The 72089-nt window shown below is 34.2% G+C and overlaps 1 protein-coding gene across 3 annotated transcripts; it reads right to left on the bottom strand.

The window, feature by feature from the left end:
• Positions 1-15791: 15791 nt before the first annotated feature.
• MTF2 (metal response element binding transcription factor 2) lies at positions 15792-64993 on the bottom strand. 3 transcript variants are annotated; one of them, XM_031967088.1, is made up of 15 exons: positions 64647-64993; positions 44369-44567; positions 44163-44244; positions 40596-40691; positions 40076-40176; positions 39362-39510; positions 35445-35540; positions 34809-34877; positions 30875-30998; positions 24647-24714; positions 24081-24251; positions 18074-18182; positions 17885-17937; positions 17685-17789; positions 15792-16734 (listed from the first exon to the last, which is right to left on the bottom strand). In XM_031967088.1, the coding sequence occupies exons 1-15, from the start codon at positions 64649-64651 to the stop codon at positions 16377-16379; spliced, it is 1785 nt and encodes a 594-aa protein (XP_031822948.1). In that variant the 5' UTR covers positions 64652-64993; the 3' UTR covers positions 15792-16376. The 3 variants fall into 3 exon arrangements, with proteins under 3 accessions (XP_031822948.1, XP_031822950.1, XP_031822949.1); XM_031967090.1 differs by lacking the exons at positions 44163-44244; positions 44369-44567; positions 64647-64993 and adding exons at positions 42530-42631; positions 43316-43665; XM_031967089.1 differs by lacking the exons at positions 44163-44244; positions 44369-44567; positions 64647-64993 and adding an exon at positions 42530-43665.
• Positions 64994-72089: the final 7096 nt, after the last annotated feature.

Here is a 72089-nt window from a genome sequence, read left to right as displayed (position 1 = left end):
CACTTTTCACACAAATTAAGTCTGATCTAACCAATTGGAAAAATATTAAATGCTCTTGGATAGGGCGAGCAAATATAATAAAGATGACAATATTACCTAAACTAATCTATTTATTTAGCGCTATACCAATCAGACTCCCAAAAAACTATTTTAATGACCTAGAAAAAATAACAACAAAGTTCATATGGAAAAACAAAAGGTCAAGAATTTCAAGGGAATTAATGAAAAAAAAATCAAATGATGGTGGCTTAGCTGTACCAGATCTAAAATTATATTATAGAGCAGCAGTTACCAAAACTATTTGGTATTGGCTAAGGAATAGATTAGTTGATCAGTGGAATAGATTAGGTTCAAGGGATAAAACAGTCAACAAATATAGCAACCTAGTCTTTGACAAACCCAAAGATCCCAGCTTTTGGGATAAGAACTTACTGTTTGATAAAAATTGCTGGGAAAATTGGAAACTAATATGGCAGAAACTAGGCATTGATCCATACTTAACGCCGTACACCAAGATAAGGTCAAAATGGGTTCATGACCTAGGCATAAAGAATGAAATTATTAATAAATTAGAGGAACATAGGATAGTTTACCTCTCAGACCTGTGGAAGGGGAAGGTCTTTATGACCAAAGCAGAACTAGAGATCATTACTGATCACAAAATAGAAAATTTCGATTATACCAAACTGAAAAGTTTTTGTACAAACAAAACTAATGCAGACAAGATTAGAAGGGAAGCAATAAACTGGGAAAATATTTTTACAGTCAAAGGTTCTGATAAAGGCCTCATTTCCAAAATATATAGAGAATTAACTCTAATTTATAAAAAATCAAGCCATTCTCCAATTGAAAAATGGTCAAAGGATATGAACAGACAATTCTCAGATGAAGAAATTGAAACTATTTCTAGTCATATGAAAAGATGCTCCAAGTCATTATTAATCAGAGAAATGCAAATTAAGACAACTCTAAGATACCACTACACACCTGTCAGATTGGCTAAGATGACAGGAAAAAATAATGATGATTGTTGGAGGGGATGTGGGAAAACTGGGACATTGATTCATTGTTGGTGGAGTTGTGAACGAATCCAACCATTTTGGAGAGTAGTTTGGAACTATGCTCAAAAAGTTATCAAACTGTGCATACCCTTTGATCCAGCAGTGTTACTACTGGGATTATATCCCAAAGAGATTATAAAGAAGGGAAAGGGACCTGTATGTGCACGAATGTTTGTGGCAGCCCCCTTTGTAGTGGCTAGAAACTGGAAACTGAATGGATGTCCATCAGTTGGAGAATGGCTGAATAAATTGTGGTATATGAATATTATGGAATATTACTGTTCTGTAAGAAATGACCAACAGGATGATTTCAGAAAGGCCTGGAGAGACTTACACGAACTGATGCTGAGTGAAATGAGTAGGACCAGGAGATCATTATATACTTCAACAACAATACTATATGATGACCAGTTCTGATGGACCTGGCCATCCTCAGCAACGAGATCAATCAAATCATTTCCAGTGGAGCAGTAATGAACTGAACCAGCTACGCCCAGAGAAAGAACTCTGGGAGATGACTAAAAACCATTACATTGAATTCCCAATCCCTATATTTATGCCTACCTGCATTTTTGATTTCCTTCACAAGCTAATTGTACAATATTTCAGAGTCTGATTCTTTTTATACAGCAAAATAATGTTTTGGTCATGTATACTTATTGTGTATCTAATTTATATTTTAATGTATTTAACATCTACTGGTCATCCTGCCATCTAGGGGAGGGGGTAAGAGGTGAAAAATTGGAACAAGAGGTTTGGCAATTGTTAACGCTGTAAAGTTACCCATGTATGTATCCTGTAAATAAAAGGCTATTAAATAAATAAAAAAATAAAACACACACACACACACACACACACAAAAAAAAAAAAAGAGAGAGACTGTATCCTGCAATTTAATAGCAATGTAACTGTGGACATGTCATGTTGGTCTCAGTTTACTCATCTGCCAAATGCAAAAAAAGAATTTTAGTTTCCCACCACCTTGTTTATTATGAAAATCAAATGAACCAATAAAATGGTTTCATAATTAAAAAAAAAACTAAATATATGCAGGAAAAGCTTTTGACAAAATCCAGCATTGATTTTTATTAAAAAAACAAAAAAACAAAAAAAACACTAGCGACCACAGGAAAAAATGGAGTTTTCCTTAAAATGATAAGCAACATCTATCTAAAACCATCAGCAAGCATTATATATAAAATGGGTATAAGCTGGAAGCACTTCCAATAAGATCAGAGGTGAAACAAAGATGCTCATTATCACCATTATTCAATATTGTACCAGACATGTTTAGCAATAAGAGAATAAAAACTGAAGAAATTGAATAATCGATGAGGAAAGAAAACTATCACCTTTTGCAGATGATATGATGGTATCCTTAGAGAATCCTCAAAAATCAACTAAAAACTACTTGAAACAATTAACAACTTTAGCAAAGGATATTTAAAAACTGCCACATAAATCATTAGCATTTCTATATATTACCAATAAAGCCCAGCAGCAAGAGATAAAAACAGAAATCTCATATAACATAACTTCAGTCAATATAAAATACTTCTGAGTCTACCTGCTAAGACAAAACCAGGAACTTTATGAACACAATTTTAAAACACTTGTCACACAAAATAAAGTCAGGTCTGAACAACTGGAAAAATATCTAATGCTCATTGGTAGGCCAAGCTAATATAATAAAAATGAAAATTATGCCTAAATTAATCTACAAAGTCAGTACCACACCAAACTAAAAAAATAGATATTTTATAGAACTAGAATAAAAAATCAAAATTCATCTGGAAAAACAAATGATCAAAAATATTAAAGGAATTAATGAAAAAAAAAATGCAAAGGGCAGTGGCCTAGCCATACCAGACCTAAAACTGTATTATAAAGTGGCAGTCATCAAAACCATTTGGTATTGGCTAAGAAACAGAGTGGTAGATTAATGTAATAGATTAGGTATAGAAGACACAATAGTCAATGACTGTAGCATTCTCCTGCTTGGTAAACCCCAAGACTCCAGCTTCTGGGATAAGAACTCCCTCTTTGACCAAAATTTCTGAGAAAACTGGAAAACACTATGACAGAAACTAAACATAGACCAACATCTCACGACTAATATAAGGTTGAAATGGGTTCATGATTTAAACATAAAGGGTGATACAATAAACTAATTAGAACAAGAGATAGTCTACCTTTCAGATCTGTGAAGGAAGGAGGGAATTTATGACCAAATAAGAAAAAGAACATTATGAAATCCAAAATGGACAATTTTGATAAAGCCAATGAAGTCAAGATTAGAAGGAAAGCAGAAAGCTGGGAAACGATTTTTTATAACCAGTCTTTCTGACAAAGGCCTCATTTCTAAAACATAGAGAAATGAGTCAAATTGATAGACAGGTCATTCCCCACTAATAGTCAAAAGAATTTTCAGATGAAGAAATTAAAGCCATTTCTAGTCATATGAAAAAAAATGCTCTAAATCACTATTGGTTAGAGAAATGAAAAGAGAATTCTGAGGCACTACTTCATACCTCTCAGATTAGTTGACAAGATGATAAATATTGGAGGGTATGTTGGAAAACTGGAACACTAATGCTTGTTGGTGGAGTTGTGAAATGATCCAACCATTCTGGAGAGCAATTTGGAACTCTGCCCCAGTGGTTATAAAACTGTGCATATTCTTAGATCCAAAAATGTCACTATTGGGTTTGTATCCCAAAGATCATAAAAGAGGGAAAAGTAGCAACATGCAAAAATGTTTGTGGCAGCCCTTTTTGTAATGGCAAAGAACTGGAAATTGAGTGAATGTCCATGAGTTGGGGAATGGCTGAATAAGTTAAGAAGGTATATGAATGTAATGGATTACTGTTCTATAAGAAAACAGATGAACAGGCTGATTTCAGAAAAGTCTGAAAAGATATTCATTAACTGTTGCTGAGTGAAGTGAGCAGAACTAAGAAAACATTGTACACAGTAACAAGATTACATGATGATCAACTGTGATAGATGTGGCTCTTCTCAACCGTGGCAATTCCAGTAATGTTGGGATGAAAGTGCCATCCGCATCTAGAGATAGAACTATGGAGACTAAATGTGGATTGAAATATAGCATTTTCAACCTCACTTTTTTTTTTCTTTCTCATGGTTTTTGGTCTCATTTTTCTAGTATCACATGATAAATATGGAAATGTTAAAAAGAATTGCACATATTTAACCTCTATCACATTACTTAGGAAGGGGAGAAGATGGGGGAAAATGTTGATTTGCATGTATTTGGGAAAATAAAATATTAAAAAAAATTTTGAAAGGGGGAGAGGGAAAACAGGTAAAGTGACAAGTGAGAAACAAAAAGTGTCAAAGGCATGAAAGAGGATAAATCCAGACGATGTTTATGATTATAATGTAATAAAGCATCATATTCTAGAAGACAAGGGAAGGAGAATATAGTCCTAAATCCTTTTCTCTTCACCCATCATACTTTTTTTTTTAGTGATCTCATCTTCCTACCATTGCTTTATTACCTCTATGCAGATGGCTCTAAAATTTATTACCCAATCAAGATTCTGGTAGCTGTTATCCAACAACCTCCAGGACATTCCTACCTCAATGAGTTTAGCAACTGGCTAATATTTGCTACAACTGGAAAGATTTTCTTGGCTTTATATTCCCAGCATAGTGCCTGACTTACCATAGTAAGCAATACATGTCCACTGATTTGACTTCCAATTTTCATCTGACACTTTTAGCAATCTCTCCTGAGGTTCACCCTATCCAGTTAGAACATCCTATCCATGCATAGTAGCTATTATTTACTGGTACCCAGGTCTGCCTCCTTTCTGAAGTAAACATTGTTTAATACCTGGCTAAGTGTTTCTCTCAATCCTAAAATGTCCTTCTACTCAGAGACTTCAACATACACGCTGAAGTATCCTCAAATATTTTTGCTACCTAATTCATCCTGCTCCTTAATTTCCATGATCTGCATCATCACTCTCCCTCAATTACATATTGGGATATAGTACTCAAATTAATAATGAAATTACTTAATCCATTATTTACTCAAATTAATGAAATTTCTTAGTTGATCAAAATCTTCTAGCTCTCCCTGAACCTTAATACATTCTAAACTATTTGCTAATCTCACCAAAATTTTCAGTCATACTATTCTTTCAAGTATAACACCTGATTTGGTCTCGCCTTCCTCCCAAACCTTAGAATTTTAAAAATCTTGCACTTTTAACCAATGCAACTCTACACTGTCTTTGATCTTTGAATCTTATCTCCCAGTATCCTAAATCTACTCTTCCCAAACCCCAATCCTATATGACAGCCATTACATCCTTGTACCACTCCATTTGTATGTTTATCTCAACTAGATTTTCACTCCTATACCTCCACCTTTTCATTCTTCTGATTAAATAAATGTGTTACAATTTCCCCATTTGGCTACTGCACAAAATCTCAATTTACCTACACCCTCACCTTTCTGCTCCCTCTAAACATATGGTCCTTCCTCAGACAAAAAAAGTTAAGGCCATCTATCTCAAACTCTCCTTGCAATTTCCCCTTCTAAAACCCATTCTCTCTATTCTGAGATCCTCTCTACGTAGGATGAAGTGGTCCTTCCAAAGTCAGCTCCACTTCACTTGGACCCTTCAGCCTCTCCTATATATCTATCTCCAACTCCAATCTTTATTTCTATTCTCATTCTGCATTTCCATCTATCTGCTAGACATCTTCATAGGTATCTATCTTCTCTTAACTATTTCAATTTTAATATTCCAGTTATGCTGGTTCACAACCTGTTATTTTCTATTTGTCTTACTCCCCCTCCCCTATCCATATCCAGTCATTTACCATCCTAAAGATACACCTTATATGACTGCTTCTCTTTACACCTATCCCAATTAGTCTTTCACTCCTCAGCCCACTCTGACCCCTAAAATATTGATCTAAATGGTCCTCTTGTATTCACTCTCTACACAGTAATAGCCCATTCCCAGTGTAAAGTATAAACATACTCAACAATCCTAAAGTAAAATGAACTATTTTGGGAAGACTAACAAAGGCTTAGATATTCATGTTAGGGATCAGAGAGTATGGTCAAGTAGCTAGTATTGGAACTAGCATTTTGGAACTAAGTTCAAACCAGACACTTGACACTTAAAGGCAACTGGTGGTGCAGCTGAGAGTACTGGACCTGGTCAGGTTATACAGCTAAGTATAACCTCAGAAGTAATTTAACCTTTGTTGGCTATTCATCAAATTGTAAAATGGGAACCACCACCTCCCAGGGGTGCTGTAGAGATCAAATGAGACATCTGTAAAACCTGATTAAATGCTCCCTGGCACTAAATAAGACACTATATATTTATGCCCTTTACTTTTCCCCTTCCCTCTTACTGGCCAGTGGACAAGCTGCAATCTTTTTGTGCCTTTCATATGAAATGGGAAAAACTATAATAATCTACTTCTAGGACTATTTGGAAGGTCAAACGAGGCATTGTGAAGAGCAATTCTAAAACTCTTATGTGAATATCAAGATATTTCTGTTAAGTGCTAGACTAGATACTCTTTGTGGTTCCTTCTAATTCATATTATGAGAGAGCCTTGGCAAAGAGACAGCAATGTCCATCTTTGAAGGCAGAACAGGAAAGCAGATGACAAATATGATATCTGGAAAATTCCAATAGTTACATCAAATTCAGAAAGCATTTAAAATATAACAGAAAAAGAATTTGCTTTATTCACATGAAGTCTCACTCATTTTAGTCCATTAGTTTATAAATGGATACAAGCTCCTGGCCTGCTTGAATAGTTTCAAATTTATTCAAAAAAGCTATTAAGTTTTTAAAAAATAATTTATCTAAGATGAATGTGGACATCTATAAGTGAATTATTTTGCAGTATTTATTTGAAAGGATTTTTCAAGAAAAAGCAAGCTTTCTGATGCCCATTTTTTTTTCTCTGATGCCCATTTTAAAAGAATAGATACGTTGTTACACCTTTCCATTTTATTTTACATATAGTTGTAAAATAGACAAGATTTTGATAACTGCCAGGCTTGACTTCATAGTCTAGGCTATTCTTTAGTTTAGGCAGCAGTTATACTAGACATAGCTGGAAACTTAATTTTCAGGGTGAGCATTTCTACCTTGGAAATTAACAATAGGGCTTGATTTATTTCATTATCTGATAGGCTTAAGAATGTAAGGAAGAACTACATAGAATTCCCAATCCCTCTATTTTTGTCCGCCTTCATTTTTGATTTCCTTCACAGGCTAATAGCACATTATTTCAAAGCCCGATTCTTTTAGTACAGCAAAATAACTGTTTGGGCATGTATACTTGTATTTAATTTTTACTTTAACATATTTAATATGTATTGGTCAACCTGCCATCTGGGGGAGCAAGTGGAGGGAAGGAGGGGAAAAATTGCAACAAAAGATTTGGCAATTGTCAATGCTGTAAAATTACCCATGCATATAACTTGTAAATAAAAATAATAATAATAGTAATTTTTAAAAAAAGAATGTAAGGAAGAAAATGTTAATGAAAATTAAAAAGGATGTCATGAGTGCATTTCTTTTTTCAAAAAGCCCATTGTTAAGCATTTACCCGGATATTGAAGATTTAGGTACTCAGTTAAATCTCTGTTTTAGTATCACCAACATAATTATTATGTTTTCCTATAACATTACTTAAATCAACAACTCAATACAGAGTAAGATTTGTTCTGTTAAGATTTTGGCACTTATGTAATCCCAAGGTTACATTGTCTATAAATGATAAATTGCATTTCAATGATGTTTTCATTATAACATAAATTGTATACTATTATCTTCTTACAATTCCTTAAGTGCTGCTTTGTAACTATAACATTTCTTGGGTCCTTTAGAGAACATCTACACAAATAAATTTTAACCCCAAATCAGCTTTCTTCTACATATTTTCACACATGTTCATGGGTTGTCATTTTTGCTACACAAATTATTTGGTTATAGCATGCTGAGGAAATGAAAACATAATGAAAAAAAAAATATATTCTATTCTACAGCTAGATTCAAATGTATAAGTGATTTTGTTTTTCAATGTGCTGTTTTGGATGATCTCTAATAGTAGTTACCTAAAGTGAATGAAAATGGTCCAATAAAACACTTCCTTTCAAAATAAATGGTCCAACATAATTTAAATTATATTTCAAACATCTGGGCATTATTTAGCACTTATTCAAACATTTTAATATTCCCATAAGACAAAAATTAATGCACTTAACCATTTAACATTATTAGTCATGGTTAATCTGTAACAAAAGAAATAACAAGCATATAGCATCTAAACTTTATTATCTATGAGAATGATCATCCATCTACCAAGTTTCTGCTTATTAAGTCTGGGTCAAATTTGGAAAGAAAGTATTATGTGTGTGTATGTGTGTATATACACACATACATGTGTATTTTTTCCTTTTAGAATCCTATTTCCAAAAATTACATGAGCCTACTATAAAAATAACCATCCCAGACACTAATTTCTGAAAGAGCAATAATTTCTAACAAAATAACAATTTCAAAGAAAAACGTTAAGTTTAAAGGATTAATTTCATCGTTTAAGCTACTAAAAGATCATTAAAGGATATTTCAGGCTTTCCAGTTGCCCAAAGGATTCATTTGAAATCACTGCTAAAGATTAATGGTCTTATTCTCATCTCTTCTTTGATTATAGTAGGCATAAAATAATTATACTTAAATAAACAATTTTTTTCTTCTTGCCCATATTATGACAACTACTATAACATTTTAGTTATGTAAGCACATAACCAATAGCTAAAGTGAGCCAATTCTGTCAGTATAACCTTTCTTTCCCACATTTCCATTAATTCCAGAAAACCCTAATATACATGGCTCTGAATGTTCTGGAAGCTAACAACCTGTATATTTATATTCCTTAAATCAAGGATTCTAAATAGAACCCCTCTCATTCAAATAAGTCAACTTATTCTAATCTTTCTTAGTTAACACCTGCTGATCTGGCAGTCTAAAGCACTGTATTGTAGCATTAGTCCTATCCATTACTATTAGCTTCTAGTTATCTTTGACCTTCAGCAAATCATTTGCCCTAATTAAGCCTAAGTGTCCCCAAATTAAGGGAATTGGATTAGACTATTTCTAAGTCCCTGCCAGTTGTAATTCTGAATTTTTAGTAAATAATTATCTAGATTGGTGTTATCAATCTCAAATATTTGACATGAAACCTCCAATCCATACAAAAGGACCCATATGAGTTGCATGTTAGATTTTAAAATGTAAAATCCTATGTTTCATTATATTTTTATTTATTTTAAAATACATTTCTAAATTATATTTTAATCTGGTTCTGGTAGCACTTGGGAGTACTGATGCATGTTTGACGCCCCATTTACACCACCACTTCAAATTTAAAATACAAAGAACCCCAAACATTGAGGAAAGCAGTTGTGGTAAAAGTCCATCCATATACTTTACTTCAAATAAAGAATATAGTCACTTCCAGATTCTGACTAAAATTATTAATTTAGCTAAGGCAATTAGGGTTAAGTGACTTGCCCAGGGTCACACAGCTAGGAAGTGCTAAGTGTCTGAGGTCAAATTTGAACTCAGGCCATCTTGACTTCAGAGTTAGTACTCTATCCACTACAACACCTAGTTGCCCCAACTAAAATTATTTATAAAATAACATTTAATGACTTTAATTTTCTGGGGCAAGTTTAAATACAGATAAATTAATAGCTGTGAGAACTATGAAAACAAAACTAACCAAAAAAGAATTATTTTATTAAAAGGGAAAAATATAACAGCATATGATAAAAGTTATACTAGGTAGAGACAAGCAGCTTATGCATCCCAAGAACCCCTGAGAACAGGAACATTTTATTTATTTAATAACTGTTCACAATTACACTCTGAGGCATCAAGAAAACCAATATATTCTAAAAAATCAAGGAATTATGGAATGTATTATTTGAAAATATTTTATATACTTTTTAAGCTTAAAGAACAAGTTTTAGGGTGGTAATATCTTATCAACCAAAGGAATACACATATAATTTGCTGTTCAGAAACTGAAGTAAATCTAGTAACAGGGAAGAATGGAGTAAAAGGGAGAGTAGTATGCACCTACAGTGATTATGTCATAAAAGCTGGTAATAACACATGTGACAAAATCCTCCAAAGTTCACAGTTGAAAGTTTATCCCCATTTATTTGCTACAGATTAATGACTTCATTAGTATAGGGAACTCAAAGTCAAGTAGGGAAAATTATTTCCTTCAATGTAGATGAAAAACTGCTATATATAATTGGTGCTCTTCATAGCCACTATGATCACTGAAAGGTTAAATTATCTTCCTATGAACACACAGCTAGTCTATATATGGACTGGAAATTACAAGATGAATTCGGATCTTGGTACTGCCAATTATTTTTGACTTTACACAAATCACTTAATTACTTTAACCTATTTTCTTCCCAGAAAAAAGGACCTCTAAGCTACTTTCTATCCCTAAATATACGATCTTACCAAAAGCAGAGCTAAACCCAGATCAGTCTTCTTGATTTTAGTGCCTGAGGTAATGCAATAAGCAGCAAAGCATTTAAGTATTTTTCATGCAGCAACAATCTAAGACTTCAATCCTAGGATTTGTGGTAATGGGTAGAGTGTTGATAACTTTTCAAAATATTGACTCTCCTTTTACATCATATTTATTTTCCAAATACGTCCATTCTCTATCCTCTCTCTCCTCAGCAAACAATCACTTTTAAAAAAGAGAAAAAAAGACAATTCAGTAAAACTAACTTATCCATTAAATAAGGGCATCAAGCAAAAGAGCACATTAAAAACTCACTTATATGGAATCTTCATGTAGTGGCCTAAATGAGATGTTCTAAATGTTTTTTTCCAATCATTCTACACAGTTGCCAAGGAGATATTTCTAAAACAGATCTGACCCAGAGCATCTCATTACTTCTATGATTTAAAAAAACAAAAACTCCTGTTGGGCATTTAAAGACTTGTACCACCTGCTCTAATCTGCCTATTCAGGCTAACCCTAACCCTTTCACACAGTCCATATTTCTAGTAATAGGACTTATTTTCTCTCCCCTCCTTCTTTTGCATAAGATTCCCATACTTGGAACATGTACTTTCTCATCATCTCTTAGAATGTCCAACTTCCACATGGTGGGCCTTTCCTGATCTCACTCCACCAGCTGCTTGTGCTTCCCTCCTAAATTATCTATTTATACTGTATATTTTCATTATTTACATGTTAATTTCCCCAAATAGCAAATCTTCTTTGGTTTTAAAATGATAGCTTGATTTATGTCTTTGCATCTCCAGTACCTAACCCAGGTCTGGCAATATTGCAGATACATTATAAATACTTGCTTGATGGTTGGGAGTATAAGTGTTGCTAATTTGAAAACTTTAAAATTAAAACAATAACAAGTAATTGCTCCTACATACTTATTTTGATGCTTTGATAACATAAGTTTCAACATTTTTAAAGTACAGCTGTTAATGCAACTAAAATTAGAAGGCAAACAGGTTAACAGGAGGGAGGATGCCCTTGCAGCAAGTTTCTCTAACAAGGATTTCATTTCCAAGATATACAAGAAATGGATTCAAATTTATAGCAATTAAGTCATTCCCCTAATTGTAAAAAGTCAAAGGCATCTTTATAAAGAAGAAATTCAAGGTATCTATAGCCATATTGGCAGAAGGGTAAGCTGGTATATAGCAGGGGATCTGGAGTCCAAAAGAGTCTAGTTTAAATTTAGCCTGACATTTAGTAGCTGTGTGACCCTGGGTAATCTGCTTCAATTTACTCAACTATAAAATAGAAATAATAGCATTATTTCAAGAATTATTGCGAGAATCAAATAATATGTTCTTAAAATGTACTTAGCATAGTGCCTGGAATAAAGTAGGCACCATGTAAATATATACTCTCTTCCCTTATAAGAATGGTTCAAATCACTAATAGTGAGAAATGAAAAATTAGAGCAATTCTCAGGGTTCCATCTCACCTAGAACCATCTGACTGGCAAAGCTGAGAAAAAAGGAAAATGACAAAAGATGGAGAGATTGTGGAAAGGGGGGAGGTCTGTAGCTATGTTCTAAAAGTTACTAAGCCATGCAAGCCTTTGGCTTGGCAATATAGATCAAAAAGAAAAAAGACATTTCTACAAAAATATTTATAGCATTATTTTGAGGGGGTCCCAAGAAGTAGAAACTGAGGAGTGTCCACCATTTAGCAGAACAAATCACAGAATACAAACATAATGGAATACTTTTGTTGCTCTAAGAAATGATGAAGGGGACAGTTTCAGAGAAGACTGGGAAGACTTGTATGAACTAAATGCATAGTGAAGTGAATAAAACAAGAACAATTTATACAATCACAACTACACTGTAAAAACAACTTTAAAAAACTTAAGAATTCTGATCAATGAAATTTCTAGTCAATCTCAGAGGATACGTGATAAAATAATACTACCTACTTCTCTGATGAAGGTGTTGGGACTCAGAAATCATATCAACATATTTTTTTGGACACAGCCAATGTAGGAATTTGTTTTTCTTGAAAAGAACTTTGATTTTCACTTTTTTCTTGATGGGGTGAGAAAATATAAGGGAAGGAAAATCAATTTTTGTTAACAGAATAAAAACCTAAATAAAAATTTTTAGATTAAGGTAGAATTCACTACTTTAACAGAAACAATTTGTGTTCTGAGAACCATAGCTCATATTAAATAGTTTTTTCCATACCATATGTTTACGCCAGATAAACAGTAACTTAGATTTAATTGTCCCCATTGAAAAACACTCACTTAAATCACATTAAAATCTCTACTTTAGATATGTTTAATTTTTTGGTTTTTGTTTTTCTCTTCCAAAAAGCATGCCTGATCAATTACCACAAAAGAAGCAGAAGAAAAATTTCAGGCGTGTATACTTAGGAAAGCATTCATATAAAATTTGGAAAAAAAATTCCCACATTTAAGGCTGAACTCATATAAATATATTCCAACCAATACAGTATTGTAATAAAGTCATTATGCCTTATAACTAAATTCCACTTAACACTGTTGAATTTCTAACATTTTAAAGATAGTTCCTATGGAACTAACTGCTACCTGTATACTGTTTCATCTAATATTGTTTCCCTGGTACAAATAAGTACCATTAAGGATGAGTATACCTAGAACAATCATTTAAAAAATTACTTTCCAAAATTACAGAGAAACATTTCTTTTCTAATCAATCACAAGACCACTCCCAATCTATATAACCACCTAATTATATGACAGTCTATTATTATTTATATAAACCAGATCATGTCTTCTCCCTCCAAATCTAACAGTATACAGTAAAAGCCTCAGCAAGAAAGAATTGTTGTACATTCTACATTATCAAACATATACTGTACATAAATAAACACACACAAAATACAAAAAATGGTTTCTCACACTTCTAGTTTGCTCTCATTTCTTGGCAAAGTTTGATACAAGAATATTGAAGACCTTGACAACTGCATTACATCTTACAAAAAACAAGAATATTTACTAGCATTATTTTGATATTTGTATTCTGGTCACATTTATCTGAGATTCTAAAGATATATCATTCTTAGTAGCAGAGTAAAGAAAACCATGGTTAAAAATAATTCCTTACATGACAATTTAACTTTGGATAAAATGAATTTTAAAAATTAGTATCTTCCTTTATAGTGTGTGGCAGATTTTAAAACTGAATTCTGGAGAATCCTAACACAAAGATCCTGTTGAAAAGCAGGATTAAAATTTAATTGGGTTACTTTTTTTTTGAGAAGAAATCAAATATCTAATATGCATGACGGATAAATGTTAAATTTATTATTTGTCAAGCAGGCAATTTAAGATGGTCCTGAAATAATTACTTATTTACTTTGGAGGGCGGGGAAGGGGGGAAAGGGGGGGGGGGGAGAATGAGGGCAGTAAAAGTTCTCAACCATCAATTAGAACTAGATGTATTAGCAGTGGAGTTGGAAAATCCTTACCTCCATGGCTAAGACCAGTTAATTACTGCACCAGTGTGTATTTTAAAACAAATACAAAAGCAAAACTCATTATCTCTTTTAAAAATACACACATTTAATATTGGTCTGTTTTAATTCTAAGTAAAGCAATTCCAAAAATACAAACTGAACATCAGAGCCACGTGAACCACCAAGATAAAATTGAACAAACATTCACAATAATTAAATCTAAAGACAGTTTAGCTGGATAAATTGTCTTCCAAGCATGTTATAGAAAGCTTTACTACAAATACTGCTGGTGTTCAGTTAGAATTAAAGGACTTTGGGAGAATGAAATAACGTGAATACAAATGGAGTGAATCATATTACACGGGATTTACACTTTTTTTTTTCATTACCCCTAGATTTAAACAAACATTCAAAAATCAACACAAACTTTGTGTTATCAAAATATTGCAGCTGCAGGAAAGGCAACTTTAAATGAATAGCTAGGGGGAAAATCAGGTTCTGGCAGTGGCAAACAGAAGTGAGTTTTTAATTTGCACTTTTATAAATCTCCTTTACACCTGGTTGACCAAGAACCAAGTAAAAGGACAACCAAGTTCTCTGCTTCTTTTGGCTATGATGTGACAGGAAAAAGTCATCTTTTGAAGATGTTTAAGGAAATAAAACAACTTTTTTTTTTTTTATAAACAGTCAAATAATCAATTCATGGAATAAATAAGCACTAATCCACAATTTTAACCAATCTTCTATGACAAACTTACATATTTTTCAGTTTGGTGGCAAATTCCCAGTTTTTAAGCTAAATAACATCAGTCATTTTTAAGAGTAAAATGAATTGCCACCAAAATATGAATATTCTTCTGTTTACTCTTTGGCTAAAAAAACCCCAAAAAACAAACCAATAAAAAAAATCCCAAAAGGAAAAAGATAAAGAAAATACATCTAACACTGGTGATAAAAGAAATTGTCTTTTTACATGTAAAATAAAGTTATCAATTTAAAACTTGGTACATTTTATAAAAACAAGAGGTAATGTTGTAATAAAAACAGTGGTAGCCTAAACAGGCAACATACTGTTTGTGAACCCTGTGCAATAAAATACTTTGTTCATACTACTACATTTATCAAACATGACTAACATTACTATAGATGCTGTAGGAATCTTTTGTGGAATCCCTACAGACTTGTTAAAATTGGGAGACATTTACAATCATAATGTGCCACAAAAACTTGAACATGTTACTTCTAGTAGGAGATAATGTTTGTATCTGACTTTTGTTTTAGGTTCTGAACAGCTGAGTTACAAGGACCAGAACTGAAAAGCATTACACGAAGCCCATGAACACTGTTGTTCACACCCTTTCATCAGAACACACTGCACTGCTTTGACATGTTTCTCTTCATACATAGCAAGCAACAGCACCTGATAAAGCCTGAGAAGAAATGCTGCTGTGTAAATACTGCAACTATTCCTGAAAAAAGAATTATGGGATATATATATATATATATATATATATATATATATATATATATATACATACTCCAAAGCTGCCCGTTCCCATAATTTGTATTGCATAGGTCACATAATCACACACATATATATACATATAGTTATGTGTATATATATATATATGCACATGCAAAGAATATATTAAGACGACAATGAAGTCTAGTCATGGAGCAATTTACAGGCTCAATATATTTTTTACACTTTGCTTGAAAGAAAAATTTCAATATTTTACAGTCTTTCAGTAGGCATTATATACACTGCACTTTACGAAATCTAAAAGGTATTGAAATAGAAATTCATTTTTGCAAACATTTTGGTAACAAAACAGACAATGTTTCTCCAAAGACTTGTGCTATCTACATGATCTGTTTGCACTGAAAACCACTAATCACAAGAACTGACTCAATGGAATACCTAGAAAAATCATCTAACACCATGCACAAGTTTGAATTATTTTAATAACCTATTCTAGAAACAATCTACAAATCTTAAGATTAAAAAATTAAGTCTCTGTTCTGATTTTAAAAGATAGTTTTTATGACAATATCCATTTTGTTAACAGGTATATGTTAAGGCTAATATTTCCTTGTGATGTTTGTTTGGGGTGTGTGTGTGTGTGTGTGTATGTGGTTGTATGAATGTGTGTTTTCAGAAAGAGAGTAAAAGCCAGCTCCTTCGGGGCTCTCAATTGTACCTACAGAAGATGCGAGTGCAGTGAACATAATGTTCGGTCAGTCCTACAGTCAGGATGCAGTTGCTCCTTCCCACTCCACCAGATACTGCACCTTTCCATCAAGTGTCACTCGGCGAGCCAATACTCTATATTTTTCACCACATGCTATTCTACCTGCAGCACCAAAATAACTGGTAATAGAGTTCTTTAGATGATTAAGCTGTAATTCCTGATCTGCTAAATTATTAAGAATTTCTGTGTTAAGTTCATCAAACTGATAATCTTCTTTGCCTTCATCATCTTTCACAATTTCAGAATTCTGCGTCTGGAGTGCTTTCCGAGGAAGGCGCCCCCTTCTTCTCCGCAGGTGTGGTATTGCAGCAGGCCATGATCTTCCTGTTCGAGTTCTCTTTCTGGAGTCAGATAAACTAGAGAATATTAAGAACATACAATGTATAAGGTTAAAAAGTTAAGACTCTCTGCTCATTCACTGCTAAAGCAGTGCTCTCTAAGATGTCTAAGTGCTAAAAGCCTATCATGAATATGAATACATTCAATGAACAAAATAACAAGAATTAAAAGGGCCTATTAAATACTATGTCTCAGAACTGAAATGAATGTTAGCCATCAGCTAGTCCAACCTGTACCCAATTAAGAATTCTTTGCTCAAAGGGGTTCTTAAATTCTATCACTTCTTACTAACCAATGACCTCTTCTGGGCTGACACTTTCTAGCATCCATTTATTATTAAGCTTTAATTAATTTAGTTAAGCTATTTATTATTAAGGCAGTTATTGTGAAGTTTTCTGACCATCTAGAGGTTCATCCTCATCAACTCTTTCTTTTCTAAAACTTCACATCAAAGCAGCAACGGGGGGTTAACAATAAATGGCTCAGAATTGGTATCCCCATGTGAATTCTTATGCAAAGCAAAAGTAATCTATTTCAGAGAAGATTTTTATAAGGAACTCTAAGATTCTACAGGAAAGGGGTCATGTCTTATCTAAACATTTATGTCCCCTAGGGCCTAACACAGTGGTTTAAAAATAGTAGCTACTTAATCAATATTTGGTTTCTTTTTGTGCAAGAGAATTTTCTTAAAACAAAATCCATCTAAATTTCATATGAACAAACATACAAAATGGAACAGGCCCTGAAGAAGCTAATATATTAAATTTATATTGCAATATATTTTGAAAAGTAGAAATCACATGAAAGGTTAACATAAAACATGGCAAATCTCTCAGCAAAGCTATATTGTGCTGCTTTACAAACTGCTAAAATGTTCTGCTATTATCTTTAGAAAGAAAGTCCAGAAGAAAATCAATATAAAAAATGATTGTTTCAAACAAAAGAATAAATCAAAGCTAGCTGTTACCCATAATGCCTGGAAATGGTAGATGAGGTAGTTTCTTTTGTACTGGCAGCACCCGTGAAGTCCACATCTGAGGTATTAGATGAATGTGCAGTTCCATCAGGTTTCCTAGAAAATAAATGAGAAGGATATTTATGACATTTTACATAAAAATTAAACATTCAACAATAAATTTTAAGGGGAAAAAACTATGTTCCACTCACCCTACAGAGGAAGGTACATCCAAGGTAGGATTCTCTGGAACTGATTCCTTTTCCTTCAAACATAAGAAAATTATTGAAGTATGAACTCTAAAATAAGTTTCTGAAACTTTTCATCCAGGAATGCAATCCTTCCCTGCTTTGTCCCTGCCTAACAAGACCCTGAGAAAACATAACCACTCATATACTTACCAAAGAAGACGGTTCAGAAGTCTTTTGAATCATCTTTCTTGTATATGGGCCAGGTGGGCGACCTACAGATTTTTTCTTTCCTTTCTTTTCTATACCATTACTTATATCCCTGCAAAGAAAATACATAGCATACATTATAAAATGTATGTTAAATGTTTGTTAATTTTTTTGGTTGTTAATTGTTATTGTTAAATGTAAATTGTTAAATTTAACAATTATTAAATATTGTTAAACAATTGTTATTGTTTAAATTGTTAGATGATCTTTTCTTTTTTAAAAATGTACTTGTAGCTAACCAGAAAGCTACTGCAATAGTATAGGTGTGAAGTTGTAAGGATCTGCAACAGAACTGGGCAGTTGGAAAAGAGAAGGGGGTATATAGGGGAGATGTTGCAAAGGCAGAATCAACAGGAACTGGCAAGAAACTGAAAGGGAGGGAGAGAGAGAGAGACAGACAGAGAGAGAGAGACACACACACACACAGAGAAACAAACAGAGATAGAGAACCAGAGACAGAGAGACACAGAGATAGAGATAGAGAGGAGGGGAGGGGGGGAGAGGTGGAAGACCAGTTGAAAGTATAGGTGTCTGGGAAGATGGTGGTATCCTTGATAGTAACAGTAAAGTTAGCAAGAAGGGAGGGCTGGGAATGTTGGGATGTTGAGTTTAAGATAAAGAGTTCAAATATTGAGTTTAAGATTTCTAAGAGGTATCCAGGTCCAAATGTCCAACAGGCACTTGGAAATGCAATACCTGAAATCAGCAGAGAGGTTACAGCTGGATCAACAAATCTATCATCTGTACAAAGATGGAAGCTGAAGAAATCACCTAGAAAAAAATATATATAAAAGACGATCTAGGGTAGAGGCTAAGAGGGAATACTTCTGATTAGTAGACATAATCTGGATAAAGATCCAGCCAATGAGCCTGAGATGGAACAGTCAAATGGGTAGGAAGAAAACCAGGAGAGAACAGTGCTGGAAAACTTAGAAGAGAGACTTATTAGGAAGAAGAGAGTGAAAACAGTATCAAAAGTTGCAAAAATGTCAAGTAGGATGAGAACTGGAAAAAAAGATCATTACATTTGGCTATTAGGGTATCAATGATTACATTAAAGAACAGTTTCAGCTAACAACGAGAGCAAAATCTAGACAGCAGAGAGTAGTTACCTATAATTGGACTTTTTAAGAGTTTTGACCACCAAAGGCAGGAAAAGTATAAAAGGGCAGCTGAACAGAATGGATTAAGAGGGGTTTTGTGAGGTTGAAGGTTTTCATGTTTCTAAGAAATACTGAAGCATCCAGTAGACAGGGGAAAGATTTAAGATTATTGAAAATCAAGATGCCAGAAAGGGGGCAATCTGCTGAAGGAGATAGAGTAATTTATTCACTTGTGCATAAAAAGGTTTTGTTTTGGCGAGGAAAAGGGCCACTTCTTAATATCATAAAGTGGTGGAGACAGAAAGCATTTGACTTATGAGATGAGGAGAAGGGAAGAAGAGGGAGCCTCAGTTTTTTTCAGTGAAATATGAAGGTTCTTAACTGATAAAGTGGGAGAGGGGGAGTCATGGGAAGTTTGAGGAAAGGTGAAGTTTTTGGGAAAAATCACTATGATGATAAGTAGTGAATTGATTGCTGCTATTATTATTCAGTCATTTTTTAGGTTGTGTCCAATTCTTCATGATCTTATTTTAGTTTGTTAGGGGTTTTTTTTTTTTTTTTTTGGTTTTAATTTTGTTTGCAAACAATGTTAAGTAAGTTGTTCAGAATCATACAGGTAGACTCAGGAAGGGGAGTCTTCCAAATTCCAGATCCAGTATTCTATCCACTGTGCCACCTTGCTGCTCCCAGTAAATTGATTAGGGAGGTATAAAAAGGACTAACTTGCAACAGTGAGGGAATTATGACACACAGAATATTTAAAACATAAGAATGGGAAGCAGGTGCTATAATAGAAATTAGATAAAAGAAGTTAAGAAAAAATAGGAATGAATGTAAATTCTTCCAGTAACAAAATTGGGAAAAGAGGGGCTAAAGGAAACCTAGGATCAGAAAAAGTAGGATAAATAAAGAACTGTAACTTTAAAAAGTCAAAATCAGACTGTGGCCTACAAACTTAAGTTATGACTAGGACTCACTGCACCTTTACAGTTGTACTCTCCTCTGTACTAAATAAGAATCTGGGATTCTCCAAGCTGAGTAAGGTAAACTATATATAGTAATATATAGTTTATGATGCTAAATTCTCTCACATTACAATAAAGTTCTTTTTTTATCTAAATAAGAATACATAGTCATTTGAATAAACCTAGGAACCAAGAGAGAGAAACATGGTTGATGATAATAATTTGGATGAAGATCAAGAGAAGAAAAATTGAAAAAATTATTTAAGAATAACTTCTAGAATCTTAACACATTAACTTTCCAATTTTATTACATTCTATTTCTTTATTACAGCTTAGCTTACTTATTTTCATTCTTTTTCATGCTTCATTATTAACTTTCTCTGACATGCTCTACAAAATTTCTTCATCCTTAAAGTTTCCTTCAACTCCACAGATTTCTCACACTGGAATTATTTGCCTCCTTTTCTCTCTGATCATGAAATGGTTCCATTTCTCTTCAGGATGCACTCCTGACTTTCTGAACATTATCTACTTTTTTTTTTTTTTTTTTTTTTTTAGTAGAACCACATTTTATTTACCAAGTGATTATTATGGTTAATGTAAATATGGTAGGAACCTCATATAATAACTTTTATAATATCTTTGCTATAGAATTTTTTTTTAATTTAATAGCCTTTTATTTACAGGATATATACATGGGTAACTTTACAGCATTAACAATTGCCAAACCTCTTGTTCCAATTTTTCACCTCTTACCCCCCCCACCCCCTCCCCTAAATGGCAGGATGACCAGTAGATGAACATTCTCTACTACCTATTCATCCCTTTTCCTCTCTCCTGACAGTTTCCTTGGAAATGTTTTCTTCCCTAATTAGAATATAAGTTTTTTGAGGGAATAGACTAGCTTTTTGCTTATATTTGTATTTTTTGAGTTTAAAGCAATGCCAGGCATACAGCTTAAAATTTCTTGTTATTAATCCTCATACACAATACTGTCTTTGTATCTTTGAAATGGTTTTATCCCTCATGCCTTGAATTCACTTACTCCTAACCTCCACCCTGAGGAATTGCAAATGTGAGTCCTTTTTCCTCATCTTCCCAGATGCTAATGCCTTATGCCCAAATTATATTGTATCTATCGCAGATCTTTTTATATATTTATATCTTGTCTCCCCTGGCAATACTGTAGGCTTCACGGTAAAAACTGTTCACTATTTTCTTTGTACTCCAAATCAACCCTAATGTCCAACAATTAATAAATACTTGATTGATAAATGAAGCTAGGCAACAGGCAACTTGGCACAGAGGCTCTCTCATTTTGCCAAAATCAAAGCTTGCTTTGCTTAAAATTATTTTAAAGCTTTGCTTTAATAATTTAATAATATTTTAAAGCTTTGCTTTAATAATTTCACCCTTCAAAATGGTGAGAAGATCCAGAATGATTCATTCTGGATCATTAGTTCCAACAAGGAAAAACTTGATAGAAATGATGGCAAAAGGGACCACCCTCCCTCTTAAGAATCTGTGACAGAGAAGGAGAAAGTCAGTTATAGTGTGACATGTTCTGTAGATTATTGGGGGAAAAGATTTCAAAGACAATAGAGGAAGAACATATAGACTAACTTGAACTAAAATTCTAGAGAAAAAGTCAGCCCAAAAAACACTTGGAAGCTCTCAAAAATTAAATTCTCAAGGCAAAAATGGAAAAAATTCTGATGAGGAAAGAAAGGAATTGTCTAAAGAGACATTGGTACATATGTACAGGGAACTCAAAAATCTAATTTTAAAAAGGTTTATATGGAAAATAGAAAGGAAATCAATGGATAATGAATACAAAAATGTGACAATAACAAGATTAATGATACTGCAATATTTCAGAGTCTGATTCTTTTTGTACAGCAAAATAACGGTTTGGTCATGTATACTTATTGTGTATCTAAATTTGTATTTTAATATATTTAACATCTACTGGTTGTCCTGCCATCTGGGGGAGGGGGTGGGGGGGGGGGTAAGAGGTGAAAAGTTGGAACACGAGGTTTGGCAATTGTTAATGCTGTAAAGTTACCCATACATATAACTTGTAAATAAAAGGCTATTAAATATTAAAAAAAAAGATTAATGATACTGATAACTTAAGGCTACTAAGGATCTCTAAAGACAATGAAAAAGGGTTTTTGTTATGTCAACATTAAAGGGAGAATCAAATAAGGTATAAAGCTGATGCTTTAGAATGTAACACTGTAAGAATAACTGAAATGTATATAACACCTACCAGAATAGAATAAATAATGTGCTCCATGAGCAAAGGAGCTCAAGATGCAACTTACGGTGGCATTTAAAACCTAAATTAATTAACCTACTATTAATGAAAAAAAGATGGGCATCCAGTTAAAAACGTTTTTGAAACATTCCTACAAAGAAAACCAGACCTGAACAAATTTCTTTGCCATCACCTCAAACAAACAAACAAACAAACAAACAAACAAACAAAAAAAAAAAAAACCCACAAAATAACCAATAGAGACATAACAAAATTAATATCTGAGAAAAAAAACCTAAAAAGAGAGACCCATGACATTAACAATAAGAACAACAAAATAACAGAAGACATTGATGAAAGCAGAAATAGAAATATTGATGGAATAACAGGTCTAAAAACAATATTGACTAAACGTCATAATATTCCACCTAAAGGTGAACTGATGCCCACCAAATGGGAGGGTGTGTAAGAGGGAGAGGAGGAAAATAAGAGGGGAATATGTCATGCACCTTCATCAAATCAACAATAAAAGGGAAAATAACTCCTATTGCCTTTTGGAAAGAAGAGGGCCTTATAGATGAATGGGTGAGAAGCCAAAAGAGGGGTACTAAAACTGGGGGAGGGGGCCAAGAAGGAATTCTGATTTCAGTGGTGGGAAGAGGTTTATCGTTGGAAAAAAATGCTACCATGGGAGAAAGAAAATATTTTATAAATGGAAGTAGGAACCTTACAAAACTCTAGAGATTTGGTACTTAGGGAAACTACTCATCCTATCTAAAGAGGTGAATCAAAGCTCCTGGGAGCAACTGACACCCAGAAGTGGGAGTCTGGGATTGAGACACATTTCTTAGCAAAAAGGGAAAAACAAACAAACAAACAAACAAACAAACATTATCACTGGAGAAGATAAGAAGTAGTAATGAAAATAATCAGAGACAAAGAAAAATTCCTATAATAGAGCAACATTTTATTTTCATCTTCAGTAGTTATTATTTCTAAGAATAGGGTACAAACAAAAATGAGAAGCAAAAGGCGATCTCTATAAAGCAGTAATACAGAATTCATTTTGAAGAAGCTCCAAATTGATACACCTTAGAAGTTTTAATTCCATGAAGAACACAGAGACTAAAGGATCAAAAAAAAAAAAAAAAAAGTTAAGACTAAACAGAAAAAGGGAAGAAAAATGTAGAGAAAAAAATCCTTTTTAGAAGAAGGTACAGAAAATGAGATGAAAAACCTAACAAAATAAATTGGAAAGAGAGCAGAGGAATTAGGAGAAAAAAGAAAAATCAGAACAGTGGGAGGATTGAGGGTTGAGAGGAAGAGATCCAGTAGGGAAATGATTTCATTAAAGTAGATTAAGTTAAAATAACCAAAGAAACAAAATGCTGTCTTTATAGAAGAAAAGTAGTTCGGAAGAGAAAAAAAAATTCCAAGTAATATTAACTCAAACTAAATAATTGAGTCTTTAAAATTATTTTATATGGCTGAATTATGATATCCATAAGCCAAACATTAATGTTCAAAACCTGCCAAGATCAAATTATTAATTTACCAACTAAATTTAGAAATGAGCTTAATTATGAATAAATGAAAAATTTAGGCAAGAGAAAAAATTTTACCTCGAGTCAGGTATAGGTTTAGATGCTTTTCTACCCTTAATTTTGAATTCATGAGATGTTCCTTCAGGTTCTTTCTCTGCTTTAAAAGCCACATTGGGTGGCACAGGAGGAACACGAATTCTCAATCCAAATAAATGTTTCTTCTTCTTTATTTCTTTTCCTGACATAAACCTACATTAATTAAAAAAAATTTTTAAATTTGTATACTTTAAAAAACTATTTCAAGTGATATTTTGAAAACTGTTTAAGAAATGTCACCATCCTGAGAAAATGCTGAAATTTTGACTTTTTTTTTTTTTTGGCAAGAACATATAGTATCCATCACCATCTGATAGTTAATATCAAATAATTTTATCCATTGCTATTACTTTTATGCCATTAAAGGCCATCATTTTTGCCTTAAGGCTTAGGGTACCTGGAAAGAATAGAACTGACCAAGTTTAAAATGAAATGTACCTCTACCTTAAATAATATTTCTAAAACCCACAGCTCTTAAAACAATGCCCTCAATCCTTATACTTACTAAGTATCTCCCACATGGGGATACATAAAATAAATCAACTTACATGGTCTTGTAATCATTTAATGCCTCCAGAACATGCTCATATCTTTCAGATTTTGGTGTGTCTGCCAGCTGTGAAGTATCAAGAAACAATTTAACATACTACAATTTCAGCAACTAAGAATATACAGGTGTGTTGGATAGTAATTAGATCTATGGTTTTAAAAACATTTCTATGGTCAGAGAAAAATATTTTATTTTTCTAAATTTATTTTAGTGTCAATCATGAATATGTCTAACTATATTTTATCACCTTGCCTTTAGCTATGGGCTTTAATATAAATAGCTTTAAAATACCAGAAGAAAAGCATCTAAATGGGAAAAGTAGGTAGGTACTTAGATAATTTTTTATCATTCAACACCTCTTCTTGAATACAAAAATAAGAAATACCACCCTCAATAATTTTTTAACATTCTTATCAGATCTACTATTTAAGTTCTGAGGCCATTTCAAACCACAGCCAAACCTGGTTCCTAACAAAAAGTGCAGAAAGTTCCTGCAATCACAACTTGAAAACTTCGAAAAAAAAAATAAAATAAAATAAAACAAAACAAAAAAACACCTTGAATGTTTCATTCTGGAAAAGATTCAATACTGCTCAACTTGGACTCTGAAAAGATAAATTTCATGCCTCTTTCTCAATGTTTTAAGCCATAGGGCCCATCAGAAAAATCTTAGCTGCTAAGACAATTGGATTGATTCAACCTGATTTAACAAATTAATATTAAAATCAAGAAACTTATAAAAGTATCATTCTGAAAAACACAGAAAATGATATTTTCTAGTTTAGTATTTAGTAAAGCCGTTTTATTCAGCCTACATCAAATTATCGGATGTTTCATCCAGCATGTTGATGTTCCCAAGAGTTTTTCAAGAATTGTTCAAAATGAAATATATACTGTAAATGTCTACTAAGGAGGCCCAGATGCATGAATTAATTTTTAAACTTCTGTCATGGATTTCTGAAAGGCTAATGAAAAGATGTTATTTTCTTAGGAGGGAGGATGAAAGATCCCAAAACTAGATGTGATCTTATGTCATCTAGTCCAACTTTGAACTAGATAAATCTTTGGCAGATGAGCTGTTAGAATCATAATTCAATTCAAATAGCATTAAAATCCAACAAGACACTGTGTTAGGTAGTAGGTTATAAAGACAAACAAACTAGTTCCTGTTACATGGAGTTTTAATTTTTTTTTACTGGGGAGCAGCTAATTAGTCAAAATGTACCATGTACAAAAAACCAACAAAATTTGGGGGTGAAGGAACTGTTGTACCAACTTCTGTTGGGAGCACCAAAGAAATTATTTTGTGAAGTTAGCTATTTCTAAGAGGCAGAGAAGAAGATGAATCATTCTAGACATTCAACAGATGGAAAATAAAATATCATGCAAAGAAAATATAAAAGATAAAATCGAGAACTTTGGCTCAAGTGTGGCATAAGATGGAGTAACACAAAATCACTATGGAAAGATAGGCTGAAGCTAGACTATGCAGGGATTTAAATGCCAAATATGAGTTTGAATTTTATACTAAGGAGATAATAAGCTTTTTGAGTAGGAGAATAGTGTGGATCAAGTTTGTGCTATAGAAATACTGCTATCAATTCCCCAGAGGAAAGAAATAGATCCCAGTATTCAACAAATTTAATGAATTTACAAATACTTCTATTGATAAAACCTTAAAAAAAAAATACTTCTATCAAGTACTCACTTTTCCAAAGTATTATTATTATCATTATTACAGGCTTTTTCTTATATTGAATGAAAATCTGCTTTCTATGAATTTACATACACTGGTTCTTTATCTTCCAAAGCAATGCAAACTAAGCTTATTCCCTTTTCAACATAATAGCCCTTCAAATATCTGGATATTTGAAAATTAACATGTCCAAGTCTAAGCTTATCTCAGGGATGTTAACAGCTACACCAAGACTATTTCATATTGAACTTGTGATCAACTAAAGCCAATAGATATTTAATACACATGAATTTGCCATGGCATATTTCCCTTTATGCTTGCAGAACTGAAATTAAAATTAAAGGCAGAATTTTCTATTTATTCTTGTTAAATGTCTTCATTTTGTTTTCAATTTAGCATTCCAGCTTATGGGTAGCATTTAAATTCGTGAACTGGTCATCTCTCTAATCAACTAACCCCTCCCAGTTTGGTGTCCTTTATAAGTTTTCTTGTTCTAACATAAATTTTTAATATTAAAGATTCATGATGGCAAAGGATGTTGTAACAATTATTCTTACTTTAAAACCTGTCCAGAAGCTCAAAACATTTTATAGATATTTAACTTGTTTTTAAAACTATGTATTTATCTTTATAAATAGAAACTAATCTTCAACAGAAAAAAATATATATTCTGCTTCTAAAAAGGGTTATTTTATAGCAGTTTTTAGATTTTTCTCAGCTATTAAAGAGACTACAGAACTATACAAATGAGGCATTCATTTTAATTGCTTCTTAAGTTATAAAATTAAAAGTAACTGACAAAGAATCAACCAAGAGAGACAGCATGGTATATGGTAGGAAAATCCTCCAAAATCAGAAGTTATGAGAATCTGAATTTATTAATCTGCTTCTGCTACTATTTACTACCTGGATGAGCCTCCTTTAAGTCATATTTCTTTCTTTGATAATATTTCCTCATCAGTAAAATGAAGTACTTGAATTAGCTGAACATCTAGGTTTCTTCTCACCATAAATGTTAGTACTAGGAATTTTTTAAATGAGAGAAATTATGTACCTGGTGATTAAATTTTGTAAAGTATCTAGGTTCTAGATATTGGGGTGTAAAATAAAAGTGATTTGCCTAAAGTCAAAAGATTAAGTTGAGTCAGGACTTTGAGTAGAAGAGTTAGAATTTGAACCCATATCCTCAACATTATGCTTCCGGATTTAGAGCCAAGGGTAAGGATCAAATTGTATGTCTCTTTACTATTTTCTAAAGTCAAAAAGAGTAAAGTATTCTATATTAAACTAATTATCTGATTGCTTCCTGAAAGTTTTTTTTTTTAACAAGAGAGGGAAAGGTAAGAAAATATATTTTACTTTTTAAGTAAAACAATAGCAAAATAACCCAAAAGAGATTCAAGTGTTGGCTGTGGGGGTGGAGTTATTTTTTTAAAAGGAATTCTGATATATTCTGGGGTTGGTATGCATTCACTTCTATCTTCTATGCCATCTACAATTCTATATAAAGTAAGAATTAATGTTCAGAATCGTGAACTGTATTCAATTACAATTGAATTGTAATTATAGAAAAGCATATTTTTTTTATAGTTAACAGGCCACTCACCACTGTGACACAGATTAAAATATTTGTGTACCTTACTGTTGAAAAAATTGGAGGTTTTCAGTCTACTTGGTAATCTGATCATTACAAAATACTCCACACAAGATTCCATTAAAAGATATTCCATAATGGCTAATGTAAAAACATAAATAATGTACTCTGATATTCAATATCAGAGAAATAAAAAGAGGGGTGTTTTTTGCTTAATTAGGCTAAAGATCTGAAACATTATATACCCAAAATATCTTCAAGATACCATAATTTTCCTTTGTCTTAATAGAGCTTAGATCATTGCTCTAAAACCAATTTTTAACAGTTTTTCAACACTATTTTCCCAGCCTTATGGAGCAAAAAGAAACTGATAAAACGTGTATTTTTACATTATCTGCAAACTACAAAAATAGAAAATATCGTCCCACTGGTGAAACAAAATTTTTTCCAGAGTTGAAATGAAGACAAAGCAGTTTGATAGTCCTTAATTGTATAAAATTAACTTTCAAAAATTTACAAAAAGAATTCTATTCTATAGGGTATTATTTAATTTTTAATTTTATATTTTTCTCATAAAAATAAAATCTAAGCCATAATACTTAAAACAATATAGCAAGATTATTTTAATTAAAATCAAGTTTAAAACTCAGTCAAATCTGAGGTTGTAGTGTATAAAGCAAATAATTACTGAAGAATTTTATCACTTTAAAGAATAAAAGTACTAACAGGTAGATCTTATGTAGGTCAAATCTAGAAGTATCTGCAGTAGTGCTGAAAGTACCAGCCCCTAGAAGAAGCAAAGTATTTTAAATGAAAATATTACAGTTTTCTAGATATACAAACTTCTAATGAAAAAGGAGATCATAGTCATTATCATTTTAATCTTATTTTCCACTTTAATGATTATTTAATGAGATGGATAAAATAATGTTATTCTTTCCGTTTTGTTCAATGAAGAAAGCAACACCAAAGACAATTCATATTCTACTTTTTTATTTATACTATCAATAATTCTACTTATAATTTGATTAGCAAGCTTTCAATAGACAATAATACCTCAGAAAATGCAAAGTGTATCAATCTCATGCAAAAATGTACAATCTCATTAGTCAATGAAAATGTAAATTAAGAAAAATGTGAAGATATGTTTTTAAAAATATCTGTTAAACATATACTTTAACATATTTACCATGTATTGGTCAACCTATTATCTGGGGGGAAGGGGTGGTGGGAAGGAGGGGAAAAATTGGAACAAAAGGTTTTACAATTGTCAATGCTGAAAAACTACCCATGCATATATCTTGTAAGTAAAAAGCTATTTAAAAAATGTTAAAACTGCTTCTCAACCCTTTATAATTCCCTTAAAAAAATTAAAAACTAATGTTTGTGAGAATATGGAAAAAATTTTTAACACTTCACTGGTGGTACCGAAAATTGGGTTATCCTTTGTGGAATATAATCTGGCAACATATAACATTATAAAATTGTGAAACTACCCCCAAAGGAAAACAAAACTCTATCAACACTACTCAAAGGAATTTAAAATAGAAAACCATCTCTGGAAAATGATTAAGTAAATGATAACAGAATGAAATACAATATAAGAAAAATAACATGAAAAAGCTTACAAAAATAAATACATATTAACTACAATTATATAAACATTACAAACATTAACAATGATCAGGAGAGAGCTAAAGGATTTAAGTGAATTTAGTCTATATACTTGGCTTTTTTTTTTTTTTTAAACTACTGAGCTACTTAGCATCATTTTTTCCCCAAATAAACTACTTTTAATTCAAATTTCCAATATGCAGAAAATAGCCCCATTTTCAAAATTTGCAAGGGTCTTTTCTTTAATACATTAAGTACTCTATTTGGTATAATTTGAATTTGTCATTAAAACTTGCCCATTATCTACAAGTCACCAATAATACATTTTTCATTCCCATTAAATTAATACACATTAATTTTATCCTAAAAGTTCAAGATGATATAGGGCTAAAAATGAACAGATATAATTCTAGGGTTTTTATATTAAGTCAAATCACCTAGCAATGAAGAATAGTCTATTCCTTGATCGAGGGGTGGGAGGGGGAATGCTAAAATTAAGTTGACCTTAAAGATTATGCTCCCTGCAAATGAAAGAGACAAATAAATATGTCAGAATTCCTGGACAATCTTCACTTCAGCCAATTTCACTAGTTAACTTGTCTCATTCTGACATACATATAATGTTCTTTTCATTTTACATAAACCTACAAAGAAATCAAGGTTATAGATTAAAAACATCATTCACAACTCTACTGCTCATTTGAAAAATTATGATTTTGGAAGAAAAAAGAGGCAAAGCCAAAAGCATATAGTATAATAGAGGACAGCCTGGCATAGAGGAAAGAGAATTCCTGAACTCAAAGTCTAGAGGTTCGAACATGCCTCAAGACATTCACTAGCAATGTGAGCATGGACAAACCACTTCATTTTATCAGGATCCTGGTTACTCATCTGTCATATGAAGATAGTAAAAACTGTACCACCTAACTCATAGAGTTATTGTGAGGAAAATAATTTTGCAAAGTTTAAAACTATTACATAAAATTTAATTTATTATAAAATCCCAAACTAGAAGTCTCCCTAATTCCATCTTTTATAATTTCATTCTTTGCTGTATAAAATGGAACTAGGGAGGCTCTCCTCTAAACTGTTCTAGTCTCTGAACAATATTTCTATCTTTTATAGTCAATAGGCAATATCAGAGAGATGGGATCACTGGTCCCATATATTCTCACTAGTTGTTTCTCCTCATAATCAAAAATATGTTTTATTATTTTATTTTAGGTCTGCAGATCATTAAGGCATAGAGGCTTCAAATATGTTGTGGTTTCTTTAACAAAAAAACAGAGAGAAGACAACTAATGAATGCTAACGCCACCTACCTCTCCAGGGTGCAATCTATCCCAGTTTTCATTAATGTACGTCATAAGTTCAAGTTCAGAATCAAAGTATTTCTTCTTGTGAATAACACTTAGGTTGTAAAGGCAAAGGTGTGCTATATCTACCCTGGAATTAAGAAATTGTCAAAATTTAAGAAAACAAACTTTTGAACATTCTCAAGAAATCACATGCATCTTCTCAAAAAATTAAAAACCACAGGATGAAATATTAATATAAATGGATCAAGTGTCATGATTTGCCAATTATATTACACAGGACATCCTTTTTCAGATATGAGTTAGAGGAGATGGCCTTTGCTCTGAGATTCTTTTCAATGCTGAAATTCTGTGATTCCCCAAAACAAAGTTCAGTAATGAAAAAATTAGTACAGAACAAAAACAACGGGGAAGCCTAGCTGAAAACTTATTTCAAACAATTTATTACACAAAAACAATTCTTATACAATAAAAAGTTTGGGAGTAATTCACTGTATAATTTGCTCTGTACAAAAAGTACAACAGCTAAGGAAAAAAGAATTCCTTAATTCATGGGGACCAGTGATTAATTTTAGAACACTGATTATCACTAAAGAATAATCTAAACAGGAAAATGTTAAGTGTTTGCTATACACAGGTTTCAATTCTATTTGCCATATTTCTCCTTGAAAAAGGGTAAGAATTCACTATTTGACAAAAACTGCTGAGAAAATTGGAAACTAGTATGGCAGAAAGTAGAAACAGACCCACATCTAACACCATATGCCAAGATAAGGTCGAAATGGGTTCATGATCTAGACATAAATAATATTATAAACAAATTAGAACATAGGATAGTTTACCTCTCAGATTTGTGGAGGAAGAAGGAAGGAATTTGTGACCAAACAAGAACTAGAGATCATTATTGATCATAAAATAGATAATTGATTATATTAAGTTAAAAAGATTTCATACAAACAAAACTAATGCAGACAAGATTAGAAGGGAAGCAATAAACTGGGAAAACATTTTTTACATACAAAGGATCTGATAAAGGCCTCATTTCTAAAATATATAGAGAAATGACTCAAATTTATAATAGTTCAAGTCATTATCCAATTGATAAATGGTCAAAGGAAATGAATAGACAATTTTCAGATGAAGAAATTGAAACTATTTGCAGTCACATGAAAAGGTGCTCCAAATCACTACTGATCAGAGAAATTCAAATTAAGACAACTCTGAGGTACCACTATACAACCTGCCAGATTAGCTAAGATGACAGGAAAAGATAATGACAAATGTTGAAGGGAATGTGGGAAAACTAGGACGCTGACATATTGTTGGTGGAACTGTGAACATATTCAACCATTCTGGGAAGCAATTTGGAACTATGCTCAAAAAGTTATCAAACTGTGCATACCCTTTCATCCAGCAGTGTTACTACTGGGCTTATATCCCAAAGAGATTTTAAAGGAGAGAAAGGGACTCATATATGCAAAAATGTTTGTAGCAGCCCTATTCGTAGTGGCAAGAAACTGGAAACTGAGAGGATGCCCATCAATGGAGAATGGGTAAATTGTGATATATGAATGCTATGGAAATATTATTGTTCTGTAAGAAATGACCAACAGGATGATTTCAGAAAGGCTTGGAAAGACCTATATGAACTGATAAGTAAAATGAGCGAGAACCAGGAGATCATTGTATACAGCAACAGCAAGATTATACTATGATCAATTCTGATATACGTGGCTCTTTTCAACAATGAGATGATTCAAACAAGGTGCACTTGTTCAGTGACAAAGAGAGCCATCTACACACAAAGAGAGGAGTGTGGGAACTGAGTGTGAATACAACATAGCATTCTCACTCTTTCTGTTGTTATTTGTTTGCATTATGTTTTCTTTCTCAGTTTTTTTCCTTCTTCTTGATCTGATTTTTCTTGTGCAACAAGATAACAGTATAAATATGTATATGTATATTGGATCATGTATTTCAACATATTTAACATGTATTGGACTACCTGCCAGCTAGGGGAAGGGGGAAGGGAAAAATTTGGAACAAAAGGTTTTGCAAGGGTCAATGTTGGAAAAATTACTCATGCATGTTTTATAAATAAAAAGCTTTAAGTAAAAAAAGAAAGAGCTGCCTATACCTCCTCTCCTCGTTTTCTTCTTAAACCCCTACAATCCAATATCTGATTTCATCTTTTCACCAAAACGTTCATCTCCCAAGTTACCAATGATGTAATTGCTAACTCCTTTTCTCAATCTTCCTCTTTCTTGACTTCCATAGCTGGTGACCCTGTTGAACACTCTTTCCTCCTTGATACTTTCTTCCCTCTAGATCTTCAGGGTACCACTCTTTCTTGGTTCTCCTTATCAGTCTCCTTTCCTTAATCTTCATCCAGATAACACTAACTGATTATCTCAAAGGACTCTGTCCTCCGTCCTTCTCTTTTAGCTCTATATCACTTCTTAGTGATCTCATTGGCTCCCAAAGATTTAATTTTCATCTCTCCATGCTGAAGATTCTCATATGAATCTATCTAGCTCTAACTTCTCTGCTGATCTTCAAAATTGCACTCTAATTGCCCTTCTGACATCTCAAATTGTATGTCCAAAAGACTTAAGTTCAACATGTTTAAAACTGAAGCTCATTATCTTTCTCCTTTAACCACACCTCTGCCCATCCAAATTTCCCCATTACTGTCAAAGACACTACTATTTTCCCAGTCTCATAATTTAATATCATCCTCAATTCTTCACTATCTCTTACCTTATATATCCAATGGATGCCAAGGCCTGTTGATTTCACTCTTGAAATATCTCTCAAATATGTCCCCTTCTTTCTTGACAGTGACATCATTAGTGAAATCCCCCCAGCTTGGACAACTATAATAGTCTATTGGTGGGTCTGCTTGCCTCAAATCTCTCCTCACTTTAATCCATCCTCCATTCAGCTGCTAAAGTTATTTTCCTAAAGCAAAGGTCTGACCACAATATCCACCCATTTATCAATAAACTTTAGTGACTCCCTATCACCTCCAGGACCAAATGTATTTGGTGTTCAGAACCCACTTCCTACCTTCCTTATCTTCGTACACCTTATATTTATCCAGGTATTCTTTGAGAAGGACCTTCTTACTGTTCCATGAGCAAAAATACACCATCTTCATCTGTATTTTTTCTTCCTGTCTCCCACACCTAGAATGCTCTCTCTTTATCTCTACCTGCTGGCTTTCTTCAAGTTCCAATTAAAATCCCAGGAAGCTTTTCCTAACACCACTTTACAAAAAAATTATTTCCTACTTGTCATATAACTTGTCTATACATATTTGTTTGCTTTTTGTCTTCCCTATTACACTGCAATCTCTTCAAGAGCAGGAATTGTTTTCTACTTTTCAGTATATCCAAAGCTTAGTGGGGCCTAGTACACAGTAGGCACTTGGTAAAGGCTAAAAGCTAGCTGACTGAAACAATTAGCATAGTAATGTATAGACAGTGATGGTTTCCAAAATTTTTCTTCTTTTCTACTCCCCAAGAATTGTAGTAGAGAATGGATGCTACATAAAAGTTACAAGGGTCCATTATAAATATAAGAATTGTCTATAACATCCCTATGACGAAAGAAAGAAAGAAAGAAAGAAAGAGAGAGAGAGAAAGAGAGAGAGAGAGAGAGAGAGAGAGAGAAAGAAAGAAAGAAAATTCAAATATGAAAACTTATGGAAAATAAAGCATGTAAGAGAAAATGACTACATTATCATGGTGATTTCTCTAGCCAAAAGAAAACTAACCTGGTGAAAGCTATCTACAGGCTCAAGGAAAGAAGGAAAAAAGGACTAAAAAAGACAAGTTTACAGAGGGAACAATTTTTATTTAAATACATTAAATAATTCATCGTAGGAAGTATAAGTACATGGGGAGAAAATTGTTGTTTTTAATATACCCATTCTTACCATTGTAAGGGCAGACGTTTGAGGTATTCTGGTCCAGAACTACAGACAGAGCAAATGAATGTATAAAATCTAAGAAAGAAAAAAATAAAACTCAGAAGGAGACAAAGTGCTTCTGATTGAATGAATACATATAAATAATCTGGAAGATTAAACAGTTCACACCTCAAGAGGAGGAGATAGGAGGAGAGAATGAGATGGAGTAAACTCCAAATCTTGGAATCAAAGAGACCTTATATTCAACTGGACATCTGCTACTATGATCTTGGGCATCCACAGGCCTCACTCAACTATATATAAAATGAGATGACTGGCTAAATGATCAGTAGTGTTCCTTCTGGTTCTTAGAGTCTAAGATCCTGTATTTTATATGTGTATGAATATTAATTAAACATTATATATGAAATTCCCCAAGTATAATAAACCAAATTTATTCAAGTTAACTCTTAAACTTCCCACATTATTTTTATATGCAAAATTTGTTTGAAATTTTAAAACACAGCATGTTTTTCCCCCTTTTGAGGTGGTCAAATTCCAACTCTTAAAATTTGATGTTTTGAGTTAACTGTAGGAATCTGAAACAGCACAAATATTAAGCAAATTAAAAATAAGGAAAAGCAGTAAAGCTTGAATGCTTACCTGTCACCAAATAACATTGGCTTTTGAAGGCATTGCACACAAGCCTCATGAAACCACTGCTTACATTTGCAGCACTGCAACATTTTTAAATACCAGCTTCAAAGAAAGAAAAAAAGGATGTTAAAATTATTACTTTTCTATCAGAATGTTCTAGGAAAAGCAACATTCTTCATATACTAAAAAAAGTTTTGTTGATTTTTTAAAAATTCTGTAATTTTTTTTGATCCATCAATGAAAACAAAGTGCATTTCTTCCCCCCCCCCCCCTTTTATGACATCAGAGTTCTCCTAAGGGATATAACTATCAGCAATCTCCAACTTACAAAATACCTAACACTAGTGTGTGTGTGTGTGTGTGTGTGTGTGTGTGTGTGTGTAAAATTTATTCTTGGAACAATGTTGCTGTTAACTATACCTGATATTTTCTTGGTTCTGTGCATGTAACTGTTCATTATTCCTGTAAGCCTTTACATGATTTTCTAAAATCAACCTGCTCATAATTTCTTCCCCCAGTATTATTGCAACACAATTTGTTTAGCCATTCCTCAAATAATAGATAGCTTAATTTCTAGTTCTTTGCTACCACAAAGAGAACTAAATATTTTAGAGCATAATGGTTCTTTTCTTTCTCTGATCACTTTGGGAAATAGACCTAATAGTGGTATTGCTGGTTCAAAGAGTAAAAAGTTTTTAATTCTTTGGGTATAATTCCAGATTGCTCTCCAAAATAGAGACTCTAACACTAACCCTGGGGTTTTGACAGGGCCCAAGCTGAGTAAACAACCCATGGCAGTCATGGAAGAATTGTAAATTTAGATGTAGGTTTAGATCTAAAGCAAGGGAACAAGGGGGCAGTTAGATGGTTCAGTGGATAAAGCATTGGCCCTGGAGTCAGGAAAACCCGAGTTCAAATTTAGACTGGGACACTTAAAACTTCCTGTGTAAATTTGGGACAAGTCATTTTACCCCCATTGCTTTGATCCCTCTCCCAAAAGAAAAAGAAAGAAGCTAAAGGGGAAAAAAAGGGGACAATCTTATAAAGTTTAGTAATCTTTCAAATAAATTCCAAGAAAGAGTTGACATATAATGGATATTTTTTACTACCTTCTCAAATGTACACCTTGGAAGAGACTCTATGTTTAAAATGTAAGTGTCCCATGAATGTTGCATAAGGGTGTGCGAGTCTTGTCAATTACAAATTAGCATGAATTAGTTTGAATTCCCTCCTCCCAATATCAAACTACATATTAACAGAACTAAGAATTTATATCTAAATAAAAAGGAAATATGTGATTTTTTAACATAAAACATTTTGGGAGTTAGGGCAAAATGAATTAACTGGGTTCCTGAGGGAATGGGACACTAGAAGACATGAAAAGAACACACAAAAAAGGAAATGGAGTCCCAAAGAAAAATATTTACTTATTTGATTTTGTATCTAAGTAATGTCTTCTCTTCCTTCCTGCATACTATTTTTGTTTCTAGATCTTTTGACTGACCTGGAGCTTAAACTAGTACTCTACTATGCTACAATGTGGATTTAGAGAGTTCAAAACATTTGGATGAGTTAGTCTGTAAATCACATCACCATTTACATCTAGGTCCTGATTAGAGCAACTAAAGAATCCTCTGAATTGCTTGCATCGCTCAAATTCACACTGTATAATTCCACTGGACTAGAACCAATTATTATATGTTATACTGTAAAATATTCATAAACTTTAATACTTGCACTAATCAAGACTTGGCTGTACAAAACCTTCTTTCTCTCAGAACATATTCTCAGAGTTCCAAACAAGTCTTCCAAGTATATTTTAAGAATACCACTACTCTATAAGATGGGGACTACTCACTTATCATATCAGTTTTTTCAATCAGCATAGCAAAATAGAAAGAACACTGCTCAGAATCAGATCTGGTTCCAATATTTACCAGTACTGAACTTATGCAATTCCCTTAACCTTGCTAAGGTTCAGTTTCTAACTATAAAGGGATGTTGTAAGGAAAGCCCTTTTGTTGTAAGGAAAGCCCTCAGGTGGCTCCAGACTGCTTTATTTGAGATAAGTCTACTTCAACCTCTTGGTTCAGCATAATCTGACAAAAAGAAAAAACTAAAATGATCAAATCAGTAATTTACTTGCAATTCTACTAACCCTCTCTGGACCCAAGATGATTCTACATACCTATGAGTAAAACATACACAGCGTTTGTTATAGTTATCTTAACAAGACTTTTTTGTTTGACATTTTACAGAAATATTCTATGGTTAGTTGATGTTACTTAAGTCTGACCTTGTACTGTATTTTTTAAATAAGAACTGCTAAGTCATATCACCCTGGTTCTAAAAAAACTACTTCCTCCCATTCTCGTCCTAATACTAAATTGTACAACTCAACAAAACAAATACTAAATGGATAAAGATTGTATATTGTTCACATTACAACATCCAGCTGGATAGATAACCTGTAGGACTGAGTCAACAGATAGTACAAAGGTACAATCACTTGGGTCTTGAGGTGGAAATGAGATTGGTCTACTTTTAGGACATTTACGGTTTTATGACCCTAAACTTCTCCAATACACTAAGGTCCATCTTTTTAAGACCAATATTCTACCAGTATTATTGTATGACTATAAGATGTAGAACACTAGTCAATAAATAGTCACAAATGAGTATCACCCAAAAGAGTAATGAAGGTTCATGATGATGGAGGAATGACTATAACACAGCAAAACGAGTAACTTCAAAGAGGAGGTACAGTATTTGTCATCAGGGAAACATACAATAAGAAAAGGAAATAAATTGGTAACATGGAAAGGCAAGGTTATGACAAGTCAATAGCCCAAGTATTCCACTATTATCTTTGTGATACGGGAAGAGAGTGAGGAGATCATCCAATGTATTGGGAATTTATGGAAGAAAATAGATAAGGACCACACAAATGGGCAACCATAGATAGACAAATTTAAAGAAGGCATTAACATTAGGAAGTAACACAAAATGAGAATGGTGAACTAAATCAAATGAGAAATAAATATAACTCCTGTCTCAAGTTAAAAAAATACCACCATACAGGTATCTATCATTTTTTCAGTTGTGCCTGAGTTTTCATGACATCATATTAGAGAACTGGCAAAGATGTTGGAGTACTCTGCCACTTTCTTCTCCAACTCATTTTACAAATGAAGAAACTCAAGTACAAACAGTGTTACATGACTTGCCCAAGGCCAGAAACCTAGAAAGTATAGAAGGCTGGATTGGAATTCAAGAAAATGATTTAAACCTCTTATAACAGCTTGGTGAATATACAACTACATGTGAATTAAGAGTAAAACTAGGAGAGTATTGATTTTAGTACTAAGATTTAAGCATCATGTGATCATTTATTAACTAACCTAATTTTAAAATTTAATTCCTTTTTCTACTCTAAAATACCCGGCTAGAAAATTCTTTTTTAAAAGTACAGAAAAACAATTTCTTAATGGTGTCTGAATATGATTTTATTTAACTAATCTTGCACTATTGCTGTAGAATTCTGTAATATCTAGTACTTAAATAAATGTTTAATTGAATTGCTTATAAAATAATCAATTGTATTGCCACCACCATTGCCACCAGAAAAGAATAGTAAAATCTGTGTCGACACTTTGTTCCCAAATTCATACTAATACTTGCTTTTTATTTTGTCATGTTTCTGTCAGTTTCTAAAGGGCCAATAATAATAAAGCTGACATTTACCAAAGAATGTGAAATCTAGCAAAATCTCAGACCTGATTGGGAAATGCAATAATAAATTTCTTCCTTTAAAGTTAGCGTAAGCCAACATCACTAGTATTTACAAATCCTCTTAAATACCCAATAAATAAGGATTTATGGACTGTGTTAAAGTAACTGAATAGAAAATATTATCTACTTACTCTCCAGGGCCTCCACAGTAGCAGTAACACTGCTGAGCATTGGTCTTATGGCCTGGATCCCATTCTAGATCTGCCACACTATAGGGTAAAGTCTGCTTCATGACTTGCAATGCTTTGGCATTTGGTCCTTTCTTAAGCGCACCACCCCGCTATATTAATTTAAAAAATTACAAAGACAATCAGCTAACAATGAAGGCTACATTATAAACACCACTTAAATATTAATGACTTACAATATGTCTAAAAAGTTTCCAAAATATTGTTTTATAACTATTATTAAAAATTTACTTTTTGCTTCTGTCATTAAAAAAAAAAAAAATACAAATCAGTTCAGACATTCATTAACCACTTCTTTTTCATTATTTTCTTTTGTATCATAAATCCAATTTCAAATTTACTATCAAAATTTTCAGGGCAGCTATAATCTAGTAATACTTATAAAACAAATTGTTTTTTTTTTTTTTTTGAATTCTCTCTCTTTTTTATTTAATAGCCTTTTATTTACAGGTCATATGTATGGGTAACTTTACAGCATTAACAATTGCCAAACCTCTTGTTCCAATTTTATAAAACAAATTGTAAAGAGTATTTGTTTCTATATAGATTTAGTTATTCTTATTTTTCCACAAAAAAGTTAGATATTTACAAAAATCAGAGTAGAAAAATTTACTAAGTTTACTTAGGACCACAGACAAAAATCTTAAAAATATATACCTTTGTTGTTGTTGCAAAAACACACTGTCTACAGAGCCATTTTTCATCGGAGTCAATCACGCTGGAATCAATATTAGGTGTATGGCACAACTGATGATATCCTAAATTTTGAAAAATAAATTTAGATGCCCAAATAGGCACAAGTGATTCAACAAAATTTCAAGGATATATTTCAAAATAAAATTATCTTGCTTATAACACTTAATATTCTCTATTGATATAAAATGTTTTTCTTTTTAATGTAAAAATGTATGTCAAATTTCATTTTAGTTCTTAAGTTGAACACAGAATTTAATTTCTTGTCCAACTATATTTCACATTTTGGCATCAATAAATTAGTACACTGAATTTATTCAAAATAACATTACATAACATTATGTAATAGAAGTTACATGTAATTTAACAAATGCCCAAATTATCAATGTATCAAAATATTTAATACTTGTATATAAAGAAATCTATCTTATGACTAAGGATAAAAAAAAAATTTAACATTTTAATGATATTTTATCCTACTTACCCTGTCCACACTTATCACATATAACCATTTCATTAGGAGCTTCTGAATACTCTTCCTGACATATTGTACAGACCATTTCCCCACTTCCAGTGGCTCCTGAAGATAATTAAAAATATTTTTAATCAAGAAAAAAAAATAGTGAAAAATAAAAAAGGGCTTCATACAAGTCATTTCCACGAACCACAGAATGTTTGCAGAAGATTGCTTTGTTGACAGGTAAATTCTCATTAAGTAACATTTAACAAAAACTTAAGGAAAGCTGCTATTTTTAAAAAAGGGATCTAATTATATCACCATGCAAATCAGAGCAACCAACAGTTCTGCTATGAAGCAGAACTTTTCTTGCTCACATTATTTCTTATCTCAAAAATATACTTTTTCACCCATTGGATTCCTATACATTCTTTAAAGCCTATTCCAAATACAGCTACCTCTTCTAATTCTGTACTTCTTCCTATGGACTTCACATGGCACTCTGATTTGCAACTTTTTAATTCACTTACTATGAAATATGATGTATCTTTCATCTATGTTTATGCCCTATCTCCCTACAGACTCTAGCTATGTAAGCTCAATGAGAATAGTAATGGTGACTTACCTAACTCTTTTAACTGCCCACCCAGTAACTAGCAAAGTCCTCTGCTCATAAAAGGAACTTTACAAATTTGTGTTTTAGTTCCCCTTAATCATGACAGTTCTCACTTCCAGAGGTCTGCCTAAACTCCAAAACTAATCACCAAATGAAATAAAAGAGGAGTAATCATAATGGTACTTGACTGTCGTGAGCTCGTAATTGGATAAGTCACCTCAAAGCAACCTTTTTAAATGATCTAATTATTCTTTTTTATGTTGGTATGAGAAGATAAATCCATTACTTGTAGAAACTTACACATTCATTCTCTATCCATTAAAATATCATCTATCTCTGGCTCACTCCTGGTGGGTGGGTCTCTAGCTTCATTTCTTCCCCTTCTAGAGCTACTTATGGACACCAAAGATTAAATCACAACTGCACACACATCCTTTTGTCATTTTAGTGGCAGCAACAGTAGCCTAGCTAGGCAGGGGGAAGAACACAGAACTGGACTGTCAGGGGATATTTCAACAGGATCTTTTTGTCATGTGGGCTTTATGACCCACACAGATGTTCCCTTTTCCTGCCACTTGACACCACTTCAAAAAGACTAAGAAGAAAAAACAAAAAACAAAAAACATTTGTCTAAATTATCTGGGAAGCAGCAAGGAATCACCACAGGATCACAGGAACAAGCCAAGAAAGATCTACATTAGAGTGTACCATCTGATAGCAAGTTATACGATAATTAGGTTCCAAGAGGTGCAGTTCTCTGAGGACTCCTTGGGGCTCCCCAAAATTCTTTCAGGGAATCCAAAAAATCAAAATTATTATCATAATATTACTAAGACTTTATTTGCTTATTAAAATGTTTTTCCCTGTTCTAATTATGTACTTATACAATATCAGATTTTCTTCATACACTTCAATCAAAACAATATACATCAATAGACTGAATGCAAAAAGCAGGTGTGAAAATACAGCTGTCTTAAATTAAACCAGGGATTAAAAAGAATGGCAAAAAGTACATAAAACACAATGCCACTCTTCTCAATTTTTGTTTTTGAAAATATAATTTTTATTTAAAATGTTAATGGATTTATTATTTTTAAATGAAATAATTTTTTTTAATGTTTTAATTTCTAACACAGTAAATACTAATGTAACCTACAAAATAAAGACAAGTTCTTCTAGGTCCTCAATTTTTAAGTGTAAAAAGATTCTGAAACCAAAAAGTTTGAAAAATCACTGTTCTAAAGTATAAGTGAACCCCACTCTGTGAAAAACAGTTCAAAATCCAAATTTACAAATCAAAGTCTAAAAATTATTCTTTTGGGATTAGAGAGATATTTCAGCCTACTAAGGTCATTGTTGTTGGAGCCCTGCTGTCCCTTTAAATCCTTTGGCTTAGTATGTTCTCACTGCCTCCTCAGTTCCATCTTCAAAGTATGCCACCATCCCTCTGAAAAGATTAATTACAGAATGGTTACTTCTTTAGAATTATTTAAGCTTTTGAGTATCTGAGATCAAAGTGATACGATTATACAGAATGTGACTGAACTTTTATATTTTCTAGTTTTCATCAATAACTTAATATGCATTTGTTAAACGTCATATATATATATTTACTGTGCTTGGTCATGAAAACCTTCCTTCCAAGAAACCAGGAAATGGAAAGCTCTAGTAATTTACTACATAATTATGACGTGCCCCCAAAAAAGAACTCAAAAGCTAAGTTTATTTTTCTAATAAAGCAACCATTATGTAGAGAAATTATTCCCTTTAATGCTGGTAACTAAACTTTTAAAAGGGCTGGTGGAAAAGGTCCTGGAGCTGAGATAGCAGCAAAGATACTTTAAACCAATCAACTTCAGACCCTCTACAGGGAGTATCTTCTTTGGAAAGGACTTTAACAAAAGAAAGCTCTATATCAGAGTTCTAAATAAACGAATAGTTAATAGTCCTACATGTTTCCTTTCTAGGACAAATTTTAGATTCCTTCCTGATTAGTTATCTGATAGGCAGATAAATGGAGCTTTACTGAACTATCAGTAGACTTAGAATTTTGATATAGAGATTTCAACATTCTTTTTGCAATTAAAGGACTTTCCAGAGAGAATACACCTTGTAAAGGGCCCTTACTTACCAGATTTAAAGGACAGCTGAAACAATGATCCCAACAACTTCCATGACATAAGTATCTGCAATTATAATGTGTGTTAATGGGAATTTTAAAAATTTTATTATATTTTAAAAGGGGTACTTCAATTTATTCTGACATCAATCCAAATCTAATTAGCACCTCATCAAGAAGTAACAAAAATAAATGGAGCAGCAGCAATTTCCACCATACACTTATTTATACATGTTTTCTATTATTACAAAATAAGGGATCCATATAATTTGTGCGTTTCATTAAGTCCTAAATGTGACTCAAAAGAATTATTGTTGTTCAGTCATGTCCAACTCTGTGACCCCACAAACCATAAGGTTCCAGGCCCTTCTTTCCTTCACTATATCCTCAAGTCTGTCCAAGTTCAGGTTCACAGCTTCCATGACACTATCCATCTCATTCCTACTGTCTCCTTCTCCATGTGCTTTCAACCTTTCTCTATAGCAGGGTCTTTTCCATTGAGTCCTCTTTTTTCATCATATGACCAAAATATGACTTTCCAATGAATCCTTAATAGTCACTAAAAATTTTTGTGATAGTTTATACAAGTGTTCACTTTTTACCTAACATTTTTTCCTCATATACCAGTAATGTTTCCAAATTGATGATTCCAAACACATGATGATTCTACTGACAAAGAACCAACTTTTTATGACAAATGATCTCTGAAGACCAATGATTGGGGAGTAGATTGATGATTTTCTCTCTCTCTTTTTTTTTTCTTTTGGTTTATTTTAATACCCACAGTAAAGGGGCAGAAAATTATGAAAAAAAAAATCAAATTTCAGCACAAATCACTTTCAAGAAAAATAACACTTGCCTGTTTGTATGTCCTTCCAGAGAACCCAGGATTTAGAACTATCTTCAAATATGATGAAACAGCTCTGTTTCAATATGTTTATCTGTTACACAGAAGAATATTTAAGATGAATTTTCCAAAAATTATCAATAACTATAAACTCAAAACTAGGATATGATTTTATATTAAAATTTAAGTTGTGATAATAAAAGACTTAAATAACTTGCCTTTTTGATAGTTCCAAGATAAAATAAGCCATCTGACCATCTAGCTAGGACATCCTGACCTTCTTCAAATTTACATGCTGGCTTTTTGGCTTTTTGTCCATCCTGTAAAGACAGTTTGGTCAAGGATGTCGGGGTCTTTTGGTTTCGACGTAAAGGAGACCGCTTATGGACCAATGAATTACACGCCCCTGTAGAGTCTCTGTTTAGGAAACAGAAGTCATTAAAAAACACACACATACATACACAATAAATAAGCACATCCTACATTTACAAAGTACTCATAAAAATTCTCAGGCAAGCAGTGCAAGAATTATACTAATTTTATAGGTGGGGAACCAGATTGAGTTAGGTTAAGTAACTTGTTCTGGAAGTACTTGGCTGGTAAGCAGTGAGGTCAAATAACTAGACTTCTATTGCCAGCTCAGCAGTGTCTTTTCTCTAACTCCCAGCAAGGCATGTCTGTCCCCTATTTGAAGAATAGGTACTATGCTCTTTGGACATGATTATAACATTCTGCCTAAAGAAAAACAACATGTAGTGTAACTTCTATACAAATTGTACTAAGAAATGGATTTGAGATTTACAAACAGATGTCATAAGACATAGAACCATAAAAATAAAACAAAAGCTTTCCAAGGAGACTCAGAGGTACTGATCCACATTCTCATCTTGTTCAATGATTAATAAAAATACTCACTATAGGAAATGATAGCAAGAAACTCAAGGTCATGTCTGCAAATAAATAAGTGGGGGAAAAAGTAAGCTGCTTCAGATAGTGAGGTGGCAAAGTGGACAAATACTCAGCCTGGAGTCTGGAAACCCTGAGTTCAAATGTAACCTCAAACTCTAAGTATGTGACCCTGAACAAAGGGTCATTTTACTTGTTTGCCTCAGTTTCCTCAACTGCAAAATGAAGATACTAATAACAGCACCTATCTATCTCCAGGATTGTTATGAGGCTCAAATAAGTATTTTTAAATTACGATGCACAGTGGCTAGCACACAATAGACACCATGTAAATGCTTATTCTCTTCCCCCTTCTCTTTTCCTTTCTACCTTCCATACACTAGGGTTAAGGATCAGCAATCATTTTTTACTCATAGTCTTTATATATTTACTTTGGCCACCATAGGCATGATTGAAAAAGGATAGGAAGACAAATGAGAAAGATATTTATGCCAACTATTCCTAGTCCCTCTAAAGTCATAGTGGTATAAGAGGAAAGCAACACCTCTGACAAGATATTTTCTATATGGACAAGTAAGTTGCAGGTGGTTCTGTGGATAAAGCACTGGGCCTGGAGTCAGGAAGATCTGAGTTCAAATTAGCATCAGGCTAAAATTTACTAGCTCTGTGACCCTGGGCAAGTCATTTAACTTCTATTGAATCTTCTGGAGAAGAAAATAGCAGCAGATCACTCCAACAAATATGCTAAGAACCCAGTAACAGGATCACAAAGAGTCAAACAGTGCTGATCTAGTTAGTGAACAAGGGGGCACAGTAGAGAGGTGCGCCTATATTTAAGACCTGAGTATCTCAGACATTCACTAGCTGTATGTTCTTGGGCAAGTCACTTAACCTTCATCTGCCATAGTTTCCCCAAATAAAAAATAGATTTCAAATAGCACCTACCTCACAGAGCTATTCAGGGGATTAAATGAGATAATATCTGTGAAGTACTTATCCTGGTGTCTAGCACCTAACCTAGGGCTATGTTTGTTTTCCTTTCCCCTGAACCTTCCTTCTGAAATACAAGATTCTGGTCTTCAAAAGTTATGTTTTAAAAATATTAATATGCCTAGAAAAGTTATACCTTGTATAATATCAACTCACAACAGGAAATGGCTTATGACTAGTTGAGACTAAGAATGAGAAACAAAGAGTTCTGGGAAAGAGAATTTAATGGAAGGAAAAAAAAACACTGATAAGGGGACATGGGGTAGTGCCAAAATAAACTGATCTTTTTCATGATTTTGTCCTGATGATACCTCTCATAACAGAGACTACTTATCCTTTTAGACATTATGGACCACAAAATTCATTGAAAACAGGACAGTTTTAGAACTACCAAGATGAATCTCATATATTTTTAAAATTTTATTTTTAATTTATGGCATAAAACAAGCATTTCCACAACAGACATGAAAAAGATTGTACATGAAACTGCAAATGTACTTTGCACAACTCGTTATTCCTTTTAAATAAAAAATAAAATTATTATGGAAAAAATTTCCCCATCTCACATACACAAATGCATACATGTGTGTATGTAAAATTATTTTATACATATCAGTTCTTTCTCTGGATGCAGATATTTTTTCATATGTCCTTTAGAGTTAATTTAGGTATTTATAATAAACAAAATAACTTATTCACTCAGAGTCATTCTTAAAACAATATTACTGTTACTATATATAATGTTCTCTTGGTTCTGCTTTATCTTGCTCTTCATTATTTCATGAAAGTTTTCCCATGTTTGAGCTCATGATTTCTTATAGCACAGTATAGTATTCTATCACAATCGTACCACAACTTGTTCAGCCATTCCCCATTTATGAGCATTGCAGCAATTTCCAGTTCTTTGCCTCCACAAAAAAAAAGCTGCCAGAAACATTTTTAGAATATATAATTCTTTTTCTTTTGCCCTAATCACCACTGGAAATAGACCAAGTAGTGTAGTGGTATTACTGCATCAAGGTATATAGATAATTTTAAAATAACTCTTTGGGCAAAATTCCAGATTGCTTGGATCATTTTACAATTCTACCAACAATGAGTCAGTATCCCAATTATTCCAAATCCTCAAACATTTGTAATTTCCCCCTTCTATCATTTTAGTTTCTCTTTGGTAAGTGTAAAATTCATATCAAGGTTGTTTTTAACTATATTTTTCTATTCAATTACAATTTAGAGCATTTTCACATGACTAAAATTGTTTTCAATTTCATCACTGATTTGCATTTTTACAAATCCTCATTGTTTTTTGCATATAGAAATGGTTTGTCAAGATATTAATAAAAAAGAACATTTACAAAACAAATCTTCCTAGATTCTTCCTTTAACACCCCCCCCCCCCCACACACACACACAAAATTGCTAGGCTGCTAAAGCACACTAGGTGAGAATATAGTGTAGCTGGATTTCTGAAAGGCTTTGACAAAATCTCATGTTATCTTTAAGAACAAGACGAAAAGAATTTGACAAACTGATAATACTGTTAGGTGGCTTTATCTAATCTCAAGTGGGCAATCCTTTTCCTTTTTTAAGATAACTATATCAATTCCTATGATAGTTATTCCAAACCTCCTCTATCCTCAAACCACTAAAATAGCTTTTTTCCCTTTTCATTAGAAAATCTCACTTCACTTTACTGAGAGATTGTTTCTAAAACAATCCATCAAGAGCTCTTTTTCCCTAAATGTATATTGTTCATTCTCAATCTCTGTACCCAACCTCCCCTCCCTATCTAGAGCCAGGCCTTTTACCCAAAGCTAATCTCTCAATTTCACACACTTTCAACTACTAATACCATTCCCTCCAATCTCTTATCAGCTCAAATGTTCCATTTCTTTATCTTCAATGTCTCCTTATTGCATTGGCTCTTTTCTCGGCATCTGCAAACATACCCAGTTTTCCTTGAATCTTTCATTTTATCCTTGTAATCTCTTCACATTACAATTCTGTATCTCTTCTCCCTTGCACAAACTCCTGGAAAAAAGATTTCTACACTCATTTCCATTTTCTCACCTTCCACTCACTTCTTAATCATTTATAATCTTATTTCATTACTCAATTTAAACTACTCTTTCCAAGGTTACTAACAATCTCTTACTGACTAAATCCAATGGCTTTTAGTTCTCATTCTTCTTGACCTTTCTAAATGTATGGTGTTGTTGAATGAACATTCCCCTCTCTTGTAGAGATTCTTCCTTGGATTTTCTCTCATCAGTCTGACCAATCCTCAATCTTCTTTGTTGGATCATTCTCCATGTCCTGACCCCTCTTCTCTTTTGGTGGCATTATCAACTTGAGTTCAATTATCCCTATGCAAATAACTATCAAATCTATAAATCCAGTTAAAGTCTCTCTAGAGCTACATTGTGCTCTATAATTACCCACTATACCTCTTCACTCAGATGTCCCTGAGGCACCCTAAACTCAACATACTTCAAAACTGAATTAACTATTGTTCCTCTTCCAAACCCTACCAGCTTTGCAGGCAATCAATTTCAAATCCTTGGAATTATCTTTAATACCAGCTCCAACCCAGAACCTGAAAGTCTTTAAGACCTGCATTCAAATTTAACCTCAGATACTGTGATCCTGGGCAAGACACCTAATCTATTTGCTTTAACTCTTTATCTATAAAATGACGATAAAATGCACTGACACTCCAGGGTTGTAATGAGGACATAACAAGCTAATATTTGTAAAGTGCTTGGCTAACCTTAAAGTGCTATATAAATGCTAACTATTATTAGGTATATAGATTCCTTTGTGGTTCACCCAATTGTGAGTACTCTTTTCCTCTCCATTAAATTATGTTTACTTTGCACATGTTTATCTGAATATACTTATTTTCTTCAAACCCCTAGTCAATAATTAAGTTTGCTGACAACAAAGACCTTTACTTTTGTCTTTATATCCCTAGCACCCACCCTACAGTCTAAGATATTTAACAGTATGCTTACTAAACTGATTTGAATGACTGCCACAAAGGGAAATAACTGATGAATTAATATTAGTATGAAGAGAGGTCCCAAATGAAGTTCCCCAAAGAGCTGTTTTTAGTCCTGTGTGTTCAAACACTGACTTGGACAGCCGGCCTATCAAATCTGTTGTTGATAAAGAGCCAAAAAGGATAGCAAACACAGATCCAAACAAGACAAATCCAAAATGATTTCAACAAAGAAGCCACATTTAATATAATAATTAATTATGTAAGTAAAGTGCTTTGTAGAAGTAAAGTGCTATATAAGTTATCATATCCCTAAATGTGCCTTAGTGACATTAGCATGAAGATGTACAGTAGACAATTGAGGAGTGGAACTATATTAGAGAGACTATATAGCTGGATGTGTAGATTTAAGTTATTTGCATAGGGATAATTGAACTCAAATTGATAATGATGGCAATTAAGGAGTTATTGTGGTTTGGAAAGTTATAGATTCAGTGAAAAGTCTTAAGATAATTAATTGATTAGGACATTTTTTCCAGAAGCAATGGCGGTATTGACTTGATTATTGTTTCATAAATGAAAAGAGTTGTTGGAGAAGAAGAAAAGGAAAGTATGTATGTACAACAGCAAAGAAGATGGGGAGAAGACAGCAGGGTTGTTTTAAGGAAAGCATTTTGTAAATCTTTAAGGAAAGATCATCTACTGTGTAAATGCTTATGAGTACTAGCATTACTCTAGTAATAAAAAAACATTACGTTGTCTACTAAAGATTTGTAATACAAAGAAAAAATGCCCAAGGCAATTCCAATAGACTTTGGACAGAAAAAGAACTATGGAGATTGAATGTAAATCTATAATCTATGCTATGTCCACTTCTTTTTTCCCTTTTGTTCTGATTTCTCTCCCAACATGTTTCATAAAGCAATATGTATTAAAAATGAAAAAGAAAATAAAACAGTTGAATGACAGTTTCCTGCACAATCTTTTACTTAACCACCTCAGTCTTCTTTCTACTACAACCATGTTATCTTAAACAAAACTTGAGAGGTGCGTTCTGTGGTAATGCAGCGCAACAATTCCCCCCTTTTGCAACATTAGGCATTAGGAAGGCTGTCTCCACAGAGTAGGTCACTATCAATAAATTCCAACCAAAATCATCCATATGGATAGGTTCTCACTACTAACATATTATGGCTCTCTGTATCTACTTTATCTAAAGTTTAATTTCTTTGTTATCTATTTTGCCGTACTTTCCAGTGTAAAAGAGAGAAAACAGAAGTAAAATAGAAGTTGAGTAATTCTGCTTTCTCTCATCTGTCAATATACATCTCATCTCTTTTCATGTCTAAAAACAACAGCCCTACCTTTCTCCTTATGTCTCTTGACTCCAACAGTTTTTTATTTTTATTTTTATTTATTTATTTTTTTATTTTTATTTAATAGCCTTTAATTTACAGGATATATACATGGGTAACTTTACAGCATTAACAATTGCCAAACCTCTTGTTCCAATTTTTCACCTCTTACCCCCCCCCACCCCCTCCCCTAAATGGCAGGACGACCAGTAGATGTTAAATATATTAAAATATAACTTAGATACACAATAAGTATACATGACCAAAACATTATTTTGCTGTACAAAAAGAATCAGACTCTGAATTATTGTACAATTAGCTTGTGAAGGAAATCAAAGATGCAGGTGTGCATAAATATAGGGACTGGGAATTCAATGTAATGGTTTTTAGTCATCTCCCAGAGTTCTTTTTCTGGGTATAGCTAGTTCAGTTCATTACTGCTCCATTAGAAATGATTTGGTTGATCTCGTTGCTGAGGATGGCCTGATCCATCAGGACTGGTCATCATCTAGTATTGTTGTTGAAGTATATAATGATCTCCTGGTCCTGCTCATTTCACTTAGCATCAGTTCGTGTAAGTCTCTCCAGGCCTTTCTGAAATCATCCCCAACAGTTTTTTAAAAAGAAAAAAAAAAATCTAATAGCATTTATTATGCAATTCAATTGATACTTAGCTTTAGCCTGATATACCTTTGCCCCACCCCCGCCAGTTTTATTCATGTTGGTTCTACCTTTTGTATATTTTGTTCCTTTAGGTCTGAGATTATGTAATAAACTTTTTCTGCAGCTATATCAGTTTCTTAAGACTTTTTCTCCTTTTCTTTCTCATCAAAATATTTTGTAACGGCTTTATCAGGATCCTGTTCTTAAGGTACCAATCATTCAAGTAAATTTCCCTTTTAGATTATGATTAGAATCCTGTGATCAGGAAATTTTCATTCCTGAAAAATCCTTCTGGCCACAATTCTTGGAAGAATGAAAATATAAACACAATGAATGTCAATGGGAAAATTTTTTATGTGTTCCTAAGTCCCCAAATTAAGACTGCTTTGTGCCAAAGTATCATGGAATTACATTAATATGGGCACAATTACTTTAATAGTAATAAGAAGGGCTAAGGAATCATTTTCACTCATAGGTAGCCCAGAACTCAATATAGACCACAAGTCTTGGTCCCAAGGAAATCTAAAAATTTTCCTTTATTACTGTTTAAGTGTCATGGGAGATGATTCCCACCTTTTCCCCAAGAAAGTTAAAGAACAAACCTCTTCAGATCCTTGGATGACAATGAGAGGGCAGGTTGCTCTAAGGACAATTGAACCTAAACAATTCCCTTCTTAGCCCCACAATTAGGAGATATATGTGTTCAGTTCCCTGCTCATTGTTTCACATGGAGTCATTAGCTCAAACAATAATAGTGCCTTTTGTCTTATGATAAGAAAACTCGGGGTCATGTGAGGTTTTGTGGAACCCTTTACACACAACAAAAATTTAAGTTTCTTCATAATGTGATACCTCAACAACTTACACATATAGATACATATCTACATAGATATATTTTCCTCTTTGAATATAGATAAAAAATGAAGGCTAGCACCTTTGTTACCTTATTTCAATAAGCATTATCATAAATACATTAAAAGTTAAAGCTTTTCTTTTTAAATTCCCTTCCAAGCTCTTTGTTTGTTTTATAACTATTTCCTTAATGGGATATTATAAAGAGCTCAACTCAAGAACTAGGGGTCAGTTACTTATATAAAGCAATGAAATTCAAAAAGGTTTGAGTAAATGTGAATTATTTCAACAACTCAAATCAAGTTCTCCTAACCCAAATGGGCTTATCTCAAGAGACAACAGAGTAGACAAAGCATAGGATTTAAAAGTGTCTGAATGCTGCCTCAGATACTTAACTAAGTGTATGATTTTAAGCAAATAATTTAAGCTCCCTGGGTCTCATTTTCCTTATATGCAGAAAGAGGGGTTGGACCTGATGACATTCAGTTCTACATCTTTGGTACTATAACTGTATATTCCAAGTTCCATGAAGGAAGACATATATCTTATTTAATCTCTATCACTCACCACTGCCTCACTTTCACTCACTCATGTACTTCCCTGTTAAGGACCATGCCTAAGTGAAGGGGTAGGTCAATTCTCTGAAAGCTTCCACAACTGTGGATCATAAACTTGAAAGAGTTGCAAATCAGCCTTCGAAATGTTCCTTGTGGATCAGGAATGAAATAAATTGGAGGCAGAGGGAAGAAGAGAAAGGTCAGTGAACAGCAATTGCCTCTGTCTCCTTGTATCATCATCCGCTCACATGAAGAGATCCATTCTACAGATCTGAGTTAGACCTCTAGCAGCCACTGATAGGTGGCTCCTGTATCATAACACTTCTCCCCTCCTCCCCCCACTTATATGTGTGTGTGCATTTACTTATTAATATGTAAAATTTAGAAATTTGCTTAACTAAAACTAGTGAGAAAAAAAGAGGATAAGGGAATAACAAATTTAGGTTATATCTTCTCAACACTACTACCTTTTACCCATACTTTGCACACCCCCCAACCTTTTTCAATTGTCCCTCTAGAACCTTACTTCTGGTCTACCCTAAATTCTACTCCATTTATAGAACTTAAGCAATGGGCTTGAGAATCTGGGAGAGTCCCCGAATCATAGTAAACTGGCAGTTATGGCAAAAAGTCATTCGCTACAACTGCCATGGGAAAATACATTAAATTCTAAACAACTGCCTTAAAAATGATTTTGGAAACAAAATCTTTTCATAAATTTCAGTCATAAAATATAAATATTAGTAACTCATAAATGATATGTATGGTTATGCTCTCAGTTAAGGTAGCCAATTAACCAGATTATTCCATTCCTAAATCAATTTAGGTAAAGAATTAGAACTTACTCTTTACAGAAAGGGAAAATATGATTATTTAAGTTTATTGTAAACCTTATTGTTCAGTGACATCCAACTCTTTCATGACCAAAGATAACTGGAGCAGTTTGTCATTTCCTTCTCAAGCTTATTTTTACAGATAAGAAAAGTAAGGCAAATAGGGTTATGTGATTTGCTTAGGGTCAAAGAGCTAGTAAGTCCAGGAGCCAGACTTGAATCAGTCTTCCTGACTCCAGGCCTAGCATTCTATCCATTGAACTTAGTTATCAATGTAAACCTTACTCTTCCTTAAACTGATGTATTATACTGGCAGAACGGTAGCTATAAGTTTTCTCACATCAAATTTGTTAATTTATATTGTCCTCATTGTGTTCAGTCCTTGACCAGTTAAGCCAAACATAGTTCTTAATAAAGTAAGATTTCTTTTCATTTCAAAAGTGAACTCCTGGGGTAAAAAAAAAAAAAAAAAAGTACTTGGGCTGAAATCCACACCAGACAGACAGACATTCAACCCAAAGATTCAAAAACAGTGTGAGAGGGGCAGGTAGGTAGTACAGAGGATAAAGCATCAGTCCTGAAGTCAGGAGGATCCAAATTCAAATCTGACCCCAGACACAACACTTACTATCTGTGTGACCCTGGGCAAGTCACTTAACCCCAATTGCCTCAGCAAAACAACAACACAGCATGGGAACTGCCAACTTATCAAGCAATGACCAAGTTATTTTCAATTCCAGTTCCAGTGGCTTTCAAGAAGTTTCATGTAACTTTGGAGGGCTTGAATTCATTAAAAGAAAAAAACAAAACAAAATGGTGGTAAGCATTGGTTTTACAATTATTTTATAAAAAGTTTTAAAATACTTTTGTCGAAAATTGTTGCCACAAAAATCTTGCTAAACAATCTTAGCACAATTAATGCAGCAAATAATGGAAAATCCATTATTTGGAGTCGCCATATACACATTCTAGTTTACATTTACCAATATCACTACGATATTGGTAGGAACAAAAAACAAATTCTAGAGGAAGAAACATGTAGATCAAGTCAAATAATAAAGGAATTTATTAAGTCCTTAGTCTATATCAGGAACTGAGATAAGCACTATGGATACCCTCCTGGGGAGAAAAAAAAAAAGTCCCTGTCCTCCAAGAGTTTATAATCTAATGGAGAAAACATATGGAAACAGCTATGTAAGTATAATATACAAATAAAATTTGAGGTAATCTCAGAGGAAAAGCATGGAGGCAGACCTTGAAAGCCTTCTTGTAGATGATGAGATTTTAAGCTGGGGCTTAAAGAAGGAAGACAAAGGATAGAGAACAAATTCCAGGAATGGAGACAAAGTGAAAAGGCAGCATCAGGAGATGGAGTTGTATGTACTATTTAAAAAATAGCAACCAGGACTGTGACACTATAGACATGAAGGTAAGTATGAAGATAAAAGAGAGATAGAAAGGAACCAAGTTATGATAAGTTTTAATATTTGATTCTGAAAGAATAAGGAGCCAACAGACTGGGTTCACAATCCAGTATTATTGGTCACAACTCCATCTTATTGACTAGTGAAAGACGCCGTCAGGTTTACAAACTTTAAGATCATGTTAGTAGCTGAAGTGGAAGATAAATTGGGAGTAGGGAGATATGACAAGGATAGCAATCAGCAAGCAACTGCAATAATCCTGGAATGAGGTGACAGGCTGAACAAGATTTGGTGGCAGTGTCAGAGGACAGAAAGGAGCATATACAAGATCTGTTAGGAAGGTGGGGGGTAGAGTAAAAGAGATTAAGGAATGGAGGATGCTGATGCTTGGGTGGAAAGCTGGATGACTGGGAACATGTTGGCATGGAAAAAAAGGGTTTTGAAGGAAAGATAATGAGTTCAATTGCAACCTTAGTAACATGTAATATGAATGGACTCAAAGAACTTTTTATATATTCTATATTGTCTCAAGAGCTATTACTGAAGTTGTAAAAGTATTTTAAAACACAAATTTTAAATTCATTTTTATGGGGAAAAAAATTAAACTGAAATATAAATAACTTAGAATTGTTTTACACCCCAAAATTAATTTATTTTAAAATTCTCATTATATACTACAAGTACTCTAAATGTATAAGACTTTCAGTTTTGAGCTATACTGCTAAATATTTAATGGCATAACAAAAATATTTTTAAGAGAATTCAAATATGATGATTGGCTAAACCCTGACATTAAATTATCTCTCTAAGTAAATTGTCTATAGGAACAGAATGGTAAAGATAAACCCATCCAAGGAATTAAAAGAAGAAAACTGGATAAGCACACACACAACTCTTCCATGATGACATCTCTCAGTAGTATATAATGTGTGCAATGTACCATAAAGAACTATAAAAAATTGGTCAAAATTTATATAACTGGAAATTTAGCATTAGTTTATTAGTGAACACTGTGATACAGAATCACATAAATTATCATTGTTTCAAAAGAATATAAATAAAACTCTTTATAAGATGGCTTTTAAAAAAACAAATATCCATGTAATTAGATCCCAAAGCCAAATTACAAAAACAAATGAAATTTTCAAGTATGAAAATAATCTCCAATTTATTGGGATCCTATTGAAATGATTGTTATTTTATCAAAAATTTTTTTTAAAGTTTCATAGTTCTTCAAAATTTTTTTAAATTTGCAAACAAAACATATATAAATTTAAAAGGAGTGATAATCACTCACATTATTTACTAAAGTAAACTTGTAATACTTTTAGGTTCTTAGAAAAATTAAGAAAAGTTATGAATTTTTAAAATAGGTCTTATTTAATACTATTCTCATCAGACATTTCTTGAGAAATAAATTTTAAAATAGCTTTCATTTTTTGTAGAATTTGACTTTGAAATCAAAGTTTTTATTTGTAAAGTTTAAGAACTGCAACATTATTTATCTTTGTGGAACCAGATTTTCATTACTAAACCATTTTTATTAGCAGTAATTTTAATTCAGTTGCATTCCTCAAGCATTTATTAACTTTGAGGTCAGTGGCCAGTGAAACAGGTTTAAGAGAGCAATAGATACCAAGGAAAGTCAACTAACAGTTAAAAAAATTTCCCAAATATATGATTAAGAACAGTCTACATGCATGCAAACCTAGATTCCAGTTTTTACTTTAAGCATGGAAGACCCAAATAATATGCTAAACCTAGTAATCACAAATTCTGTCAGATCAAAATATAAATGAATTGGTTGAAACTTGGGGCATTTTTTTACAATCCTGATGGAAAGAGGGGAAAAAAGCATAAATCGCCCTGTCATTTCTGGCAATTTCTACATCCATCCCAAGGTTATAAAGCAGCTGAGAACTGAAAGAGAAGAGAAGAAGGAAGAGAAGATAAGGGAGAGAAGAGAAGAAAGGGGAGGGGAGGAGAAAGGAGGGGAGGAAAGAAGAAGGAAGACAAGAGCTTAGTTAATCTAAGATCAATGAACAGAACTTAATAATACCTACCATTGTAAGTTTGCAAAACACTTTCCCAGTTTATGTTACCTTTAGACCTATATGAAGGTAAAAGGAATTAGTAACTCAACTGACAAGGAAGGAAACTAAGGCAAAAAGAAATTAAATGACTTGCTTCAATTCCCATGATTCATTGACTAATCAGTAATAGAATCAGGACCAGAGACAAATCCATTAATTCTAATGTGACACTGTCTACTCCTCTGAAGTTTGGAAAAGTGAGCGATTCCTATTGCTTTGGTCCTCAAAGTATTAGGATCAATATTATATTTAGTTTACAATGTGGAATGTCATATCCCTACAGTATACCTAAGGTTTCTCTTGGACTATTTTTTTAACTACAATCTAACCATTCTTTTTTTCTGGAGAAGCCAAAAGTGGATATTTCCAGGGCTCATCTAAATTGATTCCACAGCATCCTACCATATAAATGGTTTAGGGAACAGATTTATAGTAGTTTTATGAGATGCAAAAGCCTCCAGTAAACTGTTTCTGAGCTCTGAAATTTCAAAGTCCCTTTCAGATGATTTCACAAGCAATTCGCAAACAACCTTTCCAATATTAATGAGAAGGTAGGAAGGCTTTGTGAAACTACAACTCCTATAATCACAATTTTAATGAGTCCCCATCCCCCCCCCCCCCCCCCCCCCCCAGCTTGGGACTACAAGTCTGGCAGGGGTTATGTTTCATCTTCACACTTTCTTAACATACTAGGTATTTACTTGCTAACAATTATAAAAGAAAGGTTATATAGCATCAACACTGAGAACACTAAGTTTTGAAAGAAAAGCCAATAGTTTTGTTTTGTTTTTTTGCCGAGGCACTTGGGGTTAAGTGACTTGCCCAGAGTCACACAACTAGGAAGCATTAAGTGAGTGTCAGGCCAGCTTTGAATCCTGACTTCAGGACAAGAGCTCTATCCATTGCACCACCTAGCTGACCCAAAGCTAAAAGATTTTTACAGTTGAAAGATATAGAGTCAAGGACTGGACCTTATCTCCAATTTATAATCTTAGAAGCTATCAGAGCATTAAGAAATTAAGATTTGTCTGAATGTGTCAGAAGTAGGATTTGTATATGTTTTAATATTTGAGAATGCCTTTAGAGGATTAAAAAGGCACAAGATTGAGAGTCAGAGGACAAAACACTCACTATTCTTTGACTCATTTATTTGTGACCCAGGACAAGTCACTTAACTTTTCTGGGTCTATTTCCTCATTTGTAAAATTAAATTGGACTAAGTGATCTGTATGTATACTTTCAACTCTAAATCTCTGATTCTCCTGACTGGAGACTGCCTCTCCTAGAGCGCCATTTCAGGGCTAACTAAAAGTTCATCTTCTACAGGAATTCTTTTCCAACTCTTCTAAATTCTAGTACTTTTCCTCTGTTAATTATTTCCTATTTATCTGATATGTAGCTTGTTTATATTTAGATTTATTCATATGTTGGTTCTAGGGCTTATTGGGGACGTTGGCCCTATTTCTCTTGTCCTTTCGTACTGGGAGAAATGAATTTACAGATAGAAACCGACCTGGATTTCTCCGGTCTGAACTCAGATCACGTAGGACTTTAATCGTTGAACGAACCTTTAATAGCAGTTGCACCATTTGGGTGTCCTGATCCAACATTGAGGTCGTAAACCCTAATTTTCGATATGGGCTCTCAAATAGGATTGCGCTGTTATCCCTGGGGTAACTTGTTCCATTGATCAAGAGATGGGTCAATTACTGGTATCGGTATACTTAGATTCGTTAATCTAGGTTATATTCATTCGGAGGTTATTTTATGCTCCGAGGTCACCCCAACCAAAGACTGTAACTCAGGGGCTTATGAGCTCCTTGAGGGCAAGAATTGTCTTTTATCTCATTTCTGCATCCTTTAGCACACTACCTTGATTGGCATAGTTAATAAAACCTGACTCCAATCTTCCTTTCCTCCCCTCCCCCATTCAGTTTTGGAAGAATGACCATAATCTTTATATAAACTCTGCTATTATTTCTAGATAAGTGTCTAGTTCCCTATGGTCCTGTTCACCATTATTGAAACTTTCAGGACCAAGTGCCCCTCTCTGGCCAGCAATGTCTAAAAACGATTACAGTTACAAATTTTTCAACAAAAGTAGCACCAACTTTGGTGAACTGGGAGAAAGAATTGAGAGCAACCTTTCTGTTATTAAATGACAGAAGGCTGACAACTCAATTTGTCTATACCTGATTCTATCAACCTCTGCTCCTTTGAATTTCTTATTAACTCTGAACTTGGGCACTATGTAGCCTGTTAATTTTTCCAATCAAAATATTTTTTACCACCTTCACCAACCATGTAAAGAAACTCCTCTATGTTAGACATGTCACATAACACAATTAGCAGTCTAAAGTCACCTTTAAAGCAGTCAAGTACCTACCATTTCTAGGCATTAAGCTAAACACTGAAGAAACATGGACTAAGGTGACATTGACCCTGTCCTTGGAATGTGACACAATCACAGGAATTGTGTGTGTGTGGTTATTATTAAAGCTTAAAACTACATTAAGATTTGGGGGGCGGGGGGGGCTCCTGTTATCTTTTTTTCAACAGGAAGTAATGATTGTGGTAGAAAGGGAAAGATCTAGAAAAAGTGACTTCATGTAGGTGACACTTGAATTGCATCTTAAAGAAAAAGAGAGATGGTAAAAAGGCATAAGTGAGGACAAAATACATTCCAAGCATGAAGTTCAGTCACTTGGAATGTTATCATCAGGAACAGTAGGAAGATCAACTTTGGCAAAAATGTAGAGTGAAGGGGATAAAGGGGTGGAGTTAAGTTACTTAATAAACATTTCTTAGTGAACACTATGTGCCAAATATTGTATTAAGTAATGGAGAGTTCATTGTATAATGAAGAAGGTAGTATGAAAACAACTATGTACAAAAATACATACAGGATAAACGGGAAATAATCAACAAAGTGAAGTCACTAGAATGAAGAGGTACTGGGAAATATTTCGTGTAAAAAAAGTGAAATTTCAGTTCAGACTTAAAAAGGAAAACCAGGAAGTAGAGATGAGGCAAAGCATTTCAGGCATGAAGGAAACAACCAGTAAAAATGGTCAGTTTGGATGTCAAGTTAAAGGAACAAGGAAACCAATGTCACTGGATGTTTTGTGTGTGTGTGTGTGTGTGTGTGTGTGTGTGTGTGTGTGTGGAATTGGTGGTGGGTCAGTTATGAAGGATTTTAAATGTCAAACAGAGGATTTTATTTTTAATCCTGGAGGTAAAGAATGAAGATGAGAAAGGCCATTAGGCTTTGCAAGGTCACTGTTAACTTTGAGAAATTTCAGTTGGATGATAAAGTTCAAAGTCAGAATGTAGAAAAAGAACAAGAGGAAGGAAATAGAGGTATCTATTGTAGGAGAGATGCTTAGGGGGGATGGTCAGATCAGTAGGGTTTTTTTTAATTTTGGGGGAGACATGGGCATAAATTCCTTAGGAAAGATAATAGACAAAGAAATTGAAGATTGCTAAGTGGGGAAAAAAGATGGTAAATTCCTGGAGCTGAAATTACTTGTGCACATCAAGGGCTTTGCCTTGGCAAGAAAATGGACCCCCTCAATATGTAAGACAGTCAAAGAGGAGAGAGTAGCAAAAAGGAAATCTGGAGGATATGAAATGAGGAAGAAGTGAGAAGAGGGTACTCTCAGCAAATGGCCTCAATTTACAGTAAAATACTAGGTAAAGTTTTCAGTTGATATTGGGAAGAGGGAAGTTAGAGAAGGGACAAAAAAGTTTAGCATAGCAAATATGAAATGAGTTAATTATGGAGGTATAGTAGCAATGAAGGTCCAACTGAGGTTATTTAACAGTAGACATAGTAAGAAATGTCATGATTATCCCCAGTTTGACTCAGCAGTCTTAACTTGCAAAGGTAACAGATAGCGAGTGATCCAAGACTGAGGCTTGGCAGGGTAAGTGACTGATAAGGACAATGAAGAGTTAAATTAGTTTACCAGGAATCAAGATGAGGTAGGAAAGTGTAACTATCAAAGGGGTAGTGGTCTGAGAAAGGCCTGAGGGAGTAGAATACAAAGCCAAGGTAAGGGAGAAGAATAGAGTTTGAGGTTGCAAGATATATGAAGAAGTGGAATGGTACTAGATTGTGATCAGATAAAGAAACAGTTCATCAACATGGAAGTGGTGCACTTGTAATTTATGGCAAGTTCAAAGGTCTCACCCATGTTTGTGTGGTTGACACGGAGTAGAAGAGTGAAATAAGAAATATGAAATAAGTAAATTGAGGAACTACAAGCTTGAGATGTGTGAGGGAATATCAATATGTATGTTGAAGTACCCTTGTATGAGGGGGCAAGAATTGTGGAAGAGATCAAGACTGAGTCAGGCACTGAATTCATTGAGCAAAGGGGAATGTAGTCAAGGTCAGTTGACAACAACTATTAGAATTCTGATAAGGTGGTAGCTATGGATTGAGAGAACCTCAAGGAGGAAAGGTTCCTAAATGATGGTAGTACAGGAAAAACTTATAAAGTGGCTACAGGAAACAAGAAGTACTCCAACTCCTCTTTGGGAGTAACAAGGGGGAATCAGTCAAAGTGAAGCCAATGCTAGAAAAGGGATCAAGGAAGTTGTGTAATGAGAAGGAATGCAGGTCTCAATAAAAGGCAGAAGATGGAAGAAATGGGAAAGGAAAGGATTTAAGATGAAAACAAATTTGTTGCCTACAGAATAAGCAGTCTAGAAAGCACATTGGGATGGTAAACGGCTTCAGAGGAGAACCATGGTGAGCAAAGAATATCCAGTTTGAATAATAATCATTATGGATCAGGGGTTTGACTGATGATATCCACAAATTTGGAATCAGATATTTGATCATACCTTCTTCTTAAGGAATGAGTTCTAGATACAAAAATTTTCCTTGTCCAAAGGGGTTTGGCCTCTGGGTTGTTTTCTTATGACCTTAGGTAGCTCAGGAAGAGAATGCAAAAGGCTGGCAAAAGCCGATTGAAACAAGGTTGGTTGAAGGGTTCTAAATCACTAACAGAGGAATTTACATTAGGTTTTAGAAGTAATGGAGAGCCATTAGTTTACTGAGTACTAGAGTAATATGGTAAATATTCTTGGTCAGAACTGTGCTTTAAGAACATCACTCTGTCAGTTTCTGTCACTACATGTCTCTTTATAGCTGTGATTTTCAAGTTGATAGAAGTCCTAGTTTTTAGAAACTAACAAAATAAAAAGGAAAACCTCTTGAAATGGAAAAATCAAATTTGAAATCTTTTTCTGACAAAAGAAAAATCTAACAGCAGATCTTACAAGTAGATTTCAACTGGTCCAGAAGTGGTTATCCTGAGAGTCTGCTGTTAATCTTTATAGGACAGAAAATGTCTAATTTAAAACATTAAATGAGTTTACTTTTTTATATGAATCAAGTCCATAAAGATATCTTCATTATACATACCAGCAATTTTTATGTTCCATTCTATTTCAACAAATTATCTATACTAAAAATTAAGTATCAGCCCATATAAATATTACTTTGAGGGGAGGCATTCTAGATTAGTAGAACTAAGAGTTTTCAGAAGGAGCTACTCATAGCACAACCATTAGCTAGCTAAAGAGTGTGACAAAGCTAGCTCCTCAAAAGTTTCAATTTCTCCATCTTTTAAATTGGGTTATCACTACTGCTCTCTTATCTCAAATTAAAGTTGTATGGTCAGATCAAGAGAAATCATATCCATGAAACCCTGTCCTAAAATATTAATAAAGGCAGTCCTTTCAGCCTACAAATATTTGCTTTAGTACACTATCTACAGGACACTATAGGGGAATAAAATAATATGACAAAACTCGACTCCTCTCAAGGAGTTTACAAAACAGGAGACATAGAATCAACAGAAGAACTATAAGAGCTGGGGAGAGACAAGGTATAGTGGGGGTAAGGAGATGAACAGTAATCCTTGAGGGGGGGAGGGGACGGGACGGGACCGGGACTATGTGATTTCTGATATATTAACTTAATGAAGGCTATTAGGGTTATTCAATTTTTCAAAACAATAAAATGAGGGAACTGAACTAGATGCTACATCTAAAGTCCCCATTAGCTCTTACAATTTCAGATCTAGAAAGAGAGATTGTTGAAGTATGTAGGATGGGAAGTCTAAGAGGCTAGACCTGTGATTTCATTGGTACAGGAATTTCCAATGAAGAAATTCCCTCCTCAAACATCTGCAAATGTTCTGCAACTCAGTATCTTAGAAAAGTTTCTAAGGTCACTCTGAGAGATTAAGTGACTTGTCCAGGGTCACACAGTATGCATCAGAAATAGGATAAGAAGTTCATATTACTAATTTCCTTTTATATTAAAAGCATTTATGAACACAGGTCAAGAAAAACATGTGAATAACCAAATTAAGTAATTTAGGTAGCTTCTGGTATTAAAAAAAAAACCCAACAAAAAAAACAACCCTGTCTGAAGACAAAAAAATCATTAAATATAACTTCAAACATGTTTGTTTTGCACTGTTTTTCAAGCTATCATTCCTAGGAAAAAGCAAACAATGTTCCAATTCTTAAACAGAAAATAGAATATTCAGAAATGTAAAACTGTTTCCTGTCCACAACTACAGAGTTCTAAAAGCTTGTCACTCAAAATGGTTCCATTTAAAGAACTGTGGAACCTTTCAGAAAAAGAATACAGTACATAAATGTGCATTTTATTGTAACCACAATAGATATTTTAAAAGTATTTTTTTTTGCAATCTGTCAAAATATTCAGAGCTTGTAATAAAAATATGAAAACTAAAACCGGCATGTAAACAAGCTATACAAGGTCACATGGAACCAATCTAAAAGGAAAGCTTCTGCTACTACTAAGGTAATATTAGACAATATTTACCTATTTCTAGCTCCGTATTAACCTCAGATTTTGTGCTCCGCTCTTTTATGCGTAAGAATACTTCTAGTTTCCTAGTTTACTCAGATGCTTTCTGTTATAACCAAAGCAAAATTTCTCACACACACACTCCCCCTTCCTATTGTTCCTACCTCATTCTTCCAATCACCCTCAATATTCCCCAACGTTTTCTTCCGACCGCAAATTTCGTGACCAAGAATAGCAGACGGCAAACTAAGAGCCCTGAAGTTGCGTTGACTGGTTCTGCCCGTAATTTACTTAAGGATTTGAGGCTTATGATTTAAGTCGCTGGCGTCCTCAGTTGTAAAACAACAAAAACCCACCCCTCGAATTTCCATCTGGGCAGACTGCACCCACTAAGAACGTACGGAGAAGCAGATTTAAGGAACTCGGGTCAAAGCGACTGCACACGTTCCATCTTGGTTTTCCCCACTTAGTCCTGTCCTTCTCCCCCATCTTCCTCCTGAAACCCAACTGCTTTTTCTCCAGCCCCGTTAAGTCTTTGCTGCCTGCCCTCCCCCCTTCTATCTTTCCTGTTCCTCACGTCTTTCTTCACTTTCCGTCCTGTCCGTTGACTCGGTTCCCCCACAGCACCCCCACCTGGGGAGGCAAACGAGCCTTTCCCCCGGGGCCCACCCCCCCACCTCCTCGTCACCAGGTTTCCTCCTGCCCCTCCAACCGTCTCCCGCCCCCAGGTTCCTTCCTGCCCCCTCCAGGAGCTCGCCCTTACGCCGATCCCCCCACCCCGCCAAGGTTTCCTCATGACCCCCCCCCCCGCACCCAGCTTCTTTTCACCCACCCTCCTCCAACCCTGTGCTCCACCGACCCCCCCACCCCCAGCGTCCATCTTTCCCCCTTTATCCAACGCTCCCCTCCCCCCCTCCCGGTCCTGCGCGTCCCGGAAACACCGCGTCCCAGTCCCAGGTTTCTCACCTCATTCGGTCACTTCAGTGGTGCCAACCGCTTCATACAGGAAAAAAAAATAAAGAATAAAGTAAAATAAAACCACGTCCCCCTGGGCGGTTCCCCCCCCCTCAGCCTCCGCGCCCTCGCCAGGCAGCCGCCACACCGGGCTGCGCACACAAGAAAACGCACGCCGAGGTCCTGAGGAATGGGGTTTAAGGGGAAGGTTGAGGGGGACGGGGGCGGAGCGGGGAGGGGGGGGGGCGCTCACACCCGCCTCCAACACAACCCCGCTTCGCTACGGCCCTTCGCCATTTTGGTTTCCCGCGGAGTGCCGGTGCATTGTGGGACCGCGAAAGAGTGCTGGTGCCGAATGGCAGCTCTCCAGAGCCGCGGGGGGGCGGGCTCTGCGAGGCGGCCGCGGAAGGACGCGTTGCCCTTCGGCTCCGGCCGTGGGTGAACAAAGAAGGACTCTTTTAACTGCTCGATCGACAAGACGGGATTCTTCCGCCGCCGGCACTAACACAATAGTGCAGCCGGCAGAGCTGGCGCTGTTGTTGCCCGGCTCTCGCCGAGCTGGTGGTGCGGACGGGGATGGGCTCCGACCTTGCTCCGCCACAGTCCCTTGTTTTGGGCTCTTCCCTCGGAGCTGCGTCCGCCGCTTTCAGTTCCAGAAGCCCCATGCCCATTATCGAGGGCAAGGACTCTCTGCAGTACAAAGCGCGGGCCCCCGTCTTCTCCGTAACTTAGCCACAGGCCTGCTGCTGGCGCTCGGGAAACCCTCCCGTCTCTAAATGCGGGCTCTTTCTGGAAGGAGCGTCAGCTTTCCATTCCTACGCCGCGAAGGCTTCAGACTAGACACCGCAGCTCCCGTATGGGAGAAGTTCCCCGGGGCCGGCTGGTCGCCCTCTTCGTTCTACGAAGCCGAGTCCTGGGAGGGTTCCGGATTCGCACCTGGGAAACTTCTAAGCTCCTTCTAAAAAGGGCTTGTGCAACTAACGCGCCTCGAGGGCAGGAACTCCGAGTTTGGGGCTTTGTTTGGTGAGGGGGGCGCTTAGTAGGCACTAGGATAAATCCATCAATGAATGGACCTCTTTGTTTAAGAGAAAAGATGACAAATTTAATTTGGGAAGAGAGGAGTTACAGATTTCAAGTCAGAATCAAGGTCCATTGAGTCCACTATTCTATTGCTAGCAGAAACTCCAAGAAATTAGTAACAGGAAAATATTCCAATGCAATAAACTTATTAAAGGTTTAAGGCTTACTTTTACTTCAGTAAAATAGCAAGTCTCACACGCTCCCCTTCCCATTTTTAATAGCAAGAGTTTACATGGACAGTTACCAAGCGAATTCATATACACTTCTTCTTTTTAATTCTCCAAAAGAAGTAGTGCAGCGTCCCGATCTTGCAAGAGGAAGAAACCAAGTGCAGGGATTAAGCGAACATGGACTCTAACGCCCGATTTTTGCGTCTTTTAAACCCAGATCCTTTGAGGAAGACACGTTCAAGAGACCCCATTTAAAAGATGAAAGAAAATTGAGCTTTAGGGATTAAGTGATTTGCCTAACTTTCTAATCCACAGTTTTTCTTTTGGCAATCCATTAAAACGACCCATAATGACCTTTTGAGGAAGTTTTCCCATTTAACAGATTAAAAAAAAACAAACAAACAAAAGTTTAAGTGATTTGCCTTTGGTCATAGTTAGTGAGAGGCAAAACTAAAACCCAGAGCTTCTGACTTTTAAATTTAGAACCTTTTTCTTTTGTTTCAGGGTTCCTAACCTTGCGCGCGCTTGTGTGGGTGGATGTGTGTGTGATGGAGCCTATTTACAATCTAATGAAGTTTATGAACTCCTTTAAAAATAAAATAAATTATATAGGATTACAAACGAAAATAATTCTATTGAAATAATTATCCAAATCATTTTTTTAAAGTTCACAGAGACCAGATTAAGAATAACAGAAAGCGGCTCCTTCACGAAATCCGATCCAATCCCACAAATATTAAGCACCTTTTTGAAAAACATGGCCTTAGAGAGACCAGAAAGACCTGGGTACAAGTTCTTCCTCTAACATGTCCTAGTTGTGTGACTCGTGGACTGCTTCTTAATATTTTAGTGCTTTATTCTAGGCAGTTTTGAGACACGGTTAGTTATTGATTCATTGGAGTTCCCTAAAACATTGAAATTGCTGGTCTGGCAACAGATCCACACCCCCACACCCCAATAACAACAACAAAACAACAACAAAGAACCTTTTCAAAGCCCTGCCAGGTGACAGAGACAAAGCCAAGAGGAAATTGTCCCGCCGATAAAAGGAATTTACATTCCATGGTGAGGAGAAAACATGTAAACTGCTATCTATGTGTATATGTGATCATTTTAATGGAAAAGGAAGAAAAGGAGGAAGGAGGAGAGAGGGGATGGAGAGAGAGACAGAGACAGAGAGACAGAGACAGAGAGAGACAGAGACAGAGAGAGAGAGAGAGACAGAGACAGAGAGAGACAGAGACAGAGAGAGAGAGAGAGAGAGAGAGAGAGAGAATAAGAAGCTTTCCATAGGAAGTGTCATGTAGACATATATATATATATATATATATATATATATATATATATATATATAGTCTTAAAGGACATTAGAGATTTTAAGAGGTGAAGATAAGTGAACGAATACGAACCATAAGAAATAACTTGCACAAAAATACAGAATTCTGTGTTTCTATTGCTAAATTCAAAGAAGAATTAGATTGGAAAGGTGGTAGTGTACAATGAGCCTAGAATGGTGGATTGCATGGGAGGCCAAATCGCAGTGCTCATCTCTGGAGTTTTAATTTTATCCTAGAGACAATAAGGAACCATGGAAGATTCCTAAATAGGGATGTGATAGAATCTGAATTGTGACACCCCTGCAGAAAGAAAGATGGTAATGCTTTGCAGAAATAAGGAGTTTTAGAAGAGGTTTGTTTAAGAGAAAAGATGACAAATTTAATTTGGGAAGAGAAGAGTTTTAAGTCAGAATCAAGGTCCATTGAGTCCGCTATTCTATTGCTAGCAGAAACTCCAAGAAATTAGTAATAGGAAAATATTTCAATGCAATAAAATGTTATTAAAGGTTTAATGCCTGCTTTCAATGAGCATATGATTAAGTGGCAATGGAATAAGATATTTATACAAATAACCATAATACAACTTATGATTAAATGAAGAGCTCAAGCACTGAGAGTTGGGGGAAAAAAAGATTTTCAAGAGGGGGAAGGAATCACAGAAGCAGGGGTTGAGATACTTCATCTAGATTTTGAAAAAAAAAGGATTTCAGCAGGTAGGATGGGGAAATAGAAAAAGGGGTTAGGTTTGAAGAATATGTGTAGTAAAAGACAAGAGAAAATTAAATCGGGCAACAGCTACTATTCTTGTTTGGCTGGAGCATATAAAAAGGACTAGTTTGAAATAAGCCTGAGAATGTAGGTTTGAGGTACGTTGTAAAGAGACTATAATTTTAGGCAGAGTTAGTATTTTATCCAGTCGGTAATGGGAGCCGCTGAAGCATTTTGGGGGCAAGGGACTGCTTTAGTATTATCAGGAAATGAAATCATGCTTTAAGATTTGCAAAGAAAAAAGAATGCAAAACATTTCTTCATATACATTATCTTATCTGCACTTCACAACAGACCGGTTCAATAGGAACTTTGGCACCACCTTTGTTTTTCAAATGAGGAAGTTGGGGGTCAGAATGGCCCATGGCCAATGTATTGGAAATGAGATTCAAACCCAGATAGGTCTTCAAATTCAAATTCAAGGCAGTCAACTTAGTCAACAAATATTTATTAAGAATTACTATGTGGCATTAGAATGTCCCTCCTCCCCTGCCAAAAAAAAAAAAAAAAAAAGATAAAAAAAAGTCTCTGCTCTCAAGGAAATCCAGATCTAACAGGGGAGAGAACATACAAACAACCACATATGAACAAGATATATGTCAGACAAATTGGAGGTAATCACAGAGGAAGGTTACTAGCATTAAAACAGGGATTGAGAAAGATTTCCCAAGCAAAGTACGATTTTAGGTGGAATTGTGAAAAAGCTAGGAGACTGAGATGGGGAAAGAGAGCATTCCGTGCATGAAAGATAACCAATGCAAATATCTGGAGTCCAGAGAAGAAATATACTGTATAATGAACTGATGCTGAGTGAAGCAAGCAGAACCAGGAAAACATTTTACTCAGCAACAAGATTGTTTGATGATCAACTATGATAGCCTTGGCTCTTCTCAGTAATTCAATGATTTAAGGAAATTGCAATAAACTTTGGATGGAAAATGCCATCAGAATCCAAGAGAGATAACTATGGAGACTGTGGAACAATGCACTCTCTTTTTACCTTTTTTGTTCTGATTTTCTCTTCCAACATGACCCAAATAAAAATATGCAAAAAATGAATATATGTGTATATATATATATATACATGTAAAACCTAAAAAAAAATTTAAATAAAATTTAAATTAAAAAAAAATAATGATGATGATAAATATTCTGTACAAAACACAGCAATGAGGTCAGTGTCAATGAATCACAAAGTACACAGAGAGGTGTAAGGTGTAAGAAAACTGGAATGAAAGGAAGGGATCACATTATGAAAGATTTTAAAGCCCAGAGGATTTTATTTTTAATCCTGGAGGTAATAGGGAGCCACTTGTCAGATCTGTGCTTCATAGAGATCAGTTTGACAGTTGAGCAGAGAATGGACTGGATTGCAGAGACCAGGGAGATGAATAGCAGTGTGAGGTGATAAGGACCTGGAGATGTATGGAAATGTATGTATTTATATATATACATATATGTATATATATAAATAAAACACAAATGTGCATTCATCAGGAATTGGCAACAAATTGAATACGAAGAGGTGAGAGAGAATGAGAGATTGAGAAGTTAAGGACTTGGATTATAAGCCAAATAGAAACTGGAAAGGGGCAAGGGTGGAGAAGAGTGGGGACATAATGGATTCTATTTTGCATATGTTGAATGTGAAATGTCTATAGGATGTCCACTTCAAGATACCCAATAGGCAAATGGAGATGTAAAATTAGAAGTCATGAAAATTTAGGTTTTGGATAAGCCGATCTGAGAGTACACTGTATAAAGATAATTGAAACAATAGGAGCTAATAAGATTACCAGGTGAGATAGTGCAGAGAAAGAAGAGAAAGAGGTTCAGGGCAGAGCCTTTGGGCACCTCCATTGTTGGTGGACATGATCTGGATGAAGATACAGAAAAAAAAAAAAAAATAGACCAGTAAAGAAAGTGGGAGAAAAACTAAAAGATTCTCTGTCTCTCTCTCTCTGTCTCTCTCTGTCTCTCTCCCTCCCTTCCTCCTTCCCCCCTCTCCCTCCCAACAACTAGGGAGAGGAGTTACCAAGAAGGCTCAAAAACTGGCCATAGGTCAAGAAGTATAAGGCTTGATAAAAGGCCATCAAATTCGGCCATTAAGAGATCACTGTTAACTTTGAAAAGAGCAGTCAGTTCAATGATAAAGCCCAAAGCCAGAACTTGGAAGGTTAAGAAAAGAGTGAGAGGAAAAGAAGTGGAAGTTTTGATTGTGGATGACCTTCTTATGAAGTATAATCACGAAAGGTGAGATATAGGATAACTACTGGGGATGGTTAAATCAAGTGACAATTTTTTTTTTTTTTTTTTTAGGATGGGGAAAACACAGGAATTTCTAAAGGCAGTAGGGAAGCAGTCAGTAAGCAGGAAAAGATCGAAGATAACCGAAAGAATGGGGATTATAGACAGGGCAATCTGTTGGAGGAGATGGGATGAAATGCGATCACTTTTGGAGTTTTGTAGAGGGCTTGCCTTGGATAGGAGAAAAGCCTCTTCGTGTGAGATAGAGAGAGGTAAAATAGTTATAGAAGGTATCTAAGAAATTTTCTGATAAAGAGAAGTGAAAAAGAGGGAATTCTTAGTAAATGGCCCCAATTTTTTTCAATGAAATTTAAGGGAAGGTACTTACCTAGGAGGAAAGGATAGATACAACTTCAGGTATTGGATAAGGTAATGGATTTGGAGGTAGAAATATATGGGTTACAACTTCATTTTTGCTACTTACTAGGTATTTGACTATGGACAATTCACTTGATTTCTTTGAGTCAGTTTCTTCATCTGTGAAATGGGAATAATGAGTGACAGGGGCTATCAATTTAACCAGATGTCTATTGGAGCTTTTTCTTTTTAATTAAAGCCTTTTGTTTTCAAAATATGTATATGGATAATTTTCAGAATTCACCCTTGCAAAATCTTATGTTCTAATTTTTTTCTTCCTTTGCCCCCACCCCCTCCCTTAGACAGCAAGTGATCTAATATATGTTTAAAAATGTACATTTTTTTATACGTATTTTGGAGCTTTTTCTTTGCCAAAAGTGCAACAGCTATTTCTTGACTTGCTTTAATGATTATTTCATTCTTCAAAAGACAGAGCAAGATCCCATTATTGGATCAGGAATTATTTGACAAAAACTTCTTAGAGCTAAATAGTGATATCATATACAAAACAGTAAAACATTCAACTTCAGATGTATGGATAGGGGAAGAGTTCATATATAAGCAGAGACAGAGAGGTTTGTGGGAAGTAAAATAGATATTTCTGATTACTTAAAATTAAAAGGGTTTTGCACAAACAAAACCAATGCAGCTAAAATTAGAATAAAAGCAGGAAACTGGGGAGAGGGGAAGGGGTAGGAGGATAATGATTTCTGTAGAAAATTTCTCTACTAAAGATCTCATATCTAAAATATATAGGAACTGAGCCAGTTTTATAAGAATAAGAGTCATTACCCAATTGATAACAGGTCAAAGGATATGAACAGGTAATTTTCTTTTTTTTTTTCTCAGTATATATATATATATATATATATATATATATCCTGTATATATATATATATATATATATATTATATCTTTTTATTTACAAGTTATATGCATGGGTAATTTTACAGCATTGACAATTGCCAAACCTTTTGTCCAATTTTTCCAATTTTCCCCTCCTTCCCCCCCCTCCCCCAGATGGCAGGTTGACCAATACATGTTAAATATATATGTTAAATACAATACAAGTATACATATTCAAACAGTTATTTTGCTGTACAAAAAGAATCGGACTTTGAAATAGTGTACAATTAGCCTGTGAAGGAAATAAAAAATGCAGGTGGACAAAAATAGAGGGGTTGGGAATTCTATATAGTAGTTCATAGTCATCTCCCAGATGAACAGGCAACTTTCAAAGGAAGAAACAACTAACAATAGTTATGTGAAAAAATTCTCTAAATCATTATTTATTGGAGAAATGCAATAAAACAACTTTTGAAGTATCTCTTCATACCCATCGGTTTGGCTAAGACAATAGAAAAGGAAAATTGTAAATGCTAGAAGGGATATGGGAAAATAACTACACTAATGTATTGTTGATGGAACTGTGAATT

Source organism: Sarcophilus harrisii, chromosome 4 (assembly GCF_902635505.1).
Source record: "Sarcophilus harrisii chromosome 4, mSarHar1.11, whole genome shotgun sequence".
NCBI lineage: Eukaryota > Metazoa > Chordata > Mammalia > Dasyuromorphia > Dasyuridae > Sarcophilus > Sarcophilus harrisii.
The sequence above is the reverse complement of the archived record's forward strand: the minus strand, read 5'-3'. Positions and strand labels throughout refer to the sequence as shown.

Bases quoted from the DNA above. Each gene is read 5' to 3' on its own strand.
- MTF2 (XM_031967088.1), bottom strand. The intron at 40,177-40,595 runs GTAAGTAGGATA...TTCAAAATTTAG, and splicing joins ATGTGATAAGTGTGGACAGG to GATATCATCAGTTGTGCCAT. The intron at 34,878-35,444 runs GTAAGCATTCAA...TTTCTTTCTTAG, and splicing joins CCAATGTTATTTGGTGACAG to ATTTTATACATTCATTTGCT.